This window comes from Ananas comosus, linkage group 13 (genome assembly GCF_001540865.1).
Source record: "Ananas comosus cultivar F153 linkage group 13, ASM154086v1, whole genome shotgun sequence".
Taxonomy (NCBI): Eukaryota; Viridiplantae; Streptophyta; class Magnoliopsida; order Poales; family Bromeliaceae; genus Ananas; species Ananas comosus.
Window position 1 is genome coordinate 2,638,330 of NC_033633.1, and position 70,862 is coordinate 2,709,191.

Below are 70,862 nucleotides of genomic sequence, written 5' to 3' on the forward strand. Positions count from 1 at the left end.
AATTCTGAGCTTCTAGTGGTGGTCCTGCCTCTGCTTTTGGGGTTAGTTGGAGCATCACTTATCCAAAACACTCAAGAAGCTTCAAATTATTCAGTCTTATTCACATCATGAACACAAGTTTCAACTTCTTGATGCAATCTCGACCAGAGATGGGAGGACTACTGATGCCATCTGCGCAGCTCAGCACCTTGGATGCAGAAAATTCTTGCACGCTCTTTATCAGACCGCTCATATGAAGAGTGATATACATTCATTAGTCGAAAAAACGAGATCTACAGATGGAAATTGACCTCGCTTTTCAATGAATAGCCCGATTAAGCAGTGCGCACAAATTTTCTGTGCAGCGGTCCACCCCTGTTTTCCTGTTTGGCTTCATTAAAGAGAACTTTTATTCTGAAAAGTGGAAGTTTGGTGCTTTTTGGCAACCTGTTTAGTGCGTCTACAGAAGCACTTTAATTCACCAAGGAATAATTAGGAGACTTCACTGAGTAATTGCTAGAGAATCTGGAACCAGTTCTATTCAAATTACACTGTTCTAAAGAAAAGGAAAAGAAAAGAAAATCTAACAAGGCAAGGAAGGACACAGAGGAGGAATTCTAAAGTTTCTGAGAAAGAGACAAAGTAGCAATTGCTTTATACAGTGGTTATCTAATGGGGATCTGTGGACCATGTATTGATCATAGAAATTGTCTCAGCTTCTAAAGCAATGTTCCAATTAATGTGATGATGATACTAATTGTACTAGTATTAAGGACCTGTTTGTTTGTTTCAGAAGCTGTATAATTGGTATCTGGATACAGCCAAGCCAAAAAGCACTTTTCTTCTTGAGACGGCCAATCAAAAAGCACTAATAATTGTTCACTTAAGATTCCTCCAATAGCCTTTAGTACCTGCAGAAAGAAGAGACTTCAATTGTAAGTTCTATTTTTACAGCTCAAAAGATTAAATTTTATTTACAAATAATCAAAACTAATGAGGAAAACTAAGAATGACCGATTGTGTTTACGGTTATATTTTCACTTACATTTATTAAATGGAAGTGACAGTGAACATCAATTTTCCAAAACTCTGAACAAGAGTTACTTGGCTGACATTGCTTTTAACACAGCAGTCCAACGATCTAATTATTGTTCGTTGAATTGAACCAAGTTCAGCTTCTATGAAAACTTCCGTTCGCAATGTAAATTCACTGTAAACAATATCTTGTAACCGACTGTCGACTGCAAAAAGGAATTACAGATGAATGTGGCTTCTTCTGTCACATCATGCAGAAGATGCCGCGGAATGACAATGAAACCGTGAAAAGGGAATTACTAATGAATTTGGCTTCTTCTATCACATCGTACAGAAGATGCCGTGGAATGACAATGAAAGATAGTCTCTTCTTCAAAGCAAAAGATTGAGAAGAAGCAAAGCATGAGACAAAGTTCGAAAGCATGTCTGCATCACTTGGTTTCTGGTTCGCCGGGCTTCAGACAGAGACTATCCATTTGTAATGATCATCACTTAGGGTGGTCCCTTTCACCTAGAGCCGGAGCTTATCCATTTGTGGTGATCATCACTTAGGGTGATCTCTTTTGCCTAGAGGGGGAGCTTCTGGAAAAGTACTGTCTGAGTTATCCAAAATTTCAAATGGCCCAATGAATTAAGAACTCAACTTTTCTCGAATGTCAAATCTTTTAATTTTTTTTTTATCGGTGATACTTTCAAAGAGATATGATCAACCACTTGGAACTCCAATTCCTGCCGATATTTATCCGCATAGCTCTTTTGTCGACTTTCACAAAATTTTCTCAAATAATTTTGTTTTGCAGGTAGAATCAAATGCTTCAAGCTGGTATTTTTTGATTAGATAAATTACACCACTTTTGGTCACCAAGCTTACAGTTTCACTTGGGTCAGGATACTTAAATTTTTTTCCACCTAATGCATTTAATTATAAGATTGCTATTATAATAAGTAAAGCTTTTGCTGAAATATATATATATATATATATATATATATATATATATATATATATATATATATATATATATATACCGTTGAGCTAGAATACTATCAGTAGCAAATGGGTTCCGTTGCTACCGATTTGTTTTCGATAATAGAGCCTTCAAATCGACAATCGACACTAAGCCATAATTTTAACTGCTTAGCACTAGTACTGTAACTTCACCTATACCAAATAAAACATTGTCCCACAGTCAAACCCTTTATCAAGATGCAATATTAAATAATAATAATAATAATTAAATAAGTTTACTTGCTAATTGTCAAAGTAGGTCTTTCTTTTATTTCCTCAAATTTATTGTCCTTCTTTACTATTCGATTCCCATAACAATCAGCATTTGATCAAATGAAACAACAGCAAAAAGATGGAGAAAAATTGGCAATCACAATAATAGCAGCAGCAGAACATTTTTACAAGAAAATTGTAGTATGTTCAGGGAAGTGTACAAAAATTTTCACCAAAATTCCTTACCTTGGGAGCTATTTGGAGTAGCAGCATTTGCCGATATACTTGTTACATGCCATCTAATGCCAAAACCCTAGTATGACCGCAATGCCGAAAAGCACCGAGAGAATCAAATTTGCACATGGCAGGAGATCTCCTGTCAAACGAGCTGATCTGCAGATGTAATCAATAATGAATTAGTTTCATGATGTATAAGCAAAATACAGATGCAGTTTACAGAACACTGAAGATGGGAAAGGGAAAGAATTTTGGTTCAAATATTACAAATCCAGTCGAATAGGTGCTTCCATCTTGGTAGATAAAGAGTACAAAATCTTCATGAAATAATATATGCTTTTCAAGGATAGTTTTAAAATTTCCATGAGAATATTTGTATGTTTATCACCAATCTATATAAAAATTACTAGTATGCAGTACATGAATCTCGAGTAGAAGAACAGAATCACAGTTCATAATTTATTGAATTCAACAACAGATAAGAATCTACTGCATTTCATACTCTTTGACAAGGACTAAGTAACAGCATTTGTTTCTTTAAAAGGCCAATTGAGTTGCACAGTAATTATAATACAAATCTGAAATCATTTCCCTATCAGCATGATTTCTACTTTGCAATTCATAGCTGTTTCACACTTTCTTGTCGAATCCACTGAAGGTAACTAATTCTGACATTCAGGACGAGTTTAAGATGATGTTGCTTCTACCGAAAAGTGTCTTCTAACTAGCATGTTTCCTCGATTGTTGTCCTCGTATAGCCCTGCATCTCACTTTTAACTTAGTGACACTTCATACTAGCATGATAAGTGCGTACGAAACATGAACCAAAATGGAACTAATGCATCGTAATGGTTTATTTGTTTGTTTGTTTATGAGAAATGGCGTCTATTTTCGTGAATTTCATTACACTATTTGCAATGTAACCTCTCGGTATATTTTAAGCAATCTTTACCCAAATCCATCCAGCTTACATACTATTGAGTCTCCTAGAATGAAAACTAACTCATCTCTGAATTTTCTAAATGTATTGAACAATTTTCATCCAATTCTGAAGTTTCAATCAAACTAAAACCTAAATTGTAAGACAAAGTTTCAATCAAGCTGAAAACTAAATTGTAAGACAAACGAATAGATTCTGAACTTTCATCGATTCTTCAATGTTTTTCATTGAGTATTATAGTCACCAATTATATAACGAAGTTTACTATTTTTTTCTGAAATGTTTTTGCAAGAATTACAGGAATAGGTTTAACCACATAGTATGAGAAAAATTATGTGGAGAGAAGAATCAACAACGCAAAAACTTTGTTATAAATTCCCCTTTTCCTTATCGGTATCAGGACGTCTCGAAATAATACCGAGGGCAGGGGATTCAATTAACCGAGATTCAGAAGCTGAAATTATCTTGTGAATGACATTGCATATTCCAAATTAAAGTCATGTAACGAATATCGTATTTGTTAATCGTACCTATATCTCTTCCTTGAACGATGAATCCAAGCCATTGCAGGCGGGAGGACTCCAAAGAGAAAGCAATTTGCATATACTCCTGAAAAATCTAAAGCCTTAGAAAAGGCCGTTGAGAAGAAAGACGCGGTGAAGATCGGAACAAGAAGCACGAGCCACATAATCATTAACCTACTCACACTAGAATTATCTTGCAAATTAACCAACCCATTTGCGCCATTATATCTAATATCTTCATTAGCACCTTCACTAAGAACTCACATTCCACCATTGCCTGATCTTTCCCTTGTATTATCATCAGAACCTATTCGAAGTACTTTTCGTTTCTTTTCAAACATTTCTATTATCAACTTCACTGTATCTTCTAACTGTTTTGGGAAGCTCACAGCATAACCTATCAGACTAGTCACCAATGCAGCAAATGCAAACCCTTGGACAGCGGGCAAAGCCGAAGGATTCACCGAGAGTAGAAGCTTGATAGGATCATCAAATCCCATATTGCAGATCCCCGCTAGTCCTAAAATAACTGCGTTCCACGAAAGAACCATCACCAACAGAACAGAGCCTCCGATTAATATAGCTTTACTAGCATTGTAGACTGAATCCCCTGCAATTTTACATATAAAGGGGGTAACAACATGGAATCCTAAAGTGAGGACCGTCGCGAGAATCGCTGTTAAGATTGTTTCAGGTCTCCAACAAGCATAAGAAAGAGAACCCAACAAATCACTTCTCCCGACACACACTCCAATTGACACAAGAGAAGGAATAGAGAAGAGCATCAAACAACATAGAAATCGATTAGTAACATCAATGGCCTTGAAAGGGAAGAATCCGAGTACGACTCCGACGAAAGAGGGGGAAATCACATGAGCTAAGATTGGAGTAATGTGAGGAAACTGCTGCGTTATAAGAAAACCAATGCCCGAGACGCAAGCAACTAAAAGAGAAAAGCTGAGGCTGATGTAGATGACGACGACGAAGGCCCCGACTTCCGGGCCTAATGCATTGATTGCTAGCCAGGTGAAGCTCACCTCTTCTCTGCCATTCTCTTCCACGGCAGCGAAGCTGTGCTCAGCGACGAGGACAATGGAGGAGATGAGGACGAGATGACATAGACCCAACAGAGGATGATGGCGATGGTAGATGGAACAGTCCCCGATCTTATGGTGGAGGCAGGGAGGCTGAGCATTCCGGGGCCACAGCAGTGCCTATGATCAAACTACTGCACCCCAAAAGGTCTTTTCTTCAGTTTTAGCTTCTTCAACTTCATCTTTTTTGAATCCTTCAACAATCAATACTTCTTTGATGGAGTTTTCTTCAGTCACAGTGGCTTTGGTTATTGAGATAATATTACTGTGGCAGGTGGAGATCCATTACATCTTTTCAGCAGCTACAGCCAGAGGGAGTTCAGAGAATATGCATTTGACACAATATTCCCTGGACATGATGTATAGACAACAAGCCCTTTTTGTCTTTTCACTAATCTGGCTTCTTTTGAAACGGCTTCTTTATTATAAAACATAATAATTATAAAATTATAAAATAAAAATTTGAAGATTTTGCTGTTACAGTGAGTTAGTATCCTTTGGTTCAAGATGCAGGTAGAATAACTATAATTTATTATTTGACCGCATATTTTATCAAAAAAAAAAAAAAACAATGAGTAGGACTATGTAGAGTAACTCTACACTGCAGAAAATAAAAAATAACTCTTGCCTGCACTAAACTGATCTGGGCAACAAAAGTATAAAAAATGAGCAATGCGAAGACATGCCACCATAAAGGTACCAGAAAAGAAGGAGGGGGAAAAAAGCCACCATGATATCTTAAAATATATATATCAACATACAGACAAGGGATCAGCTTTACACATATAACAGATTTAGCTTACCAAATTTCAGACACCAAAGATCATCACAAGCTCTATACTCTCATCAATGTTTTAAAGTGATCACGTTATTATAACCACCTTCAGAGAGCCAAGATCAACATGACAATAGTGATAATATATCATAGGGAAATCTGAGTAAAAAGATCAAGAAATAAATTTATTTTCAATAATTAAAAGTTGTTCTAACAAAATAATTAACAAATATTGAGGAGAGCTTAAAGGCCACTTCAATTAGCATCTTATTAGATGGTGATAATGTAAAAGTAAATCCACAAAGAGACAGATTAGAATGCCGAAAAAGAAAACACCAAACACTCAAAATATTGCATACACGATATCAAAAGTTATACCTTTTTCTTTTCCTTATCTTTGAGAGTTACAATGCACTCGAGCTATGACAGCATGGCGAAATGCAGAGTGACTGATGCAAGGACAGAGTGCTGAGAATCATAGGTTCACGAATCAAAAGGTATGGAACGAAGATCAATAGAGAGTATGATCTTAAAAAATAAACATATCTAAACAAGAAGAATACAATCACTAGCTTGCATTTTCCATAATCAAAAGACTGAACTTGTCACTCTAATATGTCAAATATGTCCTTGTCTCGCCCACTTGTTTTTGAAAATGCTCCGAATGGAATAATATCTACTAATTGCTTCGGCCCCAGCAAAGAGTTCTATATGTTATACTGAGTGTTATTCAAAGTACACAACAAATATTTTAACATGTTGCATCAGTAAGTCATATTAAATTAGAATTCCCTAAAGCAGAAACATAATACATTCACATCGATTGATCATCTAGAATTTTGCCAAGAAATAAAAATTCACTATTTTAACAAAATCTGACCATACCCAGCAAATTACAACAATAATTTGATTGCCAACCATGATGGTATGTCAAAATTGCATATAGTAGCGGTCACAACAAGTATTGCACAGATAAATAGCAGCTCGCCAGAACAAAAAAATTGCCAAGTTCCTGACATGAGAAATAGCAAAAGCAATTCATTTTCCAGCAATCATAAGCAAAGGTGAGATCATTCCCTGTATCTCCCGCAAAGAATGCTGTATCCGTATCTCCTCCGCAACCATGCGCTTAAGGTTCCTAACATGCCCTCTCATCTCATCCGACGACTGGATATCCTCCACACGCATCTCAAGAACCCTCTTAGCCAGCCCCATCAAGAACCTTGCGTGCCTCGGCATTGTAGCGAATTTATGCAGGAACCCTAATAGTAGCCCAAGCTCATCCCTATCCAGATTCCCAACACACAAAAGAAGCTTCTTCCTCGCCACCAACTCCTCCATCACGGCCACTATACTATTCGGATTCTTCTTATTTAGAGCGGCAACAAGAGCATCCTTGTGCCTGAATTTCCTCAACAATTTGTCATGCTCCGCCAACTTCACCTTCGCAGGTCTCTTTATGACGAAATCACTCTCCCCCGGCTTCTCATTCTGGCCTCTACGAAAGTACCTAAAATTCGTCGGCCTTAGAACCGGTTTCTCCGGCTTGGGATTCGACCAGTCAAACTCGCTAGCAGCTGTAGCCCCTTCATCCTCCTCTTCTTCTCTCTGCTTCTTCTTCTTCCCCATGTAAATGATCCCATTAGACGTTCCAACAACCCTCAGCAATCCGGAGGGCGAGAACCCCACCGACAGCAGCTGGGCAGGGTACCGCATCGAGTGAGTGATCTTAAACGCTGCAAAATCAAAAATTTTGAGATACCCATCGATCGAAACGCTTAGAAGTCTCGATTCCCCGCCATCCTTGCCGCCGTCGAGTCCGCCGGTCCTCCCAAGCGACAGCGCTGTGACGGTCTTGTTGTGGCTCTCCACGGAGTGGACGAGCCTCCCGCCGCCAATCACGTCCCAGATCTTGACGGAATTGCCGCCGGCGGAGGCGAGGAGGCCGCCGGACGGGAGGAACAGCACGCTCTCGACAGGGTCGCCGTGGTCAAGGGCCAGCACGGAGTTCGAATTGGCGGCGGCGCGGACGTCCCACATCTTGACGACGCGGTCGTAGGAGGCGGTGGCGAAGAGGTCGGGGGAGGCGGGGGAGGCGGCGGCGGCGCGGACGTAGTCGCGGTGGGCGGCGGGGAGGGAGAGGAGGGGGGTCTCGGAGGTGACGTCCCAGTAGGAGACGAGGGCGTCGTCGCCGGCGGAGAGGAGGTGGAGCTTGTCGGCGAGGCGGGGGTAGCGGACGGCGCGGACGGGGCGGGAGTGGGCGCGGAGGCGGCGGAGGGGAGGGGCGGCGCGATCGGAGCGGAAGACCTGGACGACGCCGGAGGCGCCGCCGGCGGCGAGGAGGGCGCCGTCGCAGCGGAAGGAGGGGGAGAAGGCGACGTCGGAGAAGGAGGAGAGGGGGGAGAAGGGTTTCGGGGCAGGGGAGGGGGAGGATCCGCCATGGAAGAGGTGGATGGAGGCGGAGCAGGCGGCGGCGAGGTCGAAGGGAGGGGAGGGGGAGAACTCGAGGGAGGTGACGGGGAGGTGGAGGTCGGAGACGAGAGGGGAGGTGGTGAAGGAGCGCCAGAAGCGGGACTCGGGGGTTAGGGTTTTGGGGGTGCGGAGAGGAGCGGCGTGGCGGTGGTCGTCGACGGGGAAGAAGGGTTTCTTCGAGGTGGTGTCGGCCATGGCGGAGGAGTTCGGCGAAGGTTAGGGTTTCGTGGAGGGGAAAAGGATCTAATAAGGGTTTTATTAGGGTTTGGGTTTTGGCGGAAGAGGGAAAACAATTGCCTGCGCCTGGTGTATCCGTACGCCTCCTGCACCTCTACTAATATTTTATACTTTTTTATTAAAGATCTAATTTGATGCACAATATATAAGGCCAGAATAATAATTAATTTTATGCTATTATGTACTTTGGAAGAGTATATATATATATAGCACTATAAACTAGGTACAGAGCCAATCCAACAAAAATGGCATAATTAGGCAGTCACAAAATTGAGAACAAAAATGAAAAAACAAAACAACCAAAAAGGAAAAGAAAAAGAAAAAGAAAAAGAAAAAAAAAGATTTCATGTTCAATCATCTTCAATATCCACAACCAAGATATCAGATGCTTGACATTTTTCCTCAGTAAGAAATCGCGCATCGAGAGACGCGATTGCGTTCAGGAACTTTATATGCCCAATAACCTGAGCACCGGTGATTTTCGCGAGGTCGGCGGCCTCCTTGACCCTTTCCTCCTTAACCTTGATAAGATTGCCTGTACTGCATTCATTCGGAGGGTCTTCATTGTAAACAAAGTATAATTCTGGAGAAGATCCATTCGCAGTTGAGCCCGACGCTAACAAATTGATTACTCCAAGGATTTTTCCACCGGCCGCCACTCCGAGGTCCTCGAGGCAGACCTTATACAAAGGAACTATGTAGTCGCTGAGACAAAAACTTAGTCCTGCGAATAACTTCGGTGCCTGTAAACAAGCACGGATTAAAAGTGAGAGTATTTGCCACGCGCAAATTCGTACATGTGAATACAGGTTGCAGTTTTATAAGCAGAATTCTGCATCTCATAGAATGCAAGAATTGTTGTTAATGATTGAAAAAGAGAATTGCAGCATTTGTTAAAGAAAGCGAAAAATGAATTTCAAAGTGTGTGCAAGAGCAACAGAGAGAGAAAGAGACCTTTTCCATAGCCCTGATTCTTCCCTTTTTGGGCCCATCGAAGGATCCATGGAGATCAAAGGCGACTTCAAACGGCTCTTCGGAAACTGGGTGTCCAGATTCCATGCAGGCCTCGACCCCTGAAAAGCCACATCTAGTTTAGTGACATAAAATGTATAAGTAATAAAAGAAATAAATGATGACCACATAGCAATGAACACTAAAAACATATACTGAATATTAGAAAAAGATTCTGAGTACGTATGAGTTTCAAAATGCCTGGTTTGTCACACACAGCACCAAACTTTCAGTGTAAGTTCTAATTCAGAGTTGATCACTATAGTTTGACGTGCAAGTTTTGTCACAGATTTTTTGAAAATAAAACAAATTAAAAGTGCTTTCGCTACAGAACAACTATCAAGTAAAAAAAAACTCAAGTAGAAATGAAGAGTTGAGATTGAAGGTTAAAGTAGCGCTTACATGTCATTCTAACCACCCATTTTCCATGCAATATAGCCATGAGGACCTTGTGTGATCTTCTGCATGCGACTCTGCCGTCCGTGGATGTGATAACATGAGTAACATTTTGTCTCCAATTTTTCACCATGGTTGCACCAGTCAAAATTGCAAATTTACTAAGAAGATCCTGAAAAGACAATTTAAGTAATGATTGAAGCTACGTACAAAAACCCAGACGCCAAAGACAAAAAAGTTTTGGAATTTGACTTTTCTTAAAACTTAGTGACGATATAATGTAGTGAAGATATAATATAACGAAAGCTAAGTATTGAGAAATATATCTTCTGAGTTTACCTTCTCTGATTGAGTGAGAGCAGATCCCAGTAATATCCATTCATTAGGACGATTAAGTTTGAGTTCAGAGACTTGACCGCTTCGCTGTCCTTCCTCATTAGAAGGGTTCCTGGCAAAGATAATATAGAACACCGAACTTGCTCCGTTTACTGTCAATCTAGTAAATAAAATGCTCGAGCCAAGCTTACAGTACGTAGGAAATGAAAGAAGGCTTAGAGAATGGAAGCATACATCTGAGTGGACGAGGAACAATTATTTTCAACCATCTTCATAGAGTCTTCATCACAAGGTAATTTCTTAGATGAATGAGAAGGACAGAGAACATGGAAATTTTTCTGTGACAAAAAAAAAAAAAAAAAAAAAAATCAAGAAAATCGAGAACCAGGGCCTTTAACAATGATATATAGTGAAGAGCTACTCACACAATCCCAACGACAATCCGGAATGTCAATAGCACACGGAACATGAAAGCTCTTCCTACAGCTCTTGTAATAACAGCCGAGAGCTGCTCCATTCAGCCCACATTTGCTGCATTTTATCTGTGACGCACGTGCCAGTTCAACCTCGAAGTTTATAACAGTATCACCGGAAAAATATATTTGGGGGGACCTGCATTACAAAACCGATCATTTTGTAAGAGAATGGAGATTTCAACCATTCTAACATCAACCAAGATACTACGATTACAAATTAAATGAAGTCACTAGTACATCAGATTGACTAAAACGAAATGAAACATCACAAAGATGATAAACTTGTCTCAAAAAATTAAATGCAGTATTTTTAATTATTGAACCAAAATGCAATAGCCTGTACTTTCCCCCAAAAACCCCGCACACTCCCCACCTCCCCCTCCCTTTTTCTTGGGCCAAAGTAAAAATCTAGCAGGTTGTAATAGTTTTATTCTTCAACAAAAGTCAATGAAAATAATGAAACCATTTGTAGAGAGCAATACCAGTCAAAACATTTCTGATGAACATGCATGACATTGGAGTGATTGGCTTCTTCAGCTGCTACCAGCTCTCCATTTACATAACACAGCATCGGACCAGAAGCCTGATTGAACCAAAAAGTTAGAAAGACAAATATCAAATAGAACACTAGTTCAGGAGATCAAGAGAAACTTTCGACGAAAGTTCTCTACTTAGGAAGTCAGCTACATAGTAAAGTACACAGATAGTGTCCAGTTCTACCAGTGAAGTAAAATAAAGCATTTGTAGAATGGTGATTACCTCAGTGGTCCTAAATGTATGGCAAAATACACATTCGTCAACGTACAATTTAGTAGGCGTACACAGTGGTTGCTTATTAACCTGCCCGCATTGGAAATTCTTCACCTTTTCTTGCTTAGTTCTCTTTGGGCCTTTAACAACCTCTTTGGTTTGACACCTCTTTTTCAGCATACTATTTTGTCTATCAGATAGTTGGGACTCAGAAGTCGAAAGATCCTTGCAAGAAGGCAATGTGGTTTCTCTTGTCGTATGTGTTTCAATTTTCTCAAACTCAACCTTCGCTGATGATAAATTGTTTCCCTGGAATGGCATCAATTCAATAACTAGTTGAAAACAGAAAATCGTGTATAAACACTGAACACAAACCAGTATCGTGGATAGCTTAAAAAGGAAGATGTCGTTCATACATTACAAGAGAAACTAAGGCCTACCATTACATCATCCTGCTTTATGATCTCATATCCTGCACAATTCAATATACCTGCGTATAGTGGATTTTTGCAATCTATGCATCTATGTGGTTTGATTGGAAACAAAAAACACTTTTTTTTTTGGTTTCCTGAAAAATAAAAGATTAGTTGGAGCGTAATGGTAACAATAGGGAAGCCCAAGTACCGGCATCCAGCATATTCAATCAGCAAAAAAAAAAAAAAAAAAAAAAAAAAAAAAAAAAAAAAAAAAAAAAAAAAAAAAAAAAAAAGTGTTCAGAACAAACAATGTAAGCTTTGCCATAAAGAAGGCCTGAGATGTCTGTTACCAATCATAAATCATGCCATTGGCACCTCAGCTTCGAAGTATCTCAGATGATCGCATACAGAAAAGAAAAAAGTTAACGTTCAATGACAGCACAATGATAGAGAATGTGATTTCAAATGATCTTCTACAACTAGTAATGTCCAAGTAGAAGAACTGAAACAGTAGCTTAGAAACTAAATTTATCTCTTCAACAAATCAATCATCTCTCCATGCGTACATATTTAAAGTGATTCGTGAAATTAATTACTAGTGTACTACTACTTTCTATAGACCATGTACTGAAAGGAAGTACCTTCAGTTATGAATAATTTTTCAGGAAAATACCTCCATTAAACCAGGTATGGTTGCTGAAGAGTCGCGTTGTCTAGTGGGTTCACTATTGTGAGATCGTCTTTCTTGACAGATATCAGCAATAGAAGAGTCCATATCTCTGAAAATATTTACCATAGCTCCCATGTGAACAGAATGTCTAACATCTGCGAATATTAAACTGAAGAAAAATGAGGATTAAAAGGGCATTTGACCATAACTTAGAATCATGTTAGAAGAAACACCTTTGTCGAGAAAAGTACAGTTGCAAGCTGGACATTTTGCACTTTGTTCCATCTGCCGATGAATACAATCACTATGCATGTTCGATCACATCAATCAGTGTAACCACTTTATAAGTAAATTTTCTCCCATTGAACTTAAAAGATAGAGTTAGAGCACAAAATACCCACAAAACAAGTGATTGCAAGGTAGCAATGTTGGTATTTTTAGCAAGTTTAAGCTGCAAAAAAATGTAGAACAATATTAGCATGCCCGGAAACAAATAAAATTCCTATAAAGAAATGGTGTGCTAGATCATAATTTATCAAATACACCTCATGACTTCTTTTTCTTTTTTTTTAAAAAAAAAGGAACAAATGCTGTTGTAAACATAACATAGGCAATTTAAACTATTACATGCAAAAGAGTACTTTGAAATGTTTCCATTTTTATGTAGTTCTTATAGTTGGCATTTAAATTGAAAAAAAAAAAGGCATGCTTTGAGTTTTAGTTGTACATCAACATCAAAAAAATTTATTGGATACAATATTAATATATTATTGGCCCAAAATGATTATGGAATATAGATACATAAATGCACATATAATGATACTTTATAGTAGGCAGTTGTTCATCCACACCAAGCTCTGGATATTACATAAGAAATAATGCAGCATATTTCACCGAAATAAACTCTTATTAGCTTTATCAAATAAAAAAGACATTATTTAAAGCAAAAATAAAAGAAAAAGGAATGTCCATCTACTAGGAAAAACACCTAGACTCATGCACTATGAAAACAATGAAGAGAAAAGAGATGTCTTATTCTTATATAAAAACGTAATCTATTTGCAAACAGTATTTCTAATATTTGAAAGGTAAAATATATAGACTTACCTGAACTACGGACCATTTTGGTTTAGCAATCCAAGCTTTCAAAATTTTGATTTTACTACATAACTTTTCAATTTGTTTGATTTGATCAGTGAACAGCATTTTGACTTCAAAATTGAATGCTTCGTTTATTTTTATTGGTTTAGTTAGTATATTTCATTTAATTTTTGAAATTATAAATTCTTCAAAGTAGGTAATTAGCTTAAACTTTGAAACCAATGTGCCATTAATCAAATAAAAAAAGTGAACAGTTGGGTAGTAAAATCAAAATTTTGAAAGATTGGGTTAGCCAATTCAAAATGATTTATTGTTCAGGAATAGTTTCGTATGTTTTTACCTATTTTAAAGTTAACAATGTCCCTCGTTACAACAGCTGACACCATGATAGTGACCATACGTAGGCATCAGTTTTTTAAATATAAAAATATAAAAATACCATTCTCCATTAGCTTAAGCTTTTGGAGAATAACGGTTGTTTCATTTAATTTAATGTGGTATTAGAACAGGAGGTTCTAAGTTCGAGTCACGCCAGACTACTAGCATAATTGATTTCCTCCTATTTAATTCAAGTTCACATCATAGGTCTATCAAAAACTCTCGAACCCAGATGTGAGGGAGAGTGTTCGATATAAAAATATTATTTTCTATTAGCTTAAGTTTTTAGCAAATAACGGTTGCTTCATTTAATTTAATACAACTAAAAAGAGGAAACAAAAGACAAATAAAAAGAGATATGGAACTTAAAACGATTCAAACTCACGGCCTCCTACTTTGTTAGCATGTGAAACAGTTGTTTGTCTCTGAAAGATTAAGCTAATGTAGAGTGGTGGTTTAATATCTTAAACTCACCGACCGTCCCTAGAGCAAGTGGCAAAGGGCTTGGTGGTTGGTACCCAAGACCCAAGTTCGAATCCTAGTTGATTCACATTTCCAGCTAAGTTTACTTCTAAATGAAATAAACGAAGCGGGTAGCGTGCTATCTATCTCTCTCAAAAATATATATATATATATATATATATATATATATATATATATAGGCCATGGTTACTATACTATTATGAGTATTGGACCCCTACTTCATAAGTTGTTCTCAATGATAGACCTTCCGAATCGACGATCCACTCGTTAACATGAATCTAGAGTATTTGAAACTTCTAACAAAATAAATTTCGTGAATTTTCGAAATCATAATAAAGTCCATCAAGTGGGCATAAAATGAACGGTCAAATCAATACCGTTTAAACGCTATTTACAAGCCTATATTTCGTTAAATTTTTCATCCAATGTTATAACCCTATATATATATATATATATATATATATATATATATATATATATATATATATCTTATATATCTTAAACTCCAAAATTTCTAATTCCGGTTTACCAACTTCTACTAAAAGTATTAGGAAATTATTTTTAGTACTTTTCAATAAAATTCCTAATTAAGTTGGCAAAAACATTCAATATAAAAAATTAGAACTTAACAAATATCAATGCAAAAAGAAATTTAAAGTCGAAAGGGCCACTTCAAAATAGTTTACAGTTCAGAAGGGTCTCCTCACAATTAACCTAAACAGGGATGGCATATGTTTCCCTCGTTTTAACGATCAAATATATCCTTCTTAAGCTAACATTCTTTTTTCCTACAAAAAAACCAATCTACCGTGGAAATTTTAATTTTTTAAATTTTATTCAACATTTATTCCAACTATTGTATCATTCTACGTGAACCCTAAATTATAAATCCTGGATATAATAGCAAAAATTAATCGTGAACGACGAAATAATCAACCTATAGGTATAAATGTACATAATTTTGAGCGGTAAAGAATACATTTGATAATTAAGATTTTGCAGGAACAAATCCACAACTTCAAAATCTTGCAGGAATACACATGAAATTTATCAAAAAATAAAAGAAAAGAAAAAAAAATACCAAATGGAGCATTTGAGCTCGGTCTCCATCCTCCGTAGATGGTGGAAAAACGGGCTCAAAATTCGAACCAATTCCTCGCATTTCGCCATTTCCAAACCCCTCTCCCCACAACCCAAAAACACAAAAAAATAAATAAATAAATAAAATCGCGAGAGCACTCGAAAGGTCGAAATGTAGAGAGAGAGAGAGAGAGAGAGAGAGAGAGGAGGAGGGTTTATGTTAAAAGTTTCATTTTGAAGCGGGTTTATCCGAGTACTATTTTATATTTTAATAAAGTAGGTTTGTACCTTTGATTGGATCATGACACGTGGACGGATATGATTCGCCAGAAGCCAAACCGTTTTTGGGAAATTTTTTTTAAAAAAAAAGATGGGATATTTTTTTGCCACCAAGTTTTATTTTTTTGTACTAAAAAATTTTTTAAAAAAATTTAAATATCATTCTTGTAATTACGTATTTTTTTATTTTAATATTATATTTATAATGAATCATTTTCATATAGGTTCCGTTTTTTTTTTTCTTTATGATATCTCTTTATTAATTTTTTTTATTAAATCGGTGACAAGATTAATACCATAAAATACTAAAGTAAAATTGGATAAATCGTATGATCTAAAATAAATATTCGATAAATTATATGTAAAATATCTAAAATTTTTTATATATAATTTAACGAAGAGATAACGTAGGCGCTGACGAAAAGAATAAAATAAAGCCGCAGGGTGCTAAAGTGATACAGTTTAAATCACAAAATATTAAAGTGAAAAAGCACGAAACATATCGGTGGTATTTAATATTTATCCAAACTTTTATGTACCACATTATCTTAATTAATTTATTATTTATTGGATATAAGTTTACTTTGTACATTGGCTAGTGAGGCTATTCTTATTATTATTTTATAGTGTAAGAGAAAAGTCCAAAACTTTTTGAAAAAACTTCAAAAACCCTACATGGTTTCGCACTTTTTCATTTTAGTACCATATGATTTAAAATATATCAAGTTAGTACTATGTGGTTGCTCACTTTATCATTTTAGTACCCTGTGGTTTAAAGTATATCAAGTTAGTACTCTGTGATTTTTTTTTGTATAGTATCCTGTGATTTTATTTTTATATCAAGTTAGTACCCTGTGATTTTTAAACCACGGGATACTAAAGTGATAAAGTGCGAAACCACAGGATACTAAAGTGATAAAATGCGAAACCACATGGTACTAAGTTGATACATTTTAAACTACATGGTACTAAAGTGAAAAAGTACAAAACTATAAGGTACTAACTTGATACACTTTAAACCACATGGTACTAAAGTGAGAAAAAGTTAAACCACAAGGAGGGTATTTGAAGTTTTCCCAAACTTTTTTAAGCAATCTAAAACAGCAAAATGGGATACTTATTTTGCTCCCAACATTTTCAAACAAGGCCCTTTAAATGATTTAGTTTTTCTTAGAATAAAAAAGAACTTAAAATTTGTGTGAAAAATTAGAAACTTAAGAAATAACAAGTGTGGGCTGGTTACTAATTTTTTTTAGAGAGATAGGTAGCATGCTATCTGTTTCATTTATTTTATTTTAAAAATAAACTTACCTGAAAATGTGAATCAATTAGGATTCGAATTTGGAATCTCAGATACAAATCATCAAATTTTTTGCCACTTGCGCTGAGAAACAGTTAGTAACTAGGCAAATGGTTAAAATGGGAAATGGTGGTTGTAGGTTTCATGGATGTTTGATGAGTTAGGTCATGGTAAAAAAAGTGAAGTGATGGTTTCTTTAATTTGGTTTAATTATTAGGTGCTTGTATGTGACGGAAAAAACCACTAAACCAGAATTTTGCCTATAAAGAATTTAAATAATTTTTTAAATTTTATTCAATAAAATTATAGCATTAGGTCAAAAAAAATTTAGCTCATACGAATCGTAGGCTTCATGGTTTCGTTTGAAATTACGGAGAAATTAAATTAAGTACAGAGATAAAATAATATTACGTTTCGCATATCGTAATGAATCAGTTATAATAAATTTTTTAATAGAAAAAAAAATAAAGAAGCCTATTATGTTTTTGGTTTAATTATTAAGTGATTGCATGTGACCAAGGAAACCACTAAACCAGAATTTTACCTTTAAAATTTTAAATAATTTTTTAATTTTATATTAATAAAAATTATAGTATTAGTTAAAAAAAAATTTTAACTCGGATAGATCTTAGACTTCGTGATTTCGTTTGAAATTGTGGAGAAATTATATTACGTATAGAAAAAAAAAATATTGCGTACCATGTACATAACCAGACGGTTACAATAAAATTTTTTACTGTTCCATAAAAAAAAGAGAAAACTTCAAAAACCCCCCTGTGGTTTCATAGTTTCTCACTTTGCCCCCCTGTGGTTTAAAATGTATCAATTTGCTCCCTTGTGGTTTTTTTTTCTCTTTTTCTTATCAATTTTATTATTTTTTTTTTCTTAAATCAGTGATAAAGTTAAAATTAAAAGGTACTAAAGTGAATATTTGATAAATCTAGATGGATATCTGAAGTTTTTTTGTATATAATTTAATAAAATATTAACGAAAAAACTATCGAAAAGATAAAAACGAAACCACATGGGGCAATTTGATATATTTGAAACCACAGAGGACGAAGTGAGAAACTACAAAACCACAGGCAAGGTGTTGAAGTTTTCCCAAAAAAAAAAAAACCCTCATATGCTCTATTTTTCAACTTTACTTTATCAGTTAGTGTTGGGCTTTTTTTCAATTTAGGCCCCGGCAAATTTTTATTTTAAAAATAGCCCTGTCAAAATTTAATTTGCAAAAATAGTTCTGGCCTTGCAACGCAGGTGCCACGTCAGCACCACGCGGCTAGGACTGGGGTCAGTGTGTTAAGTTGAACACGGTGAACCATTCACCGTGTTCAAACACGGTGAATGATTCATCATATTTCATATTTATATTTTTTTTCTTCTCTTTTAGGGATGTCAACGGGTCGGGTTTGAATCGGATTTTTAAAAACCCGAAATCGAATCTGAAAATCAAATTAAAACCCGAACACGAATCCGAGTCCTGCGGGTTTTAAAAATCCATACCCATATCCATATATTAAAGTTATATGGGTATGGATTTTTAAAACCCGCCGGGTTCGAAAATCCAAACCCGACCCATTGATATCCCTAGGAATATTATAAATATGAAACACGATGGGAATATAAATATAAAACACGGCAGTGTTTGAACACGGTGAATAACTCACGGTGTTCAACTTAACACGCTGGCCCCTGCCCTGCCCGCGTGGCGCTGACGTGACGCTTGTATGGCAGGACAGGACCATTTTTGCAAATTAAATTTTGATAGAACTATTTTTAAAATAAAATTTTTTCAGGGGGCCATTTGCAAAAAATGCCCTCAGTTAGTGTTAGGTAACATCAATGCCAAACGGGACCTTATATATAAATATAGTATTTGTAAAACACGAAATGTTTACTTCCCCATTGTTATCAACAATATAACATCCGAATTAATGACTAGTTTCATTAAATATTATTTTCGCTATTTAAACTTTTTAAAATTAAATTTTATAATTTTACAATATCTATATGCTTAGTGATCAAATAGTGTCAAATTCATCTTATATATATTTAGCCAATAAAACTTATCAAAGTTTAAGCCACTTAGAAACTAGACAAATAATTCAAAAATTATAAAAAGTTAAAACTTAAAAGATTTAAAATTTCAAAATATATTTAACGGTATCGATCATCAATTCAGATGCCTCGTTCATAAAAATAAACGCCAAGGTAAACGACCTCATATTAGGCAAGTTATGTACGAGAAATTCTACACTGTTACACTTGCACCACATCATCAATAACAAACCAATCACATTCATTTTTTCAAACAAAAGTACAATAAAAATACTTTTTTACAATCATGATGGGACATATATTCTTAAAAGGATTAATTTGATTGGTTTGTTACGCCACGTCACTAATATACCCGTTGCATTCTAGAATTTTTCGTTATGTACACATATAATTGTCATTATTGACTACCATTGGCATCAATGTTACTATGAACTTGTTTATTTAATACAGCATTAATCTAAAAATTATATGTTCATATGTACCTTATGACAGTATGAAAGAAGGAAAAGATTAAAAAAAAAAACAGAGAAAAGAAGAAAAAAAAAAAACTTTCAAAAATTATCACTTGAGTAAAAATATATATATATATATTATATTTTTTTAAGGAAAAACAATAATGTGGAGATGCAATCACTTATTTTCTGCACTCAGAGAGATATATAGATCTTTACAAATTAATGCACCCACCCATCATACCACTAAAAGCCCTACATACAATATCAAGTCAATTACTCAGTTGGCTCAAAGCTTGCTACAATCTTTAACATCTAGAGAGAGAGAGAGAGAGAGAGAGAGAGAGAGAGAGTATTATTAACCCAGCAACAGACAGAAATGAGGTTATTACCCGCCAGCCGCCGTCATGAATTAATCAGCAGAAGAGGGACCACTTGCAGACATGCAGAACAAGAGTAGGGCGAAGAGAAAGCCGAGCAAAAGAAACCGACGATATCTGAAACAGAGAGGATCGATCATCTCTGCGGAGGCTCCAACGTCCGCACATTTGGGCCCGTCATTCCCTCGAGCCTGTCTTTGGTTATCTCGACAAAGTGACCGATCATTTCGTAGAACTGCTTCAGACCGGATAAGGGAAGGATTATAGACGAGCGATCTGCTCCGGCCACCTACAAGCATTTAAGTAAGAGCTGAAGAAAAGAAAAGAAACAGTAGACAAGGAGAGACAAACAGATCCCCCAACACAATCAAAATTTGAATTTCTGATTGCCACTTCCTCAATTTGTTAACAGAAATTTCAATTACCAGGTCAGTGATGTACCTCGGAAATCCTCAGGAAATGGCCCCGGTTGTTGCTTCCCAAATCAAAGTAGAACCGCTTTTGATCAGCGCGAATAACTTTAGATAAACCCGAGTTCCCGACTTCATCCTGCGGGGGCAGTTCGACTATTCTTTCCACGTTCAAGTCCGAACCTGGAACTGCAGGAGAACTGCTGTGGCCGGGTATGAAACCGGCACCCACATCATCTGAGAGCCCCGCAAGGTGCTCTGGAGGTTCCATATGTTGCTGCTGCTTTTCAAAGAGGAAACGTGGTCATTACATCAGGATGCAACTGCGCAACATTAAGGACGAGAATAGGAGAAATTTAATGTGAAATTACCTGATTGGGTACGATGTAAAGCCGCGAGGCTTCCTCATTTATTTCCAGTAAAATGTTTCGAAATGCAGCCCATCCTTCTTCGCCGGAGCTTCCTGCAGGAACAATGATTGTACTGCGATTTCTGTTAGCGGATGCTTCGGACACCTAACAAGAAAAACAATTTATTAGCTGTTCCGAACGCACTCAGTTGACCATATGAGCCAAAACAAAATAAGATAATTCTCAGCAATTCCAAATAGGAAACCATTATCACATAAATGTACATTAACATATTGATATAAGAATACAAGATATTTGCTTCCTCAGCAAGTTTCGGCTGCAAAAAGGGATCATTATATTGCCTAGACAGAGAAATACTCGACCAAAGACTACCCATTAGAAAATGAAACCTGTCCAATATCAACAAAAATATTCTAAATCCTCCCTCAGCGTTGACATCACTATTTGAATGTGATTTTCTACTCTAATGTTCCGTTCTTAAAAGTCTCCAAAAAATAAAGGGTCGCTACACCTCAAAATCCATGAGTCTTCCGTAATCTTCCATGAAAGCCATTTGAAAGAAGAAATGCCTGGAAATTTAGGAGTTTCCAAGGGGCCTAGAGCTTCTTGATATCTTTTACACTTTCACTATAATTTTTCCAAAAAAAAAAAATCCCAAATAAAACTTCTAAATAAATAAACAGATCAGCCATCGATCTGCATACAGGCATAACTATTGTTGCTACTTGTTTAAATAAACCAGATCTTACAATTCCTTTTTTTTTTCTACATTACCAATGAAAGCACCACCAGCAAAGATATCGACGGCCAAAAATATGATGTGGATGCACCACGTGGTAAAAGACACAAGGTCTAAAGCATCTATAATGCAGTTGTGAAAGGATTGTGGCACCAATTAAACCAGTCCTACGGAGACCTGCATGCTAAGCTCTCTCCCTTAACACCCCACAACCAAACCAAAGAAAAAAAAAGGAAAATAAGAAAACAAAATTCCTACACCGACTAACCTCATCCCAAGCCTAAGTAGGCACAATTCTCTACCTCTGCAAAACATTAAGCTGATAACATGATGCATGAATAAGCATATACAGCATAGGTGTGGGGGGGCTGGACTAATGTTTCCGTATGATTAATGGACTACAATCAGCTTTTTGCAAAGGCTTGCTTTTATAAATAAACCGGTCAAAAAGTTCAATCAGCGCCCTTTATGTAATCCTCCTAAACTAAATAGGCCTGCAGTTAAACAGTACCGTTCATAACCAGCAATCCAAAACATTTTAGAGTTTTGAGCAGCTAAGATTTTTACATACGTTGTGAAACAGGCTCCTTTTACATATTGAACAAGTAAATGTAGCCACTGAGATAACAAAACCATTAAAGTTATTGTTTCAAAAACAGCAATCAAATTCTCGAGATTGCGCATCCCCTAGATTTTCTATGTGATATGGATCATATAGGAATCCAACTTTCTTAAGATTAGCATCCAATATCGCATAGGATCACTTAGGATCGCGTAGGACTGCAATCATCCCAAAATTCTACTCTTACATATTTTTCATACATATCATGGGTACTTATACTGGCCCACAACACTTCAGAAATATTAATATATAACATTGAGCGATTCAAATTTATATATTTTGAATCAAGCAATTGTCACTCGTGCTCACCTTTGAATAAAATTTGTTAAGAAAATATCTCTTTCTTGCATTATAAGAAGACATATAAGCAGCTAAATACGACCTCGGAAGCCTAATACATTTAATAATTGGAAGTCACAAAGGAGTAAATTATTATTCTTTTATCACAACATATAATCCAAGTAAATAATTTGAACCATTGATCCGTTACTCACAAATCCATCATTTAGGGGGTGTTTGGTTTCCCCAAAAACATCCCAACAATAAATTTTTGGCCGGAGAAATATTTTTTTCTAAGATTTTACGGAAAAGTAGTGTTTTTGTTATCCGAATTTTTTATCCAGATAAAGAAAACTGTGGAAAAGAGTAGTTTCCATGGAAAGCTTTTATTCTCATAGCATCCCATACGAAAGCGACAAAGGAAAAAAAACAACATAAATTAACATTCCGCAGAAAACAACCAGAGTTATATACCTTCAAAAAGCGGCCTCTTTTGTTCTCGCCGATGTCAAAGTAAAACACCTGCAATCAACTACAACAGATTAAAATCACAACACTGCGAGTGAAAAAAGAGCTCGGAATTGGATATTTCGCATCTCCCAACCTTGGTATCGAGCTTGAGCTCCTTGCTAAACGCATCGCGCTCGTCGGTGTTGATGTAGTAATTGAAGAGATCGAGGAACCAAACGATGCCATTCACGGGGACGATAATGGTGGATCTGGTCGCCGAGGTCTTCTCGGAGATCTTGAGGTACCTGCCGCGAGGGTTCTCCTTGAGATCGAAGTAGAAGAGCTTGTGCTCGAACTGGAGCGTCTTGCACACGAGCTCCACGTCGTTCCCCCCCGATCCTCCCACCTCCATCGCTGCAACCCCACGAAGAGCCCTAGAAACCCTAGATCCCCTGGGCAAGACGACGGCTCCTCGAGGGCGATCGAAGGAGAGGGGTCGCGGGGGCTAATTAGGGTTAGGGTTAGGGTTTGGGGCCATGAGGTTTGACCCGGGGCCATCGCTCGCGCCCGTCGCGGTCGCCTTTTTAAATCGATCTCCTCCGAAAGAGTCGGAGATTTTTTTTTTTTTTCCTTTTTTACCTTTTTTCACCCCCTTTATTTTCCCCCATTTTTTACGAGGCTGCGGCGCGAGGGGTTTTTTACATATTAGTTTTTTTTTTTTTTTTTCAACCAATCACCAACTTGCGCGCGCGGGCGCGGGGAACGACTCGGAGCGCCGGGTGAGCTAACGTGCGCACGTGGTGGTTGGGCTCGGGCCCAACAAATGGGTTCAGACCACGTAATTGGGTCAAATTATAATCTAGGACTCAAAGTAACGTTGGACTGGGCCGTACTAGTAATTTCGATTTGGCTATTTTTCTTTTTTTAAAAAAAAAACAATGCTCTGCTGCCCCGTGAACTTTAAACTGATCGTAGTTTGGCACTTTGGAGTTTGCAAAGTTTAAATTAGGAAAAATTTCAAATACCATCCATGTGGTTTAGCGCTTTTTTATTTTAATATCTTGTGGTTTAAACTGTATCAGTTTAGTTGTTTTTGTTTTTCTCTTTTTATTATTTTTTTTGCTAATCTTTTAGTTAAATTAATGAGAAAGTTAACACTATAGGGTACTAAAGTAAAAAATTTCGTAAATCACCGAATACTAAAATGAATATCCAATTAAGACTTTTTTTTCTATATATTTTAATGGAGAATACTAAAGTGAGAAAACATTAAACTACGGGAGGATATTTAAAATTTTCTCTTTAAATTATTTACAAGACTAGCCATTACAAACAATCTAAACTATTCTAGTCGCAAAATTTCATAATTTTTCGATATTATTTTATTATAATAGCTAAATTGATGTTTTTCAATGACAAATATTAAGTGAATTTAAAATCATTTGATAACAAGATTAATGATGCACATGAAATTATAAAATGTGATTTCTATAATATTTATCAATGCGTGTCATTAATTCAGAACCTCAGACCATTTTTTTTTTCTTTGTTAGAAAAGAGAAAAAGAAATATAATATAAAGCACCAAGCAAAAATATAATATAAAGGAAAAAAGAACAAATAAAATCCCAAAACCAACAGAGAGATGCATGTAACGAACGAAGACCAAACCTAAATAAATAAAAAATTAAGCAAAAAAAAATATAAAAATAAAGCAACAACTGGTTTCCAAATAATAAAGCCACATTAAAATAGAAATATCCAGACAAAATTCTACACTCCAGGTGCTCCATAAACTCAATTCTAACACTAAAAAGAGAGTATCTCAGCCATGTTTTCTCGCGGTGTCGGCGATAAAACCAAGCAATTAAGGCAATTTTAGTCTTAAAAAGAGCAACTGGCTAATGAAATACTAGGGGACGCGGTAAAGCGCGGATCGAGCGTTTCAGCGTTTCCCGCCGCCGCCGCCGAGCTTCGGGCCTTTGGGAGCCTTGGGCGCGCTACCCTTTGTCTGCGTCTTCTGAGATTTCGCCATCTGTTCGGCCTTCTTCGATTTCTTCTCCTCCTTCGTCTTCTTTATGCGCTCCTTGATCTCACTGTCGAATAGGAACACACTGTAAGGTACTCGAAGAGAAAGGAATAGAATAATGATTCGCATATATAAGAACGATGAGAATGGATTGATGTAGCAAAGAGAAATGAAAGATGCTGGAACAAAATCTTAATTTATACACAACAATGGAGCGGTTGAGCTTAATGATTTTCAAGTCAAATGTTTTTAGAGTTTTCTCGTGGAATTTTTATTACCAAGGAAACAATAAGAGCAACGAGTAAGGGAAGAGAACTGTACCGAAGAGCAGCTTCTCTAGCTGCATCACGAACTTCAGCCTTCTCGGTTCTCTTCTTTTGAATAACTTCAAGGGTGGCGCCGACAATCGACCTCGAATATGGCTTCTTGGTGGTACGGCGCCTCTTTTTGACAGTTTCAGCGTGAATATCCTACAGACATAAGTTCAAATCATCACAATCCATCTGGATTACATTAATGCAGCTATAATACATCAGAACTGCATGGCATTGCCGAAACAAGTAGAAGAAGTGCTACAGTTCAATTATAGATATAAGAAACAAAGGAGCTATTTAAGGTTACAGAAGCTTCTCCTCCATGTACAGAGATAAAGTAGAAACTGAAAATTCATAAAACACATACAAAGAGAAGTTTTGAAGGCTCATTAAAGTGCAGAAATTAGGAACAAAGCAATGCATGAAACCAACCTGTTGGAACAAAGCAATGCAGATAGTAGTATTTCCACTTGGTTTAACATGGTGCAAATCAACTTCTCAAAATTTGACTTAAAGAACATTTAGCATTAACCATAAAAAAGATTCGTAGACTACATGTTTCAGAAACATGAAACAATGAAAACCAGTTAGGCATACAACTATTCACACTAAATAATGTCAACTTTCATCGTAGAATACAAATAGAAATATCGAACTCACGAAGTAGCATATCTCAAGTACAACTTTACAACTTTGCCGAGTCAGTAAAAAGTGCATTTTTAGGTGAGGTAATACACACAACAACTAATTAATGCTCCAAATAAATCGCAACTGCCAACGTAGGCAGGCACATTTGTGTACCAGAGTCAGTTAACAAAAAAATCTTCTTCATAATCAGATCCATCAACTTACGCAGCAACTTGAAAATAAAAGCAAAAGTTTCCACACCCAAAAAAAAAGCACACACACACATAACCAAAGCGCCACCTTATATTTTGCAGGATTGACCACAAGGAAAAACATAAAGCTACTAATGCAGATTCCCCATAAGAAAGAGGAATAGTAGATGTAGATAAAGATATACAAAAACATTACTTTTTTGTGTTGCTTCCGATACATTGCTGTCCAAGTAAGCTTGGCAGGCTTCAGACGATTGTGGAAGTACCGTTTGCATTTCGAATTAGCAAAAAGAAAAACCTACATGAAGCATAAGCATTTTAGTCAAAATGGGATCACAGAAACTCATGTTCTCCTGCATGGATTAATAACCTTTCAGAATAAATTTACCTGGGAATCGGCTCGGACAAATCTTATACCCTTTCCGGGATATATCTTGGCGCCACTGAACCGGCAGAGTTCAGTCCTGCAGCCCCAAATAGTAAGCTAATGAATTATCCGCTTATCCAAATATCATAACTAGCCTCGAGTTCGACAGGACAACATACTAATGTGCATTGCAACATCAAAAAACAAAAGAAATTGCACAAAGTTCAATAAAGCAAAAGGAGATCTTAAAAATATAGGGTTATATTTCATATACAATCCTGTAAAATATAGCTTCTTATGCCCCTTGAAAGTACTTTCGCTATTTTTTTTTTCTGAAATACCCTTATCTTAAGTTGCAGAGTCATCCTATCCTGAGAGGAACTTGGTTTTATAGGTACAAGGTTATACATGTGAGAAATTAAATATTTGAAAGGCCGGATACGAAAGATCATATATTTGATACATATAGTATATCAAACAAACATCAGAATGAAAAAGAAAACATGACGTAGCAACAACCGAACAAAATATTATGGTTGAAACATTGCTAATAAAGATTAAGGCCACATTGAACATAATAAAGAGGGATAAAATGATATACGAACAGTCATGCAAGTATTAACAATACAGAAAAAGAAATATTTTTTAGAACAGATGAACGCAAACGTACTTCAGAACCATCTTCTCGGCCTTTGAAAACCCTCACAACCTTCTGTAAACAAAAGTGGAGAAATAAATCAGAATGTAACAAATCAAATCGACAATAGTCAACAATATAACGTAGCATTCAAAATTACGAATGCGCTAACCCAAAAAAAAAAACGAAAAAACAAGAACTTTATAAGAATCTACTATTGAATAGTCCAACATAAGCTTACAATAATTGCATCACGTAATTTTTGGGTTTTTGTTCCGCATATCAACCTTCTACATATATCTTAATGCGAACTATGGATACGATATTATAACAATTAAACACTACTGAAAAATTCGATCTATGTTTCAAAGAATCCTAACAAATATAGATCTGAACGAATCAGGTCGATCAAACCCTGAAAAGTTCGATGATTAGAGTAAAACGTAAAAAGTGAAAGGTAAATCGCTGATCTCGCATCCAATGCGTCGCTGCGAGATTAATCGAGAAGTAGAGGAGAAGAGAAATCGCTGAGCCGTGGAGAATGGCACCTTTTACGAACCCTAGCCGCGGAATGGGACGGCGAGGGTTTTTGAGGAAACCCGAGAACGACGATGCCGCAAAATGGCTCCGTTGCCGCTTCCTAGGGTTTTTGAGGGCTCAGGGGCTCTTAGATGGACGGTTCGCGATCAATCAGGGTCTGATTGGACGGATAGCATTGCATGTAACAGATGTTGCGATGGTGGGCCGGTTCGGTCGAGCCGGTCCGGCCCGGAACCGCTTTCGGATCGGTCCAGTTTAAGTGGGCCGCTTCTGGGCTGGGCCTTGCCTGGTGGTGGTCAGTGGCCATAAATTTTTTTATCATTTGTTTAAAAAAATTTCTCAGTTATTGTTATTTAATTCTGTAAATAAAATTTTCTATTACTATTATAAAAACTGATTTAGGAAAAAATAAATATCTTTCTACGCTGTAGTAGATAGTAAAAAGAGTAATTGGGGATTGAGAAAACAATTAAAATGAAAAGAAAAAAATCAGAGAGTAAACACCGAGTTATATCTTTTCTCATTCTTCGCAACATACAACTAAGTCTTACATATTCCACTCCAACCAAAGAAAAAAAAAGAACTGCAAACTAAGCCAACAACATAGATATTGTCTGCGAAAATCATGAATACAGAACCAACATAATTAATCATCTCCTTGGTTATTATCAGCATTATCATGTGAACTATCTTCAGCTATTGTCAAGGATAGTCCCAAGAGGTAATTAGACGATGGCAGGTTCGATTAGGGCAAACCCCAGCAATCAAGTTTCACCAGATGTGGTTATATTTCACAAATTATCTAACATTCCCCAGTTTGCGCAACAACCAATTGCCAATTCCTTTCGCAATCAGCCTCTTTAGTGTACCATCAAACTGTGAATCAGCTTTTGCTGATGATTGCAGATAAGATGATATATGCTTGATGCCCAATTTGATCTCGCCGGCCCATGTAACTCTGCAATTTAATCATTAAACGAAATGACGTGTTAAACGAAAAGAAGGAAAAAACCAAATTGAAGTTTCCATGGTCGTAATGGACAAGTATGACGGACCTTCGCAAAAAAAAGAAAAAAACAGATGGTCTCAATTAAGCACAAGCATCAGTCTCTACATCCGAAGGTCCAGAATCCGCTGACGTTTCATCAGATGCTTCTTTCCTCTTCTGTTTGCTGTTATCTGGAAAAACACAGACAATAAAATCAGTAAGTTGTATAGCCAAGAGTGACAGAATAATTCCTTCTATTTATTGTTTCAGTTCATTTAATTATATTTCCAAGTTCCAACTAAAGATCCTAATGTTTTGATTTTGATATGTGGTAACAGGTTTCAAGGATCTAGTTTGGGGTAATGTATTTCATCTCTCAGTGGCTTTATTACGGAGACCAAGAAAAGGAGAATAGGATATCTTGTGTGATGATGTGCCAGGTATTTTGGTCTTCACTAAAAAAAAATTTAGCCAAATAGTCAAGCCCGTAAGTGTACGACAATTTACGCAAAATAACTCCTTGTTCCAATGGCATATATTCAATTTAACAGAAATCAGGTATATACTTTAAATAAAGTAAATTAAATTTGTCTACATCGATTAAAGAAACAGACCTTTTCTATTGTATTCTTTAGAACCACTTATTGATCTTGTGATGCACAAATGAGAAGACTTCAGTGCACAAATTTTTCCCTTGAAGGGATTTTATATGTTCCATGTCAACATGACCACATTATGAGAATAACCGGCTTGCTTTCCTTGAGAACTAATGAGTAAAACTTTGTGGTCAAAGTTTTGAAAAAGATAAATGTTTGTTTGCTGCCAAGGTACGGCATAATGTCTATGCAATTGGCAGGAGCACATGGGAACACACATAGTTCATGAATGGCATATTAAAATATTTTAATTAGAGCGGAAACTTAGGAATATATAGTTGATAAAGGAATGCACATAGAAAAAATTAAGAAGAAAACAGAAAAATTCTATTATCATATCCAATTTACGTTTTTTTTATAAACAGTGAATATATACTAACGCTCACAACAGAGTTTCAAGTAAAAGACAAGAATATTATAGAGCCACCAAATGATGAATTTTCAAAATAAACCAACATTATTCAAAACATAAAATTTAATAAATGATTAAGTAGCCAATCATCCACAGACAAATATTTATTATCATCGGATTGGATGCATGCTACTCAACTTTGGAAGTTCAGATCATGTTCATGAATTTAATTAACACGACATGTTTCCACAAGTCCCAATAGCAAGGTTTAGCTCAATAGTTATTTTTATTTTTTCGGCAACATGAACAATTTAGGTCCTCTGGCAGCTAAACTATTTTTTTTTAATTTAATTGCTCGACATATAGATGAAAAAAATAAATGGCATAGTCTACCTGCTTTGTCATCAACCTTCTGTGCAACCTTTCGGGCTTTTCGAGATTTCTTTTGACGTTCGTCCGATGACTTAGAGAACAAGTGGCCATACTTTTCGAGCACTCTGTTCTTTTCTTCTATTAAGCCGAGCATCTCATATGCATCTGCTGCTTTCCGCACAACTGACTTACTTGGAGGTTTACGATCATATGCTTCTAGCCCTTTGAAGAGCTACAACACAAAAGCAACAGCCTTTATAAAACTGAAAAATTCCCAACTTGACAAAAGCTCTAAGTTGTTTCCACTTCCTTTATACAACTTATAAGAACAAAGAAGAGTTTTTATATAGAAGTAATTAAAAAGAAGCACCTTCTTCTATAAATCTGCTGGAGGAGTCTGTACCTTTACAAGCCTTTCTAGCATGTTGTTTCGGTAATAAATTGATAGCATAAGATCACAGAAGCGCCATGGCACTGAATGTAAGTCGTGACTCATCTTCTTCTCCCAAATTTTGTGAGCTTCCTCCGCCCTGTTATCTTTCTCCAATGCACGAATTAACTGCTCATATGTTCCCATTGTAGTTCCTTGCCCCTTGCTTAACATCCATTTTACAACCTGAATAAAACAATCACTCAAGAATATACCAGAAGTAGAAGCCAATTTTAGGACCTGCAATTCAATTAACACCTGAACAACTTTATGCCATTGTTCCTCCTTTTCAAGAACAAGAAGTGCTTTCTTCAGTGAGCTCAGAGGAAATGTTTGCTCCCAGGCGACCCAAGCATCAAGAGTACCATAAACAGCTTCTTTGGAATCTTTTAGGTCAAGGAGCTGCAAATTGAAAAACCTTAGTAGCTGGTTAATTTTGTGCTACAAGTGTTATCAAAAAATAAATATTTTTGGTACATTGTAAGTTAGTTGGAAAGATCTGTTAGCCAACATAATGCATTTGTTACCTTGGCTGTTACATATATAGCATCTAATTGCTACTGTTTCACAGCAAAAAAGGACCTTTTTACACAGATTGCAGATGAATTTGCCTAGTAGGTTTACAGGACCAGGTACACCTATCTTATCTTGCGGTAAATAGAAAGTTTAACATGATAATAGAAACAAACAGTTTCTCATAATGATTATTGCAATCAACAAGGTGTCATCCCATACTCATTCTATTGAGGAAATCATTTCATTGCAGGATAGAATTAGCAATACTATATAAAAGCACATTCGTCTCTGTAATGAACGTGTGCCCGCGGCATGCGCACGAGAGAGAGAGAGAGAGAGAGAGAGAGAGAGTTTTGCCAAATACATACCGTGTTAACAAGAAATCTCCTTTTATCTGTTGATGTGATATTTTTGCCAACTTGTTTGATGACTGGCTCATTCTCACTTCTTTGTATCTGATTAATCATCTCAGCATTTCTCTGTGGACAAGAATTCACACATTTAACCAATTTCATCAAATAAAGTTTATAAATAACCTTTATAGGGAACTGATTATATTTCCCATATAAATAATAGAGAAGTAGGAAAAAAACAAACAAACAAACAAACACGATCTTAACACACAGCAAGGATTAAAAGCTCGTTTGTATAATTTATTGTACAGAAATTTTGAGCTAATTGGGACAAAAACTAGTTTTATTTGAGATTATCCAAACATTTGCGATTATCATAAGATTTTTCACTTGGCAGAACCTCTGCTGGCAAAGTTGCTTTTGATCCACGTTGTCCATAGACTTGGTCTTCCACAACTTCCCTATAAGCAGAGGACCTAGATTGAAGAACCAAAGTGCTGGTGACATAGCTACGGCAACAAAACCTCCCAGCTCCAAGCTGCAAAGAAATAATTGATCAACTGATTAGGAGAAGAAATTAAAGGGAACCAACTTGTGAAATTTAAAAAGGCAAAAAGTATAATTTGCATTTAATTGACATCTTTATACAGGACACAAAATTTGCAGAATAATTTATAGGTCAGAAAGATTTTAGTAATTCAATCACCCATCAATAAAGCTTTTCGGATGAATAAGATATATTTTCAATTTCATACTTACAAATCAGTTATGACGACTACAATATCATACAATTGACTGCAGGAATCCTACCATCAATAGATCACTATCTTTTAGACATAAATTCTCCCAAAAATTGACAATTTTTCGAAGGAGACGTAAGTCAATATTAGTTCAGTTGAAGAGATATGTGTGGCATTCAATCCAGCGATAATATTATACTTCTCTAAACTATCTTATCCTGTAATTACTTAATATATTCTTATACTCTAAACTACAAATTTATACTATAGTTATTATATCATCATTGGGAACTATTCAAGTTCAGTGTAAGTTCACTAGTTCAAAAAACTTACATTGTTTTCTCCACCACCACCACTCAAAAATGAGCTCATTCGCCTAGTTGATTCAACGCCATTTTGATACAACAACTGAGATCCGTTCCCCGCAATAACCCTATCATTAGATCACCCACATACTAAAATTAGAGTCAAACCTAAAAAAAAACCCTTAAGCTGATGCACTACCTCAACACCCTCAAACAAATTACTAAGTTTCAACCGGAAAAAGACCACGACATGATCCGACCACAGAAGCTTAATATCGTCGAAACAAGACAGAAAATTCCTTAAACGATAGGTGTAATTGGAGTAAAATGATGCCACGGAACCACCTGAATCGATCGGGCTTGGAGGCAGAGAGGAGAGCGAGGAGCTTCGAGGCACCGCCCATGGAGGCGGCGCGACGAGGATGGAGATGGGCCGCGCCGGCGCCGGCGCCGGCGAGGCTTCCGGCGGTGGGGAGAGCGAATACGGCGAGGAAATGGAGGGGATCGACTAGGGTTTTAGGGGGGATGCGAGAGAGAGAGAGTGAGAAAGAAAGGTTTGGGTAATTTCTATGCGAAGTACCTGTACTATCCACATTTTATAACTTAGTCCAATACAGTACATTGTTTGGAGAACCCTCAACTACAAAATATTTTTAACGAGATCCCTCAACTTCATTTTTTTTTTCCAATTGACACCTCTCTATTTTCTGATTTTTTTTTTTATTTGAGTTATTCTAGAAATTTAACAAAAGTTTTGGTAAATTTAACAGCCCAATTATCTAAGAGTTTAACTAATATAGTTTTATTTGTTTCATACAAAATAAAAATCATAAATTTCCATAAAATTGTCAAATTATTCAGGTGAAATCGTTTAATTTAGAAAATTTAAAAATTAAGAGGATTTAGTCTTTAAAAAATAATGTTTACTGTTTCAAAAAGTTGCTGGGTCTCCATGAAAATAAACAAGTTATTTTATTTAAAATAATTAATTTATAGAAAAATTAGATATTATTTTCTTTGTTGTTGTTGTAAACTATTAGTATGTATTAAAATTTGTAACTAAGTTAAAATTGCAGCGCTGGATTCGTAATATCAGGATAGTACAAGGACTACACATATATTTTTGGGAAAAGATTATCATGGGCTTATGGACCGGCCTTATTGGGCCAGAAATGGGCCATAAGGATCGACAGAACCTTCGGCCCAACTAATAACAAGAGCCTAAAATTATTTGAACTCAAAGCCATATTTAGCACTAGGGCTAGCAATCCATCGCGTTGTTTGTGTGTCAACTCGTATTCAGCTCAAAATAAGTTCGACATTGATCGCTCGTTTAATAAATGAACCAAACACAAGCTGAATTTTTTAAATCAAAATTTTAACGAGTCAAACATGAGCTGAGATTTTGCTCGCTCATGTTCGGCTCAACCTTTTTTCAACTCGAAATCTTAATGAGCCGAACATTAATTGGGTCAATTCGCCCTTATTCGACTCAAAATAAGCTCGAGATCGATCGATCATTTAATAAATGAGCCATATACAAGCTGAATTTTTTAGATTGAAATTTTGCTCGCTCATGTTTGGCTTGACTTTGTTTGAGCTCGAAATCCTAACGAGACAAAAATGAACTAGGGTCAACTCGCTCGTATTCGGTTCAACACAGCTCAAATATGTGTGCATATATATTTAAATGTTGTAAATTTCTACTGTTCAGATTTTAGGCCAACTTAAATATAAATAAATGTATATTTTGTACATTTTAATTACTAGATTAAGATTCTAACTTTTTAACTTTCTTTCAACTTTTCATCCAATGGTAACGTTGACTATTAAACTTGCTGTTTGTGAGCCAACTCGTGTTTGGTTCGTTAATAAACAAGCCGAGCACGAGCTGGATTTGGCACTAAGGATTGGGCTAGATAGGTTAACACAAAAGGATTCCATAGGATTGGAACTCAAATTGGATTGGACAAATAATAATACAATCTAGTGTTTGATACTCTCCAAATAACTTATAGGATTGGATTATTCAATAAAATTTCAAATTTATACCTACAATCGTATTCATAATTTTAATTTTAAATTTGAATGGGGATATTTAAGTTTGAATACAAAGTTCAACTTTAAATTAAAGGTCAAAAAAACATCTAAAATTAAAATTTGAATTAAAACTCAAAATTTTGAATATTTTTATTTTTATTGTTCAACACTGTTGAACTTACAAACGTATCACATTCGCCATTCAAATAGTTATTTTTAAAACTCTTTAATCACTTAGCAAGTGATGTCGACAATTTATAAAATTTGATTTCTAAATAGACCTAACAGTGTAATCAAGTTTAACGAAATCGGTCGCTGAATTAGATGTTTCATCATAAAAAATAATTTAAAAGTACGAAAACCTCCATACTCCTAAAAATATGTATTCAAAGCTAAAAAAAAAATTGAACCACAAAATAACAATTCCAATATTGCTAGTTTTCTTCAGTAAAAATCAAACTTGTCAATAATATATATTCTAGTGGAAAAAGCTGTTACATAGTTATAATTATTATTTTTTTAATCAACTCTATAGCAAAGTACTTACCCTAGGACATAAAGTTTGAGCTGGACCAAACTAATTAATTAGTCCCCCAATTATAAATTATAATAATAATTAGTAAGATATTACTTCTAAACCCTGACCTTAACCAAAATTTCCTGCTTTTTTTCTTTGCTTCCACTTATTTAATTATTTCGCCACTTTTGTAATCCCTTATTTTGATAGCCTACCAGGCGTCGCGCGTATACCTTAAACAAGTCTCTAATCATCTCAAGAACGAGACTTAATTTCCGACAAAAAATTGCACGGTGACCACCGACCGTGATTAAGTTAATCTTAAATAAACGCGACAAAATCATCGAAGTGATTAAAGTGTTAGGAATAATTCTATAATTTTTCTAAGAGAATGATGGTTCATCAACTTCTACAATCTTATATGTACACTAAGTAGAGAACTCGATCCAATTGTAGTCACATGTACTTCGATTTAATTACCTTAAAAGCACACTTTAACTAGTTTAGTGAAATTAGAAGATGCCCATCTAATAACTAATTAGCTTTTGTTCTATTATATTGATGTAGATCACTTAATTTGCATTAGTTACCAAAAGAAATCCTATTATTGCATGTTTTTTGCCTTTATGGTGGAATAAATTAATAGTGCTCACTAGAGTACTTAAAAAATAAAAAATAAAAGAATGTATAACATGGCATGTTTTCTACAAATGCATGTATGTACTTGAATGAATAATATAATGTAGTTGATAAAAACAAATCTAGTTTACAACACTAAAGTTGCTTTATTCTTGTTTTGGATTTTATATGTATAATAGGGGCTTAATTAGGGCTAGGTTAAGCTTGTGATCAAGTCCTTTTTTCTTGTTTTCTTTTTTTTAAAAATTCTTACCACTTTTTGGAGTCAAAAATGGCTGCAATTAATTGTATAGATAGATGACTTAAATAATGCTTAATTTGTAGAACCCTTTTTTAAGTACTTTGGCTTTATCCCTTATGGTTGTTTAGCACCATTCTTTTGTGACACATGATAATATATATTAGAGAGGGAACAAAACAATTTAGTGTTATAACAATAAAGTAATTAATATGATAATGTTACACATGCAAAATCAAAAGAAACCAGGTTAATTAATTTAATAAATAGCTCTTAATTAATTAGCTAGGGAATATTGTCTAGCCCAACTAAAATTTCCTTTTTCTGTACATCAAAATTGTTTGTATCGCTTTCGTAGAATATTCAGAAGTTTCAAATTAGAGATTTTAATTTTACTTTTTTATTATTTTTATTTGTTATATTATACTAATTTTTTTTCAAATGCACCATTAATATTTTACCAATTTCTACACTGTATTTTAGATTCATTTTTATTTTTCTATCTGGTACTAACTTTTTTTCTCATAGATATCAGTAAACTATTTTCTTACCGATCTCTATATTATTGTTAATAAACTCATTATATTAGACAAAATCTAACGACTTTATTAAGAGGTACTAGTTTAATAGTATAAAACATACAAAATAAATCTTCGTGATAGACTCATTGAAAACCTCTATTAAATTATTTTCAATTCTTTTTTGTTATTTTTATATGTTTTCTATTTTTTATATTAAAATGAGTTAAATGTATGCACTACCGCTTTTAACCAGTAATTTTTAACAGCTTTCCTGCATATAAAATTATTAGTTTATTATTAAAAAATAATAAAATGATTAAGCAATCAATAAAGTATTTTCCTATCCGCCGGTTATTTTTATAAATTTAATTAGTATAACTCATGCAATCCTCGCAACAATAAACTAAATAAAGTAAGCAATTAACTTAAATTTTAAAGTCAAACTATAGTTTACTAATTCAATTAATCAAACAAATTGGAAGGTAAAACGATAAAATTAAAATTTTGAAATTTAAGTTACGCACATTTTTTATTTTATTTTTTAGGCTAAATTATATAATTTTTTTTTAAAATACCCAATTTTTAACTTCCCCTCCTTAACTTTTAAAATCTTATATTTTACTCATTCAACATTTCAAATTATTGTATTTAGCCCCTCTAGCTCTGATAAGGTCCCACCTCTATTCCGTCCTTTTTTTTAAATTTATATCAAAAATACCTTTCAAAATAACAATAATATATTAATAAATATTTTTTTTTATACAATAGGTAAACACAATTTGGTTATTTCGCCCACTTCATTAACGCCGCGCTCTTCCGAAAATATTTTTAAAATTTTAAAAAATAAAAATATAAATTTTTGAAAGTCAAAACAAAAAAAATAGAAAAACGGATATTAAGAAGAAATTTTCTATAATTTAGATTAATTTTTGAAAAAAATACTTTTTTTTTTTGGTGGGCCCCAGCACCCGCACGTGCCTCAATCCCCCGCCCACGTGACTGCAGGAGCCGTTATCTCTTTCCTCCACTGCAAAAAAATATTTGGTGTCAGAAAAAGTTTTGGACTCTGGTGAGAGGAAAAAGATGAAAATTTAGAATAAAACGCAAGCGTGTGAAACAAGATAACCACTCCGATCGATTCCCCCACTCAAATATATATAATATAATAAAGTAAAATATAATAAAAAAATTGTTTCAAACTTTGTTGGACTTGGTGAAATAACATAGTAAAAACATCATCATCTCAATACTTTGTTGGTATTATAATTTGTTGGAAAAACTTTAAAAATCCCCCCGTTGTTTCGTAGTTTCTTATTTTGGCCCCCTGTGGTTTAAAATGTATCAATTTGTCCCCCTGTGGTTTTGTTTTTCTCTTTTTCTTATCAATTTCATTATTTTTTTTCCTTAAACCAATAATAAAGTTAAAATTAAAGGGTACTAAAGTGAATATTTGATAAATCTAGATGGGTATCTGAAGTTTTTTGTATATAATTTAACGAAATATTAACGAAAAAGCTACTAAAAAGATAAAAACGAAACCACAGGGGGGCAAATTGATACACTTTAAACCACAGGGGGGGCAAAGTGAGAAACTACGAAACCACACGGGGGTTTTTGAAGTTTTCCCTAATTTTTTTCTTTTTTTCTTTTTTTTCTTTTTTTTTGAAGGTTGAAGTTTTTTTTTTTGGCTCAATTATAGAAAAGTTTTATATAAATATCTTTTTTTCTTGATATTCAAAAATTTATATTTTATCTGCTTAAAAATTTAAAAATATTTTTAATAATGTACGACAAAATGACTAGATTTTAAATATTCAAATTTATTTTTAATGGAAAGGGCAAAATGACTAGATTACCCTTACTTCTTTTATAAAAAAAAAAATAATTTTTAAATATATTTCTGTCATTTTTAAAAATATTTTTCGTATGAATTATGAGAAATAGATGAATTAGTGATGGAACCCTAACGAGGGGGGAGGCTAAATGCACCGACTTAAAATTTTGAGAGGTAAATACAGGTTTTTTAAAGTTAAGGAGGAAAAATAAAAAAAATCGAATATTTATAAAGAAATTTCTGTAATTAGCCTTCTTTTTAGGTAAATTATATTTGCATCCTCAAACTATGAAATGCGTGGTATTTTTGTCCTCAAATTTTAATTTATTTATAATTTTTGGTTCGAAGATTTTGAAATATTATAATCAAGTGCTGCAATCCAATTCAGTTAGTATAAATATATATGTAACCACTGAATTGGATTATGTGACTTGTAATAATTTAGAAAGATAAAACAAAAAATTTTAATAAATTAAAATTTGAGAACCACAGTACGACGGGACTAATAGTTTGAGGGCCAAAAGTGTAATTAATTTACCCTTTTTTATTTTTCACCCTTTGATGTAAATTTTGTGTTTCTTTTGGGGAAAATTTCAAAAAACCCCCTGTGGTTTCGTAGTTTCTCACTTTGCATCCCTGTGATTTAAAATGTATCAATTTGTCCCCCCGTGGTTTCTTTTTTCTCTTTTTCTTATCAATTTCATTATTTTTTTTCTTAAATCAGTGATAAAGTTAAAATTAAAGGGTACTAAAGTGAATATTTGATAAATCTAGATGGGTATCTGAAGTTTTTTGTATATAATTTAATAAAATATTAACGAAAAAGCTACCTAAAAGATAAAAACGAAACCACAGATGAGCAATTTGATACATTTTAAACCACAGGGGGGCAAAGTAAGAAACTATGAAACCACAGGGGGGGTTTTTGATGTTTTCCCTTTCTTTTATTATGTGAAGAACTGCATGATCAAGATCTTCTCTGTAACTTCTCTCAAAAAAAGATCTTCTCTGTAACATATTTTTCAAGTCAGATTAATCACATCTAATTAAATATCTTTATCTTGAATAATAGGATATAAAAATAAATTTATATAATTTAATCTAATCGATAAATTTATATAATTTACAAAGTATTATAAATAATAAATTAGGATTAATTTCATACAGATCCCTACAAACATAATGAATAGCAAATATATCCTTACAAAGTTTAACTTTCATATATTGTCTCTACAAAAATCTTGATGTTTTCAAGTATATCCCTGCCGTTAGAATCAATTAGAAAAATTAAGTTAATCATCAGCTAAATACTTAACCTTGTTAGTTTTTAACATTTTTATCTCTCTTATATTATATTGTTATGATTTTTGAAGGGGCATATTTGTAATGACAAAATTGAAAATATAAACAGTTTTCTAACAATAACAAACCAGAGAGACGTATTTGAAAATATTACGACTTTTGTAGAAATAACATATAAAAGTTGAATTTTATAAGAATATATTTATCATTCACTATATTTAAAGAAATATGTATGAAATTAACCCTATAAATATATGTTTGTAAGAAGTATTTCCAGTATGAATGCATTTAAAAAGTTACATGGGCTTCAGATTTTTGAAACCCAGACCAAATCTCTTGGCCACAGCTGTGGATAATAAATTTCTTAGTTGTAACAGGTGATTTAAAATTTTAAACACTACTCTCTCTCTCTCTCTCTCTCTCTCTCTCCTATGTATCTAAATGATGGCATTTATGTGTGTTTGTTTCCTGGGCTCTTGCATTTGCTGTCTCTGCTGCAGCTGCAGATCCACATTTGGCTTCTTGGTCCTGGCACTTTCCAACAAGCTGCTTCATAGTGAGTCAAACAAGTTACCATATCATCATCATCATCATTTATGAGAGAGAGAGAGAGAGAGAGAGAGAGAGGACTTAATAAAAACTCAGCAGGATACTATAATGGAGTTGTATCTTGTGGGGATGGTTTTTGGCAGAGAGCATCTTTTTCACCACCCAAACACAACTCATGACTCATGGCAGTGATGACACACATGACATAAATACATAAAAAAAAAGGTTTCTTACCTGAACTATACATAGTTACATTTTAGAATGCACCTCTCAGTATTATACAGAAAAAACTTCAAAAAACCCTTTGCACTTTTTCATTTTAGTATTCCGTAGTTTAAAATGTATTAAGTTAGTATCATGTGGTTTCGTACTTTCTCACTTTAGTACCCTGTGGTTTAAAGTGTATCAAGTTAGTATCATGTGGTTTTATTTTTGTATCAAGTTAGTATCATGTGGTTTTATTTTTGTATCAAGTTAGTACTCCGTGGTTTTATTTTTCTCTTAATGAAATATTAAATCACAGGGTACTAAAGTCAGAAAGTATGAAACCATAGGATACTAACTTGATACACTTTGAACTATAGAGTACTAAAGTGAGAAAGTGCAAAACCACAGAGTACTAATTTAATATACTTTAAACCATATGATACTAAAGTGAGAAAAAATGAAACCATCAGGGGGTATTTGAAGTTTTCGCTATATATATATATATACTAATAGAAAATCAGTAGTTTAATTTGGTTAAATGAATTGGGGGCAATTGATCAAATTTAATAGTTTTAATCAGTAGCAAGAAATGGAACTAAAGTGAGTGCTGGGCCTACTGGATAGTGACTGACAGAGTCCTAAAAGATTTAATAAAATCTTTAACTTAACTAACTAAAATAACACATAAAAAAAAGGCCTATATTTTTACCTTCACTATTTACCATCTCTGTATCCCAATCTCTCTCTCTTTCTCTCTCTCTCTCTCTCTTAAATCATCACTATGATTAGGGTTAGCTGTTGGGAATCATAAGTGATAAAAAAAAAAAAAAAGGAAAGAGAAATAAAGGGGCTTTTCATATTTTGCAGTGTCCTCTCTTTTGATTTTGCCATATGTGGGCAGTGAAATATTTACAGCATGTCTCTTATATATAATCCCACTGTACCAAGATGCAGTTATTACTTCACCCATTGTTGCATGTGCCCTAGTACTCCCTCTCTCTCTTTTTTTTTAAATTTTTTGTGTGTGTGATGTGGAAGTATCAATATGAAGCTTTATCACAAGAGTACATGGGAATCAAGCTCTAGTACTTTTAAAAGTATCAGTTAATTGGTATTTGTAGATTTTCAGTTTTTGAATTAAGAGATGAGTCCTATTGTATTTTCGGCCTTTGAATTAATAAATATGATATACCGTAGAGAATATATATATAATTGGACTAAAATATTATTAAAATAGTATTTGGCCTTTTTTATTATTAAGTTTTTAACATTTAGATAAAAAATTATAGAGTTGAGATGATAGTGGTCCCGTAAGTTTTACTGGTAGTCCTCCTAGGATTGAGTAGGTGATTGGTTGAATAGTATAATCTAAAGGATGGAATTGATTAAAATGTATATCCAACGGCTAAAAAATCGATAGCAAAAAAGACCCAAATACTATTAATTGTATTTAAGCTCAACTCTCTCTCTCTCTCTCTCTCTCTCTATATATATATATATGTCAATTTCATACAGATTCCTATAAATATAGTGAATAGCAATTATATTCCTACAAACTTCAACTTTCATATATTGTCCTTCAAAAGTCCTAACGTTTTCAAATATATCTCTCTGATTTTTCACCATTAGAGAACCATTAGAGAAACTGTTTATATTTTCAAATTTTTCATCACAAATATATAAGTTTTGAGCTTCTTTGCTTTTAAAAGTATTAATTCATTGGTGCTTGTAGGTTTTCGACCATTGGATTAAAGAAGTGCGGTTAGAATGATAGTGTTTTCCTAGGGTTAAGTGGGTGGTAGGTGGAATAGCATAATCGAAGGGGTGGAATTGGTCAAAAGAATAAATCTAATGGTGAGAAATTTATAAACACTAAGTGTTTTGTGTTTTTAAAATCACCATAGCTAGACTCTATATATATTCCTGTTATGCTATGTTTAGTAACAAAATATTAAAGAGAATAAGGCCTTTTATATTAATTGTCTCTTGTGCCAAACACAAAAGGTTTGACATAAATAGTTTATTTTGATTAAAACAGATTATTTTAAGTTATTTAATTAGAATTCTTTTTCCTCCTCACCCTTGAAACAAGGGTTTTCTTTCAGTTTATCATTCGCCTAGTTGATTCACATTTTCAGGTAAGTTTATTTTTATATGAAATAAACGAAGCGGATAGCGTACTATCTATCTCTCTCTCTCTCAAAAAAAAGAAACTATACATTATTGTGGAAACTAGCAGAAGTATCTGATTGAAGCTTTTTGCAAAAGTAGTTCGTGCTAATTTTTTTTCGAATGTGAACCGGATCGTATAAGTTGATTTTCGTGTTCTCGAGTCGTCGATGAAGGTCTTCTAATTCTCCAAATTAACCTGCGGTGGACCGAACTATAAGTGAGCTAAGCCTATATTCTACAATTGCAATAGATTAACGAAGGATTCTCTCTCCCTCAAGATGGTATACGAATTTTTTACGAATTTTTCTTGATTTTTTGGTTAATTTCTATCCCTCTTTTACACGTCTCTCATGAGAGAACACCCTAATATTTATAAGGTTCTCAATGCCCTAAAATTTCAGGCCAAATCGGTTTATAATTATCATTCTAATATAACGAGAAAATATGTCTAATTAGCTTTTCAAATTAAAAATGAGATACAATCTAGTCTAAGTAGATAATATAATAATCATTGAATCGAGCCTGATCATAGGCGCATCAAATTTGACAAAATGCCGCATTCACAATTCTTAAGAAATAATTAAACATTATTTTGGTTATATTTGGAAATAACCATATGTCGGACCAAAGACAAAATTTCTCTTCTTCTTCTCTATTCTAGAATATTGAGTTATTTCAAAAATAAAAATTATTTATTCCTTCATATATTATAGTGTTACCAAAAACTATCTCTTTGTCATTGTATAAAATACACTACAACCAAAACGGTTTATAGCGACACTTCTAAATGTAGGTACATGTCAAAAAAGTGTTGCTAGCTAAAATTACCGATACTTTTAAAAAGTGTTGCTATATGTGGGGTCGCTAGGTATATAGTAACAGTTAAAGAGTGTCGCTATAACCTAAAAGAGTGCTATTAATTTACCAACACTTATTTAAGCATTTAGCAACCGTCGAAACTCTATCTCGTTGGCTGCGGTGGCGGAGGGGGACGACAGGAAAGGCTCTTCGTCTAGAATTTCAGTGGATTGAGTAAAGAGAGAAGAAAAGATGGTAATTGATTTTTCTTTTTTTTTCATTTCTATTTATAATCGGGCCAACTAGACTGGGTGTGGTGGGTTGAGTAGAGTAATGTTTTATTTTTGGTTGGATTGGGCTTTATATTTAGGCATTAGTAGATATTTTTTTAAGTTTTAGCATAAATATGACACTTACTCAAAAGTGTTCTAAACATGTGTTTCTATAATCTAATTCTGTTGTAGTGAGAGTTAAGGTAAACCTACAAAAGTATGCCATACCCAAATTATTACAATCTACGTAACATAATATTTTTTTTATTTCTTTCCGCTATACTTTTTTACTATATGTAAGGCATCCTTCCTACCGTCCAAATTCAAATGTTGGATTAAGTGTCGTGTCATTTGAAAGATAACTACTACTAAAAGTTGAAGTGAAAGCAGACCAAGCAGGCAATAAGCTATATATTTATCAAATTCCAAGAATGTTAGGTATATTTATATTTAAAGAAGCCCAAAATAAACCATTCACACAGAAGCACTCTAGCTATGCAAATGCTTCAAGATCTATATTGCATACCACACAACATATAACATTACTTAAAATATACAGATGCCACTTCCTCTCATCCAACAACCTTTCTCACTCCATTTTAATTGGTATCTTAGGTCAATTAAATGACCACTATTTGAGAGGTGTAATTTGGGACCCATATGTAATAAAGGATGCCCAAATAACATCAAAATATTGAAACATGTCACACTTTGACCAAACAACAAACAACATTCAAAACTAGTCCTTGGAGGATTAATATTCATCACAACTTAAGTGGTCAACATTGCATGATCAAACATAGATTACTAACAGTTACTAAGAAAATAAAGTTACACTCCAAAAACAGTTTACACACATTATGAACTAGAATGAAAGGTACATTTATTAGAGCCTATTTGAGTACAAGAACATTTTATTGAGTTAATCTTTCTAATTTACTCGAAAACAAAAAAAATAATTAATGGATAAAAAAAATGATTAGATATAAACAGTGGCATAATATACACAAACCTTTAAATTATTCTTATAAAATAAAATAAATTAACTAGCTGATTATTAGGACTTGTGAAGGGCAAAACAAGATCTCTAAGTTGCAATTATAGTAACAAAGAAAAAAAAAAATTATAATAACACATAAGTTATCACCGAATGATTTGTTCCGACATTCAAACAGACCTTTTAGCCCCTGGATTGCAAAGATGAAACTCAGTTTGGAAATTCAAACAAGAGAACTAAGACCACAGCATTAATTTGCCAGAGAATTGAAAATTTGAAGGGTCATCATAAAGTAAAAGGATAGAGGTTTGGTTTCTACAACAAAAGTTCTACCAATTTAAATTTAAACACCAAAAACTTCCTTTTCCTTTTTTTTTTTTTTGAACTCTCTCTCTCTCTCTCTCTCTCTCTCCTTGTTCTTGAATCTTGATCTTTCCTCTCCTTTATAAAAGGTTTCTGTACAGAGTCTCCAAGCCTCATTTGCCATTAACTGCTGTTGGTAAATTAAACTAAGCTAGTACTTCTAATTGGCTCCAACACCCAGGAAATCAAAGAAGGGCAAGCTAACTTTTTCTCCATTTCCAACAGCTGCTTCATCCTGCAAGGAAGAGTTGTTGCTGTAGAGAGAGGCTGATTCAGTTGCTGAAGCCTCAGAAGCTGCTGCTGCAGCATCAAGGTGACCAGAATATTCAAAAGCCACCATGGCAGAAGCACTTCCCTGAAAGCAGTTTCTAGGGAACTCAGAACTCCCCTTTCTCACTGCAACCAGCTTTTCATCTGGGCCTGCAACAGTCATGGGAACTGGCTAGTAACATCTAATTAGAAACAATATTATAGTAATATTATAGATAGTAACTATATAGTCAGAAAATAAGAAGAAGAAAAAAAGAAAAAGTCATACCAGCAAAGAAACCAAAGAGTTGTGGATGATGGGAGAGGTTGAAACCATTGAAAAAGAAGCCATGAACAGCCCCAGAAACTGCAGCAAATGAGTCAAGGGGGAACCCAGTGCATGTGGAACCAGAACCAGATTCCTCTCTTGCAGCAGTGGTTGTGGACTCCCCCTTGCATGCACATGCACTGCTCATCCCACTGCTCCTTTGCTCCACACCACCACCTTTGTGAGCATTATTATTATTATTATTATTAATATTAGTAATATTGTTGTTGTTGTTGTTGTTGTTGTTGTTGTTGTTGTTGTTGTTGTTGATGATGATCATCTTCCTCCTCTTGCCACCAGTGGAGAGCTCCCTGTGCCTCCTGGCCATGATGACATGCCAGTGGTTCTTCACAGCATTGTCTGTTCTCCCAGGAAACAGCTTTGCAATGAGAGCCCACTTGTTCCCATACAGCTTGTGTGCAGTTAAAAGCCTCTCCTCCTCTGCCTCACTAAATGCCCTCTTGTTGATCCTTGGGTCCAGTTGATTGAACCATCTTAGCCTACAACTCTTCCCTATTACATATAATCAAAAACAAACAATATATATATATATATACACACTTGACTACTCAAAACACATATTTTCACAAGAAAGAAAAGAAAAAAACAAAAAACAAAAAAAAAAGAAAAGAAAAGGAAGGAACCTGATCTTCCTTGTAGATTCTCAGCAATAAGGTTCCAATTCTGGGGGCCAAACTGGGAAACAAGTTCTCTGAGCTTTGCATCCTCCACAGGTCTCCAATGGCCCCTGCAACATAATTTCACATGGGTGTTCTCAGCAAAGCTCTTATTCCCCACCTCCCCCTCNTCTCCTCCTTCTACTTCTATTACTACTACTACTACTCCTCCTCCTTTCCACCATTAATGAACCCATGAGAGATTGGTGGCTGTGCTGGTGCTTGCGGAGTAGGAGGAGAGAAGAGGAGGAGCATTTCCTCTGTTGTGGGGTTCTGTGGCTCAAACCCCATCCTGTTCATCGAAGATCTGGGGCTCTAATTAATCACCAAATTAATGATGAGTTCAAATCCTTTTTTTGCTCTGTGGGTGTTCCTCAAAACTCCAATCTAAATCATTTTTTGGCTACAAAAGGAGGGATTTTGAAGCAAGGAAAAGGAGCAAAAGAGGAGAGAGAGAGAGAGATATAGAGAGAGAGAGAGAGAGAGAGAGAGAGAGAGAGTGGGGTTGGTGTGAGAAAACTATACAGTGCTCTCTCTCTCTCTCTAAGTTTCTCTCTCTCTCTCTCTCTCTCTCTATATATATATATATATAGATATGTGTATGTGGTGGCTTTATACTGAGACCAAATGGTGTGTTGGGGAAGTGTGGGCATTGGGGTTTGCATGGAGAAGTGTGGGTTCAAAAAAAAGGGAACCGCTCGTGTGGGTGGAGAGTAAAAACTCTCCCCCCCCTCTCTCTCTCTCTCTAACTTCTCTCTCTCTAACTTCTCTCTATATTCTCTCTCTTACTTGTTGTGTTTCACTCTCTACACCAGTTTTAGGCAGTGTTTGTTTCAGTAACAAGACGTGAATAAGACTCTATTCTTTTTTCTTTTTTTTTGTTTCAAAATATAAATTTTCGTATCAAAAACAGTAATTTTCATGTCTCTCTAATAAATTGGTATCAGTCTGAAACGGTTGTTTCATCATTGTTCTTGGGGCCTTTTTTGTAATTAGCCTTCTGAAAAAAATTTATTTTAAAAATAATTCTAGCAAGATAGTTAAGTTAAACACGGTGAACCATTTACCGTGTCTAAACACGGTGAATGATTCACCGTGTCTGAAAAAAGAGAAGGAAAAGAAAAAATATATGTATTATAAAAAAGATAAATATGAAACACACCGTGTTTGAATAGGGTGAATGGTTTATCATGTTCAACTTAACACCCCAACCCATCCACCTGACGCTGATGTGGCATCTGCGTGGTAAGATCATGGCCATTTTTGCAAATTTAAATTTGCTAGGGCTATTTTTAAAATAATTTTTTTCAGGGGGCTAATTGCAAAAAAAACCCTTTTTCTTGAAACAAGATTGTTCCTAAATAGGAACAAGGTTTAATTAAAATTAAAATTTAATTTTAATTATGGTATTAAATTATTAGTTAATCTAATTAAAATATTTATATTATTATTATTCATTGCTTAAAAAATAAAATAATTAATTAATTTATTATTTATAATTAATTAGCTAATTAATTATTGATAATTTAATATGTTTATTTACAGACTAATATTTATATTGATTAATCATTAATATTTTTATTAATCTAACTAATTTTTTTACTAGCTATCCAACTAAAATAATTTACTAACTAATTAAAAAGTTAAATTATTTACTTAATATTTAATTAATTAATTAATTAATATATTTTTATTATCTTTAATGTTTATTCAGCTATATAATTTATTAATTTATTAAATTATTTTTAATTAATATTTTGATGTTAATTAATTAGATAAATTTTTTAATTTAACATTTATACTCTAATTTCTCTTGTTTTCCTAATTCTAAGTATTCTGTTCGTTTCATACGTAATATCTCCTTTTTAATAATTTAAAAAATATTTACTATATATGTATTTCTTGAAGTAAAATGACTGATATTTATCTGAATTATGGATCATTTTATGATTGACCATCTAACTTTTCAATTTGTATGCTTTGAATCAGTCAATGATAGTTTGACTTCAAAATTTAAACTAATTACTTACTTTAATAATAAATTTATAGTTGCGCAATTGTATAAAGTATGCTAACTAAATTTATACAGATAAAATAAAATCAAAATTTTGAAAGATGGGATAACCAACTCAGAAAGGATATAGTTCAATTAAGTTATGTACGTTTTACTTTAATCCTCAAATATTTAAAGTTCGATATTTTAGATTCTGAATGTTTTATTTCGATTCTTAAATTTTTAATTTTGTTTGAGTCTCTAACCTTTAAAGGAGTTTCATTTTAGTCCTTATTTATTACTAGGAAGTAAATCAGTGCTATTTTTTTATTTTTACAAGTTAAATCATTGTATTGAAATTATCAGATTAGTACGTGAAGAAACAATGAATTTTTAGTTTATATACGTAAAGATGAATTAGATATTAAACTACAACTTTTAATCTAAAATTATAGCAAACAAAAAAGAAGTTGTATTAAAAAGTTAGAGATTGAAATAAAATTTCGATGTCAAATTCAAAATTTGGCTTTCTACAATTTTGAAAACCGAAATGAAACATGAGTTGAAATTATGGAATAATAGGAATGATTTGGAATTATATTAGACTTTTAATTTCCTCAAGTACTTATTAGTTCTTAGGATCGGTTAAAATTAATTTTTTTATACAAAATAACCATTGTATCCTTAGATATAATTTTAATTATATGTAAAATTATTTATTAATTCTTCGATGTCATTTTACATGAATGATAACTACAAATCTTAAGAAATTTAAAAAATGTTTTTTTTTTTTTTAAATGGGCATGACGATTCAAAAAATAAAAATTTAACACTCACTTAGTACAGCCAATGTGTAGAGAAATATCTACATATTTTAAAGCTTTATTATAAAAAATAGAAAATATCTAATAACTAAAACATGTAGAAACAATGTGTAATTGTAAAACTTTATGGGGATACGTATGAAAATTGTTACTAGCTCCATACGGTGCAATACCTACGGTACATTCCCCGTTCTCGAAGCCACGTGGCACCATCAGGAGAGTTCGCGGACACGTCCACGTGTTTTTACGTGGCTATCGTACGGACGGGCGCATAAACTTAGGCTTACGTAAGCAAGTAACGGAAAAAATAAATAAATAAAGTGGGGGCCACCTGTCGGAGTTATATGTGTCGGTTTACGTACACACGTTCCACGACTCCTAACGTAACTGCACAAAACGTGGAATTTGTGATGCGAGGGGACTAAAAAATAAATAAATAAATAAAAGAGGACAGTGTTGTAAATTTCCCTAGAATTTGACATATATTATTAGTGTCTAAATTTAATTCGCAAAAAAATAAAAAAAACTATGAATACGGATATAAATTTTCTTTTTAAAAAAATCTAATTGTATTTGATAATTTTCACTAAATTTAAGAGATAATTAGAGGGATGTAAATAGGGAAAACTTCAAAAAACCTCCCTGTGGTTTCGCACTTTCTCACTTTAGTACCTTGTGATTTAAAAGGTATCAATTTGCCTCCCTGTGGCTTTGTTTTTATCTTTTTCACAGTTTTTTCCTTAATATTTTATTAAATTATATACAAAAAAACTTTAGATACACACCTAGATTTATCGAATATTTACTTTAGTATTCTTTAATTTTAACTTTGTCACTGATTTAAAAAAAATAATAATAAAATTGATACTAAAAAGAGAAAAACGAAACCACAGAAGGACAAATTAATATATTTTAAACCACACAGTACTAAAGTGAGAAAGTGCGAAACGACAGGGGATTTTTTGAAGTTTTTCCATGTAAATATATATCACGGAAGGTAAATTAGTTTTCTATCGTGTCTTTTGTTTATTTTTTTATTATAAATTTTATGTTAAATTTGTGTTTGTATTTATTAAAATATTAAATTCTATTTAGTAAGCTGTGGGAATGTAGAGCTTGAATATGAATGTAAACGTTTATTTGCATTGTATATCTAAATTACACTAATTAATTTTAGTTTATATTTGTATATGTATATTAGTATACATTATTATCATGACTACAAATTTGATTCATATCTGAATTTGAGTTTATTTCAGATAGATCTGATAATAAAAATTTAGTATTTGATAAGTATCCGTATCCGAATTCACATCTGAAGAAAAAAAAAAAAATGAAAGCGAAAATAATTTTGTAAAAAGTTCAACCCCTAAAATTGTGTAGAGACTCCCTCAACAATAAACATTTTTGAAATGTGCCACTTATTTGCACTTCGACTCTTCAATTTTTTAGATTTGATAATTTTATCAAATACAATAATTTTGATCATTTTTAACAAATACAGTTAGAATAATTAATTAATAATAGCAAATAAGGCTATTAAATTTGAGAAAGTTTTTAACTAAAGTAACTAAAATAGCTTAATTAGAAAAAAAAAAAGAAGAAAAGCTAAAGAGGTGTAAATCAAAAAAGTTCTAAGTTTAACAGTGATTGGGACCATTGTAATTATCAATTATGTATTTTATTAAATTTATAGATAATATTGTCAAATTTAATTAATTTTTTTAATTTTTTTTAGTACATAGAGTTAGAGTAATTATTGGTTATAAATAGCTAATAGAACTATTAAACATATCAAAAAAATTTTAACTAAAATAACTTTAAAAACTAAATTTAAAAAATAAAACTTAATGGGTCTCAATAATGAAAGTGACCTTAATACCATTCACAAAACCTAACATTAAAAATTAAAATTTGTAAAGATTTATTTCGTTAGTAATTGAATATTGTCCTTTTCTACACTGTTAATTTTGGATGACTCACTAACATATTTCTAAAATTTAAAATTTTTATCTATAATCTAATTAGATATTGCATTTAACAAGAACCAAATTAAAACTTTAATTTTAAAGTATTAATAAGTAAATATTAAATAGGTAAAACTATTTTGATTCAACCGTACGTCCAACATTAAAAAATTTAGATTTTGATACCCAAATTTTAATTTATTTTATTTAAATTATTTGATGATTCTTTTGGTATAAAATTTAGGCTTATTGTTTAATTTAATGAATTTACATCTGAATGAATTATAGCATACTAATCAGGCTTATAAACGTAAACGATACACTCAAATTTTAAAATGTATGCGCCAATAAATGGTTCAAATTAAATGGGTTAAAAAGCTAGTAAGTAAAATAAAAAAAAATTAAGATTAGATAATTGATTCAAATAAATTTTATATATTTATATTAAATGTAACATATCATATACATAGATACACCAAATAGGGGAGATAATAATTAATTTCTCAATTAACAAAAGCAGCCTTTTTTGACATGGGACTAGGAGCAACTTCATCTTTTATTAACCTAAGTTGTATTATTCAGAGTCCGGCTATTATACTTTTATGAGTATAGAGCCTCTTGTACTCATAAGTTTTTGCCCGCTAGATTTACCCTTTAATCATTTTCACCCGTTATATTATACTATTCAACCAACCACCCACTCAACCCTAGGGGGCCCACTATCAACCTAATCGTAACCATTTTTATCATAACCGCATATTTTTTCATCTGAACGGCTGAAAATTTATGAGTACAAAGGGCTGTATACTCATATAAGTATAGTAGCCCCAGCCGTATTATTCATGCTTCATTATTCCACATATAAACAATCACTAACTTTATTTGGATATGCTTAGAAGGTGAAATTATTGAGTGGATTTGTTTTACCATGTTCTATGGACCTAGAAGAGTTAAAAATATAATACCTATGGTTAAAAAGCAGATCTTAATTTTATTTTTATTCTTCGGGCAGTTTGTAGAAATATTTTCATAACTAGCTTTGCTAGCTCCGCTGTCTTACTTACGTGGGTTGTTTGTAAGTTATGAAGTCGTGCTTCAAACTCGTGACCTCTTGCAACGAAAACCATGCCGGTATGGATTGCACAGATCACGTTTCTCGTTGGTCTCGCTAGCTGGATCTAAGGCGCGAGATGTTTCATGCGATAACTTGCGTGTAGATTGAACTCACGACGTCATTCTCCCCAGAGTAATGTCGTGTGAATTTTGGATTACTTGGTGGCATAAGTTCATTATTGCGAAACAGATCCTTAGCTAGACTCAAACCGAGGTGGTTCTAAAAGAGGAAGGATTTTATATTCTAACTTAAACATTAAATGCATATGTTACAGTTTGATTGGTTGGTTTAGTACACTAGATTTGCGCAAAATTAATTAAACTCTCCTTTAAAGAAGCATCAATTTAAAGAACAAGACCACTAGTCTAAAAAACACATTCAACTATGGATTGTGGTGTACAACACATGTAGCATTGCTCTCTCTCTCTCTCTCTCTCTCTCTCTCTCTCTCTCTCAAACAAACAATGAAACAAATTTAGGACCCACACAAATCTTTTTAGATGTCCTATTGATCTCAGTTTACAAAAGAAAAAGATTCTCTGTTTGTTGCTTGTACTATTTTCTATTTTTCCATATTACTGTATATGTACTTTGTACACCAAACTTACATGTCAATGCTACTCTTCGGATCAGCTTTAAAAAAAAAAAAAACAAAAAACAAAAAACAAAAAAGCAGGGAATATGATTAAGTGGTGGCCACATCACATGATGGGTTATGTTGGGTTAATTAAAATAATTGATAACCACTATACATATACACCAATGTATTTCTCCATGTGTTTGTCATGTTGAACTTTAACTTGAAAGGTATGCATGATGATGAGGTACACGACTTATTTGATGAATTGAATGATTTGATTAAAGGGCAAAGTTCAAGTAACCCTTAAATAGCTTTTCATTTTAGTTATTGCGCTTAAATACGCTACGGTTACGATTCTTGTTCTCCGTTAAAAGATCAATCCTTTGTTACGTACTGAGCACAAAAAATACAACTCTCATTTCGCGAAGCAAAAAAGAGATCTAAGAATACATAATAAGTTCAATGAAATTATGCCCACTCTGAGAACCAGTTTAGCTAAGAATGCGGATAATGGGAATTAGATTGTACATAATTCGGCGCAAATCACGGAACATGGTCGTTCAGTTTCATACACAATCCGCATAACCAATCGCTTTTTATACAATACTACTCTTATATACTCAAGGGTATCATTAATCAATTAATATTATCGAAACTATTTTTGATATTATCAAATAAAAAAGTTTAAATCATGGATAGATTTTAAACAATTGGGAACCGTGTTTATCGGCAAAAACGATCTCGAACCCATACATTAATCCATTTTTCAAGATTATTGGCATAAATCTCGTGACAGGTTCATAAATCGCACAAATAATATTATTTCTTTAACCGCGCATGATTATACGTGGAAAAATTCTTTTAAGAAAAAAATCCAAAAATGAGCTAAATTGGCTCACAAAAATATTGGCATATACCTCGAGATAATAAAAGGGAGCCCGCATGTGCATGCGAAACCCCCTTGATCTAGGGCTGTCAGTGAACCAAATACGAGCGAGCTACGATCGGCTCGTGTTCGCTCATTTATTAACGAGCCGAATACGAACTGACTCGTTAAAATATCGAGCTGAAAAATCAAGCTCTTGTTTAGTTTGTTTATTAGCAGTTTGAACGCAAGCTGATTCGCGAACAGTAAATTAGATTGTCAGCTTTACTATTGGATGAAAAGTTGAAAGAAAATTAAAAAATTAGAATCTTAATATAATAATTAAAATTCACAAAACATTTCTCTTTTGTCTTTGGGCTAATCTAAAATCGTACTATATATTCAAGCTATATCGAGTCGAACACAAGCAACACCTGACTCCGTTTTATGTTCAGCCTATTTATTAAATGAGCAATCTATTTCGAACACATTTTAGATCGAACACGATATGATTCGCGAACGGTACTAATCCTTCATTTAAAAACTAACTTTGGCAATATGATTGCCATGTTGGAAACGAACCATTGCTCATTTTCAATTACGTGGAGCATTTAAGCAACACTCATTTTAAAGCATTGTGGATGATAACATAACATCCCATCCAAATCGTTAGAGGACGCGGAGATGGACTTTTGAAGCACGAACATAATGTTGTCGCATCATACATTATATATTGTTTTCATTATAATTAATAATATTAATTTACCTTTTTTTTTTTTTATTTCCCTTGTATACAAATATATAAGGAATAATATCTAATACATCATTCAAAATTTTTAAATTATTTTATATTTTATATATTTTTTTTGTTTCAAATATATATATCGTATATCTTTCGGTTATTCAAAAGTAATCTCATTGTTAGTATCTATTAAATTATCTTAGGTTAAATTTAAATTAAATTTTTAGCAGAGTTAAAAGAAGACAAATAAGAAAAGAGAAGGATATATTTGAAAAGATAAAAAGTCAAAAATATTTTTTTATTCCTAATTTAAGAGCAAAAAAGAAAAGTTGATAACGCGTACATTTGAAAAGGCAAAATAATAATTTTACAAATAATGATTGTTTCTATCACTAACAAAATTTAACTCTAAAAATATATTTGAAATAACTTGGAAAGTTAAAAAAATAATTTTAATATTAGCCTTCTAAAGAGATAAATAAAAAAGTCGAAAATTTTTTAAGAATATATACGCAATTGCCCCTACAAATAAGTATCTCCAACACATACAAAAAAAAAGAAAAAAAGAAAAAAGAAAAATCATACCTGTGAGTTAACTATATAATTAATACGATATCATCAAAAAATAGGCAAAATTTATCTACATATACTTTTTACTTTAATTTTTTAAAATAGCTCTTAATTAATATATCTCAAACAGTTTTTTTTTTTTTTTAGCGGCTTATTATTGGAGTGTTATATATCTATACTATATGAATACTAGATGGAATAAAAAAATATTTTATATATTTTCTAAAAATAATTAAAAATTAAGACAAAATAAATTAAATTTAAAAAAATAAACTTATGCCACTAATAATTATTAAAATTTAAAATATAAATTTTAATACTATTTTATTGAAAATATAAATATTTAAATTTAAATTAAGTAATAAATATGACTTGCATTATATGTGCACTACATCTAGCATATAAAAAAGGGTAAACTTCAAATACCACCCATTTAGTTTCACACTTTCTCATTTTTAGTACCCCGTGGTTTAAAGTGTATCAAGTTAGTGTCCTGTGGTTTTATTTTTATCTTTTCGTCAGCTTCTTCGTTAATATTTTGTTAAATTATATACAAAAACTTCAGATACTCTACCTAGATTTATTGAATATACACTTTAGTACTCTTTAGTGTTAACTTTATCACTGATTTAATGAAAAATTAAAATTAGTGGAATCGATAATAAAAAGATAAAAATGAAATTATATGGCACTAAATTGATATAATTTAAACCACATGGTACTAAAGTGAGAAAGTGTGAAACCACCGGTGGTATTTGAAGTTTTTCCTATAAAAAAAAAAAATTGAGAGATCAAATCGTAACGGTACAACAGTGTTACTGTACAAATTAATAATGTTATAAAAAGTTGGCACGTGTGCATTGTGTACAATGAATCTACATGTCTTTAGAATGTTTTTAAGAGACAAAGGGAATCAAACAATGTGACAACACTTCTCACATTGACCCATTAATTTTCCTTTGGGTTGGTTTCGCACTATATCTACTCTTTTTTTTTAATTTTTTTTTTTTTACTATAAATACTGAAATAAAAAATAAAAATTTAATCGGTGCTTAAAGTAAATTGATTCGATTACTTTAATAAAAAAAACAATAATTCTATCACTTGTATCAAATGAAGCACATATTGTTTGTTTTGATCAAACTTTCTTTTGAAATTTTTGTTGACTATATAATTAGTAATTTTGGATTAAGAAAGAAGCTTAAGGATCTGTTTGGTTCCTCAAAAGAATAAAGAAAAAAATTTTCGCGAATTTTTTTTATGGAAAACTTTTCATTTGATTCTACGAAAAATTAGTCTTTTTAATCTCTCTTTTGAATTTTATGAAACACTAGAGTTTTCGTTTTCTGAGTTTATTTTTTTGAAAAATAAACATACTAATTTTCTATAAGAGTTGGCAAAAAGTTTTCCGAAAAAATTAGCTTTTTAAAAAAAAAAAAAAAACCAAACTAGCAGAAAACTAAACAAAAACTTTTCCATGAGAAACTCTTTTTTTTGGAAATATTTTTTTCACATATTTTTGTGGAACCAAACAACCAGCCATTTATTTAACAAAATTTAGAAGGTCTAACTAATCAAATTAAGAGTCTAACCTAAAATTATCAGGCGCTTTCGGTTAACAAATTAGTTCTGACACCAAATATAGTGATTCAGCATTCTAACATTAATAACGCGTCGTAACCAAACCCTCGAGATCCTTAATTATATACTAAATCATAATTTCCTTCCCATGCAGGTGTAGTACAAGTTCAAGGAATCATTAATTACATGCATACATATATTTTAGTTATTTTAGTTCTTTGGTTTTTTAATAAATTTCTATGGAACTTAGTGTAAATAAATAAATTTGTCACATAATACTAAGCACAAGCTCCAATCTCCGACAATTACATTTCCAAGAATCCTAACATCCGTACCCTCCACTAATTGCTATATATATATATTGACAAATTAAGCATCAAACACCAAACTTTTTAAATTCTAGGTACAAATTTTAAGATTAAAATATCAAATGGAAAAAAGAAATCGTACGTTCAAATTCGGTACAAGAGAACTAAGAAATTGAAAAACAAACAAAACGGACCTAATTTCCACATTACGAGGTCAACAGATATATGCAAAAATAGTATCATAGGATAATATTCCAAGGATTAAGACATATATGTATATTTTTTATTATATTCTCCACAGTTTGAGTCAATTTGATTTTGGGACCAGTTGTGGAATTTCTAATGTGTTTAGAAGAGCATCGAAATTATGACTAAATATATAATGTGGAAGGATATTTCTATCTACTTATATAACTTTTTAGATTAGTTCGCGCCATTTAACAACTCTGTCTCTAATAAAAATATCGATCTATGTCAATAAAGGCACTCTTTTAAATGTTGAGGAATATATTTAACATGTTATATTTTGATATCCACGCTCTAAGTACTCTTTGGAAACAGAAAAAGCTTTGATTAGCGCTCTTGTGGTATAGTTTGGAAAATGTTGTTGTTGTTGTTTTATAATTTTATTTTTATTTTACTTAGGAATTTGCCATATGATTAGGCTGGGTAGCAAAATGATTTTTGCTTTCCAAAATTTTGATTTATATATAAAAAATTATATCATACTGCTGTCCTATTTAAAACTAAAAATATAGAGTAGTAAACTAATATCTTTTAAACTACTGAGTAGTAAAGAAAAAGTATGTATTTATAGGAGCTAATTAATTGAAGTTTACTTTTTTTTTGTTTTTTGATAAAATGTGTACAAATTAATTTGAAGATGCACTCTTTCTAATAGGGTTAATTACTACTTTAACACCATCTAGGACAATGTAAATATATAGAGAATTAATTAATGGTGTTAGGCATTTACTAGTCTTGTACATCTTGTACAGGTGCCTCCCTAGCAAAGCAATAAATGGGCTCCTAGATGATGCAAACAATATTTGAATGGTACTCCAAATTAACCATTTGGTAATTAAGCTTTTTATTTATTTTAATTAAGTAGATAAACTATATATGGCCTTGTGTTTATGTAATTGCATATGAGTATAAGACCTATCAACAAGTAGGAGATCTATAGAAAAACAGTTGTTTCGCATTATTTATAACGCGTATTCTGTTGCTTTCTAGGGTTTTAAACCAGAGTTAATCCTAGTTTAGTGTGGTCAAAATTCACCTCGTTAATACCATATTAGATTAAGCTTATAACCATGCTATTAGAATTGGGTAACAGTAACGATGCGTTGATTTGAGCATCGCTCGACAAAAATATTTAAGAAAGGAGAGAGATCTACATAGGTTAACGCTAACGAGACATTGATTTTTAAGAAGAGAGAGAGAGATTATTGAATAAAAAGTTTCTTAATCGATCTCATCTACATTTTAGAGATGCAGTACGAATGTACTACAAAAGAGTGAAAAATATTTTGTCTTCTTATAAAAATGTGGGACTTTAAATATTTACTGTAGCTGATGCAGCATTTTTAGTTGATGCATGAACTAGATCTCTCACTTTGTTTAATTTATTGCTTCTATTTTTTAGGCCTTTTTTTTTTTGCGCTCTCCTTCTCCCATGCATGTTCTCTAGTACAAACCTGTGATTTAATTTTTAAGGCTCTCAAAAAAAATAATTGGTACTTTATTTTATTACTGTTAGTGATGAATTTGTGTTTAGTTGATTAACAAGCAATTAAACTAGCTAGGTCATTATCTACTTTAGGGTAAATTACGCTTTTCGTCCTCGAACTATGAGTCTCGTCACACTTTGGTTTTCTGACAATTTATGGCTTAAATTTTTAGGATTATTACAATTCAATATATGCAAACAGGGCGAACTCGGGACGGACTAATTTTTATTCTATTTTGGAACAGATCGGGCGCAGGGAGCAAGTTTTTGGTGGATTTGGGCGGATCAAAGACAAAAAAGGGTTTTCCGCCTTTCGCTCTGATTTCTCGGCATATGGGGGCCGATTTATGGCAGATTATATTTTTTTTTATATTTTTGGTTTCCATTTAATGTTCCATCCGGGACTGATCGGGACAGGAGCCCAACCAACGCGAATCCATTTGCATCCTTGAGTCTACGGGTGCGCAATCCAGCTCGCTGTTCGCGAGCCAGCTCGTGTTCAACTCGAAATGAGCTCGAGATCAGCTCGCTCGTTTAGTAAACGAGCTGAATACGAGCTGGATTTTTCACTCGTTTAATAAACGGAGCCAACACTTGAGCTGAAGGTGTCAGCTCGCTCGTGTTCGGCTCGATAACAGCTCGATTATATTTATTTTATATTAATATAATTTTATATATTATATATTATATATATAATTATATTTGTATTATAAATATATATATAATACAGATTATTAATTTTAAATTTTTAGTCTAATTTTTTTTAAAAATTTAGCTTATTTATAAAAAAGGCCCATAGCTCCATTTATATATAGAATTTTTTATTTCCATTCATGACCCATAGATCCATAAATAAGTACCAATATTTTTTTTTTAAGTCCCAACCCTAATTAGTATTTTTTCCATCTTTTTCACACTGCCCCACACAGCCGCACACACAGGTGACACAACCACACACACATGACACACCCAACTCTCTCTCTTTCTCTCTCTCAGGCTCGCACAAGCACCGCACACGGCCGCCTCCCTTTTTCTCTATCTCAAGCTCGAAGATCACGGCGAGGCACGCGCGGTCGGGGAAGATCTCCATCTCGATCTCGCGGATCAGCTTCAGGACCTCGGAGCGGTGCGCGTCCTCGGCGGGGTCGGGGGCTGAGGTCGAGCGCCAGCAGTGGCGTCGCGCGAGGTCGACGAGGTCGCGTACGTCCTCGGGCCACGGCGAGCTCGGCGGCTGGGAGGATGTCGAGGAGCGAAGAATCGCTGTCGAGGGTGTGCCCACGAGCTCGAGCTAACGAGCCGAACACGAGCCGGCTCGATTTTTAATCTAACACTCTGAGTTCATCCCGACATTTGCTCGGCTCGAGCTCGCTCGACCTCGGTCGAGCTCGAGCCGAGCAGTAGAAGTTCCAGCCGAGAACAAGCCGAGCTCAAGCACTGCTCGAGCTTTTGAAACCGAGCACTAGCTGTGCTTTGAANCGAGCTGGCTCCAGCTCGCTCGAGCTCGGCTCGTTTACAGCCCTACTTGAGTCTCACAATCTAATTTATTTGACTAAATCTTGATAAATTATTAATATAAAAGTGATGCTGAAATATTATAATTGATAATACCATAATAATTAAGATGCTAATCACTCTTACATAAATAATTTATAAATATTTAGCAAACTAAATTAAATTATAAGACTTGAATGTAAAAATTTAAAAAATTTAAACTAAAATATATTATAAATTAAACTTTGAAAATCAAAATACCACATGTTTCAACCAAAGTTGTAATTTACCCTTAACTCGGTTAAAGAATCCGTACGTGGGACACGACAATTGCATTTCCAAGAACTTCTCCGTACACTATTTTGCTAAAAAAAAAAAAAAAAATCTGTACCATACAAATGCACAAACTAAAAAGTAGAATACGATCGACGAAGCATATGATATTTGGTAACTGATAATTAATCATATATGTAGTACATTTTGTAAAACTAATTAAAGAGGGAAAAAGTAACTTCGATTTACATTTTGTAATTAAGCGCGTATTTACTTGGTTACTCTCTGATTTAAAAAATTATACTATGTAATCTACTACAGGATAACGGCGACTATTCCTTTTGATCCATATCGAATTAGATTAAGATCCAAATGCAAGCTTTAGTATTCACTGTGTATTCTAAATCATCATGGAGAGTTCTTTGATTAGTCCAGATCCACGTTAGCTTAATAATGTGACATATTTTTTGAGCGGTCCCTAACTAACACCTTCAGGTTCATCATTGATAAATTACAAAGTAGATTAGCTGGATGCGAGGCGTCTCACTCTTATACAATCGGTGCTCCTAGCGGTACCTAGATACTCCATTTGTTTTATTCTACTTCCTGCAAAATTTCTTCACCAGATGGATAAAATTATTCGAGATTTCTGGTGGGGCTTCAAGCCAGGAGGTCGCCACTATTACCCAAAGGCGTGGACAAAACTAACTACAAATAGAGAAATAGGGGGGATTGGTATACCATCTGTAACGACCCAGCCCACTAGCAACAATAACTCGTTGGGCCCAAACCAACAGCCCAAAATGCTTAAGCCCAGTTATTATTACTAGTGTCTAAGTCTCTTAGTCACATACTCCCCCCGTTAAGGTCCTGACGTCCTCGTCAGTCCAAACACACACACAGCCCAAGATCACCAGGCGATGTGAGACTCGTCTCGCTAGCCCGTCATCCAGACCCTGGCTCAGCTGAGACTCGCCACACATGTCCAGCTGGTGAGCCGGCTCTGATACCAAATGTAACGACCCAGCCCACTAGCAACATTAACTCGTTGGGCCCAAACCAACAGTCCAAAATGCTTAAGCCCAGTTATTATTACTAGTGTCTAAGTCTCTTATAAACCCAATGACAACTCCATTTCCATCCGATGTGGGATTATTGGGGTGTCACACCATCGCTGTCAACACTTAATCGAGCCCTAGTATGCAAATTGGTGTGGTCGCTCCTCACTAGGCCAACATCCTTATGGGCACAAGTTTTGGCGAACAAGTACAACCGGGCTAACAATCTCAATTTCTGGTCAGCTCAGAGCAGATCTGTAGTTTCACCTATTTGCGCTCTATGTTACAAATCTGTAATTTCATGGCAAATGCTGTGATCCAAAATTCTGAACGGCTACAATGGAAATTCTCCGAATCTGGCCGCTTCAGCCTGCGATCCGCTATCAATTATTTAAACGATAGTATGGATCAGAGCCAATTGCATCAGCCACATGAAAACCAGCATACAATTAGGGAAAAGTTTGAGGCATAAAGAATGTGATGCCCAGAGCTAAAGTATTTTTCTGGAGACTAGTAACAGACACGTTACCAGTTGGAGCCGCACTAGCCTCGAGACTACCTAACTTTAATGGATTTTGCCTGCTTTGTCTACAAGAGCCTGAGACGTTGGTACATTTATTCTTTAATTGTGAGCAAATACGATGTGCCTGGTTCGCATCCAGTATAGGCCTTATAGTTGATAATGCGGATAGACCTCTGTCCTTTTGGATTTTCTTTATCCTAACTAATAAAGCCATGACGACCCATAGGGCTTTCTGTGTTCATCTGTTATGGAGCTTATGGAAATGAAGGAATGAGATGATTTTTGAAGGAAAAATTTTCATTATTTCTACCATCATTTCACGGGCTCGTAGCTGGACGACCTTATATTCTAAAGAGAACATGATAAGGATTAGCATTCGGGACCCAACTCTGATTCAAGAACCTGCGACATTTTCCTTACATGTATGGGTAGATGGGAGTTGGAAAGGTGGCACTACAGGTGGAGTAGGATGCCTGATCGCCAATCAGCATGGAATCATTATGTGCATATCCGATGTACTAAAGGATGTCCATGACGCTTGCTCTGCAGAAATTGGAGCAATTTTTCGAGCGACAAATCTTTTGTTGCAAAAGTATCCGGGAGAAACTTTTCATATCTACTCAGATTCAGTGCCCATCATTAAAGCCTTGCACCTTAGAAGCTATCATTCAGATTCGCTAACAGTTGAAGCTCGAACAAGAATCACGGATATTCGGACTTTTCTTGAAAGTTCCAATCGATTTAGCTATGGATGGTCTTCACGATTCTCTAAAAATGTTGTAGTTGCAGATCGATTGGCCAACTGAGGGGTCACTAGCAACAAACTATCTTTTTGGTCCTCGGTAGATGAATTCTCTCAAGTTGTACCTCCCGTTTGATAAATAAATTCGCCTTCGGGCGTGTTTTCCCTCAAAAAAAAAGTAATAATGCAACATATCTAATAAAATTTATTTAATCTAAAAATTTAATTAAAGTATATTTGGTTGGATCCACTAATATATATCAACTTTTACTTTGGACCTGCTAATGTTAGGATTTCTTTTTAAAAAAATATATAGATAATTAGGTCCCAAGTAATAATATATAATTCCAACTTAATTTTCTATTTTGTCTCTTGTTTCATGCTAGGTACTTGAAAAAAAAGAAAAGAAAAAAAAGATGGAAATATCAGGTATCTTATTCATCCGTACTAAAATAAGTTGGTGTATCGTGCATGTAAATATGAATAGCTTTGTGTAGTTACACACACAAGCGAGAACATCAAATTTGAATAAATAAATTGTGTGGTTGTTTTAATCATCTCACAATGGGCTTTTGTTTTTTAAATAAAAATAAAAAATATATAAAATTTATCTGAACTATGGACTATTTTGAGTTGATTGCTCAATCTTTTAAAATTTTGATTTTACCTCCCGACCTTTTAATTTGTTTGATTTGAATTGGCCAACAACACTTCAAAATTTAAATGCATCATTTATTCTTGAAGTTTTAATTTGTACACTTTATACAATTCTTATAACTATAAATTTATTAAATAATTAAATTAATTTTCTTGAAGTAAAATATTATTGACCGACTCAAATTAAATAAAACTAAAAGATTAAATAATAAAATAAAAAATTTTAAAAAATTGAATAGCAGTTTTAAAATAAACTATTAGCGCCGTACATCTTTACATTTTTTATGAACGGTAGAGTTAGGGTTGTAATGTGGGCCGTGCTGGACCGGCACGGCCCACATTTTTCCTGTTTATTCAGGCCGTGCCGTGCCATGCCGGGCCGGAGCTACCAACTCTCTGGCCCAGCACGGCCCTTCAGCCCAGAAGGTCCGGGCGCTACTCCGGGCCGGCCTTTAAAGAATTTTATTTTTTTAATTTTTTAAAAATATATAAAATTTAAAAATAAACAAATAATTTTTTTATTTAAAAATTTAAAATTTATAAAAATAATTATAATATAACAAATATTTAAATTTTTTAAAAAAATATATATAATTTTTTTTTAAAAAAAATTGGAGAGTGTTTTTGGTCCATTGGGCCAAAAAGGAGATCTCCTGGGAAGAATGGCCAAGGGCCTTCTCCCCAGGAGATCCAACCCCAAGGCCCAAGGGCCTTGGGGTTTCGGGCCAACACAGCCCAAGCAGGTCGTGCCGTGGCAGGCCACGGGCCTACCTTCGGCCCGGCAGGGCCCAGGCCCATATCGACCGTGCCGGTCCGAGCTGTCGGGCCCAAAAAGATTGGCTTAGCATGGCCCATAGAGTCGATGCTACAGTAGCCATGCCGGGCCATGGCCCGGGCCACAGTCGTGCCAAGCCGGGCGGCCCTTGGGCCGAAAAATTCAAAAAAAAATATGTCGAAAAATAAAAGAAAAGAAAATATATTGTGGTCTTACACTGACCTAAAATTGATTGAATAGAGAATCGGAGCTCGGTAATTAACTCTCAAAATCAATTATAATGAGCGAGAGTTAAATATTCACATATCAGTAGTCACATATCGGATAATTAAAAATTATAAATCATTGATATAAATTAAAAGCCTCGTACCTTTTATGCTTAACATTTTATGGATGAATTCAAACAATTGGTATCAGCGCGCCGGTGGTTTAATTATTTTGAGTCACTCATTCGAGTGATACGTTTTGGTGCATTTAAACGAATTCGGTCTAGATCTAATACATGATATAATAGTCGATGGATGAATTTTATTAGATATATATTGCTTTTATTGAGCACATGTGGGTTTTGTACTAGAAGGGCGATTTCGATCTATAGAATTTATATTACCTTCGAGGAACGAGCTAAAGTTGGTTTAAGGTGCACGTCTTTGTTGGGAAGCGCCTCAACAAGTTTTTGTTGAAATAGTTTGGTAAGTGGTTTGACGCACTTCATGTATGTTTAGATTTTAAAGTGTTATTGTGATACAAAAGTTTTTGGTTTGAATCTTAAGATCGTGTTGAATGGTGGATTTAGATGCGGGGCGAATGAGCGATCACTTACTCTGGATTTTCCTCTTATCCATAAGATCGCACTAGTAATATTAATTGGGCAAATAAGAAAGCTATAATTGGGAACAAAGCTTTACTTATTGGGCTGTAGATCTAAATTGAGCCCACAAAATGTTATTTTTTTATAATTCAACTTTTTAAATATTTTTAAATTTAATGAATAAAGTTTAAATATTTATTAAAACATAACATATATAGCTGGTTGAAATATATTAATTTAGATGCCAAATAGCCTAAAAATTTAATGATACAGGACAAAACTATTCTAAGTTGTCTATAAAATAGATGACAAAAATACTTGAATTATAATATATGTAACGTTTAGATACCGTGCCTCGCATCTAATAATTTTTAGTCTATGAAAAAATAAATGTATAAATTTAACTTGTACATCTTAGGAATACAACACGATCAAAATAATTTTCTATTTTCTTCTATATATTCAATCACACATGATATATTATACTATTCAATATTTCACCAACACACACACACATATAAGCTCCGCATACCCATTTTTTATAGGTCAAATATTTTTTACTATGCCAAAAAGAATAAATTTTATTTAGGTGCATGGTATAAATGATAATTTTTTCTCCATTAAGGCCGATATTGGAATAGTGTGATAGTACTATGATAGCGCATTATAGTCCCGTTATTGAGTTGACAGTTTGGGAATGATTAAAATATTATATTATTATCGTGTTATCAGCTATTATTGCAGTAAATATAAAAGTTGGGAGTTCNAACTCCCAAAAAAAAAAAAAAAAAAAGGAAAAAAAAAAATTCAGGGGTTAGGTACAAATAAAGCAAAACTACATGGACTCTTCACACATTTTCCTCTACAATATCCTCTCCAATTCACCACCAAAAAGGAGAATTAAAAAAAAAAGAAAATAAGGTCCATACATAAATACATTAATTTTCTTTCAATATCCTATGTACTCCAATGGAGGTAGTAGCACTATCAACAGCAACATGGTCTCTACCTCCTCCCCCTCCTCCTCCTCAACCTCTCACCTCTCCATCTCCTCCTCTCTCCTCTCTCCTCTTCAAGAGCTCTCCATTGAAGAAGCAACAACCTTATCTCCACATCTCCTTTAAGAAGGAGAGGAGGTACGTTCTCACCCCTTTGAGGTGCTCACTTGGTGAGAGCCCATCAACTGCTTCTTCTTCTTCTTCTTCTTCTTCTTCTGCTTCGGAAAGATGGCTTCTTGAGCCTGCAGGTTCTTTTCTATTTCTAGTTGTATTTGTGATGCTGTTCTCCCAATTGGTTTTTTTTTTTTTTTTTTTTTAATCTCTAGGTTAGAGTTTCTGTGAATTTTTGTAGTGTGATGCGTTTGATGTTGAATATAAAATATTAAAATATTATTTTTTGACAGTTTAAAATATTATTATCTCACATCATAATTTTATGGAATTAGACTGGAATGCGTCTAATAGCATCAAGTCATTGGCGCTATTTGATTTTCGATCTTTGAATGAAAGGATGTGTGGTTAAGATGATGGTAATACCCTAGTCACTGTTTGGTTTGAGAATAAAAGAGGGTTAAGGGGTTATCCCCTCTTTTATCTCCAAATGGCATCAAATGAGGGGAGGGTTTGTAACCGCGACCCCTAACGGATTATCCCAAATGGTATCAAATGGGGGTGGGGATTGTTAACCCCATCCCTGTCCGTTAGGGTGGGGTTAACAATCCCACCCTCTTTAGAATTGGGGTGGGATTAGTTAATTCCATTCCAATTTATTTTTTAAATATAATTAAAATTTTAATTTTTAAATTTTAAAAATTTATAATTTGTAATCTTAAAATTATATTAATATTTTTAATTTAAATTTAAAATTTAAAATTTTATTTTTAATTATTTAAATTTAAATTTGACATTTATATTTTGAAAATTTTAAAATGTATAATTTGCAATCTTAAAATTAATATTTATTTTTTCTAAATTTTAAATTTCAAAATTAAATTTTAAATTATTATTTTTTATTATTTAAATTTTAAATTTAATATTTTATATTTGAAATTTTAAAAATTTATAATTTGTAATCTTAAAATATATATTTATATTTTTAAATTTTACATTTTAAATTTTAAATTTTAAATTTTAATCTTACAATATAGATTTTAATTTTGAATTTTTTAATTTTAAAAGTTATCTATTTAAATTTGAAATTTTAAATAGAAAATAAAAAATTTAAATTCAAATATAATAATTGAGGCAATATCATCGTTTTCTATTTATAACTACCTACTATCTTTTTTATTCCACTTATAACTCCAACCAAATACTATTTTGCTTATATCTGGACTAAACCCAATTCTCAACCAAACACAAAATTACTCTAATCCCACCTTAACCTTAAACTTAACCCTATCCCTGGAATAACTATTTCTTACTTAACCACGAAGCCGTAGTTTGAGTAGGTGGTTGGTTGAGTAGTATGGTTTAACGGATGAAAATAGTTAAATGGGTAAATCTAACGATGAAAAATTTGGTAGCACCAAGTGTTTGGTGTTATTAGAAACAAACCAGCTGGACTATATAGGGCTATTGTATTATTAAGAGCATTACAGTCTTTATGGTCCTAACTTTCTAATTATCTATCAATTTTGATGAATGGTTAGGATGAGAGAGAACAAAAATTGAAAAGAAATTCAAAGCGAAGAAAATTGAGACACTCAATTTCTCTTCTTATCCTAACCATTTATTAAAATTGATGGTTAGGAAGTTAGGAGCACAAAGACCGCTATACTTCTAATAACCCAGTAACCCTATATATAGGCCATGGCTACTATACTATTATGAGTATTGGAGCCCTCGTACTCATAAGTTGTTTTCAATGATGGAGCTTCACGATCCACTCCGTTAAATATGATCTAGAGTATTTGAAACTTCTAGAAAATAAATTTCGTAAATTTTCGAAATCATAATAAAGTCCATCAAGTGGGCATAAAATGAACGGTCAAAATCGAACGACGTCCTAAAAAAGGATGATCGGATCCTTCAATTCAAGATCAGAGTTATTGATCTTTATCTATGTAGTGAATAGAATTTTCTATCAAAAATTCAACAAATTCTGATTCTTTTACACCGTTAAACTAGCAAGTATTCCATACCGGCCGGTCGTTAAAAATTGTCAAATTTGTGACCTCTTGATCGTAAGGTAAATGATGTCGAAAATTTATAAAATTTGATTTCTAGAAGTTTTAAATGCTATAAATAACGTCTAACGGTGTGGATCGTCGTTTCGGAAGCTCTATCATTGAAAACAACTTATGAGTACAAGGGTGATCGTACTCATAATAGTATAGTGGCCGGACCCTATATATATATATATATATATATATATATATATATATATATATATATATATATATATATATATATATATATGCTTATGGTAGCCGGACCCTATATATATTATCAGAGCAGGAATTGCGGAGTTCAAATTCTTGACTTTTTTCCGTTTATGGATACTAAATCTCTTCAATTTAGCCTTGCGATGAATCTTCTTGGTGTAATACGCTAATAATTTTAAGTGTAACTAAACTTGAATTACAGCTGAATTAAAACACTCCTTTAAAGATGAATTTACATGCACTTGGTGGTTTATGCTTATTGCCTGATATGTTTTATGCTTTTAAATCATATATCTCCCAAACAACTAGATTTCCAGAAGTAAGGCATGAGGATTTGGGTCGATTTGAGCTTAGATCGACTTGATTCGGAGTTTCTCAAAATATGTTCACAAAATCAATGTCCAAAGGCTATTATTAACCAAGGAAATGATATAGAAGATAAACTTTGTTCATAACATAATTATAGTTTTCAGCCTGAAGTTCAGAGTACGATTGGCATTTGTTTCTGTTAAGACATATTCTGACATGTTTTCTATCAGATCGATCTTATAATTTCCGTAGCATCTTAAGCTCCCACCGTCGATTTGATCCCACTTTCAACATTAAGGGAGCGTTAAGACAAATTCTAGGCCATTTCTTTCTCCTTGTAAGTCACTATTTTTCGTAGCCGAGATACGAATAGTTAAGTAACAGGTTTAGTTACAATAAAAATGATGTATGAACTATTCTGCGTGTCAGCATCATGCTCTCTGAATTCGATCGCAAATCGATAGAACAATCGTTAAATTTCCAGGGCTCGAACCTTTACATTGCGCATGAATTGCAGGTGATGGGGATTCACGGCACATCGGATACCGCGTTCCACTTCCTGATGCATTTGAAGTAGCTTCAGTATGTTCTCTCCTGATTATCAGACTGTCATTAGAAAAGCAATGCAAGATCCAAAATTAATTCTTTCTGTCCATCTCTCCAGGATACAGTGACTGTCGGTCGCCTTCCAGAGAACGCAGATGTAGCCATCCCTGTTGCCACTGGTATGTATCTGCCTTAATTGTATCTCAGATGCTCAATTCATACTTTTTTTTCTTTTCTTTTTCTGGAAAATTCTTTCAATCAAATATCTAAATCAGCTTAATCGGAAAAAAAAAAAGGTACAATCAAATATCTAAATCAACCTATAAGTGAGTGAGTACAAAATCATATTTATTTCCAGGGACGGAGCCATTATGAGATTCACATATAAGTCTTATGCAGTAAAAAATTAAAATATCACAAATTTTAGTTTTTACGCAGACCAAATTATTATTATTATTATTATTTTTAACAAAACATGTGTTTCCAATCTTTCCCTAAACTCCTCGGCCCTTTTCCTCCACCGCCTCTAGTCCTACTCCTTGATCATCTCGTCAGCGCCGACATCGCAGGCAATAGATAATCGGTGAATCTAACGAACTCTTTTCCCAACTTCCCGGCTTCGTGCTGTTTACATCAACATGTGTTTGTATATATATTTCAGATAAGATTTGTACGTATATTTTAGAAGGAAAAAAAAAAGAAGAAAAAAACAAAAGAGTTATCTAATGCGCTTGCACCTTGTACACAGTCTCTCGTATTCATGCCCGGCTTGAGAAAAAGAAGGGGAATTTATTCGTCACAGATTTGGACAGCACAAATGGAACATATATTGGTTACGAGAAGCTTAAACCTGGTGCCGCCACGAATGTACCCCCTGGGAGCTACATAACTTTTGGTAATTAAACATTTGAAGAGATTCATTTAACTAGAGTTTGGCTTGTGTGCTTTCGAAAGTGAGGAGACCTCCATGCTATCGAGTCATTTCTGATATTAAGACTTCTGAATCAACGATCTGTTTCATTAGACTTGATATGAAGTATTTGAAGTATTTAGAAGATAAATTTTATAATTTTTTGACGTCATTTACTTAGTGATTGAAAGGGCTCATAATCAACTGTTTGAAATAAAAATCTCACAAAAAGTATGCTATTGTTTTATATGGTATAAATAATTTTCTATCAAAATTTCACATAATTTGAATATTTCTATACTGTTAAACTTGCAAACTGCTGACCACAACTATTATAATTATTGATTTTGGGCCGCTTCGATCACTGAGTAAATGATATAAAAAAATCATAAAATTTATTTTCTAAATTCTTTAAATACTCTAAATCAAGTTTATCAGAGGCAGCCGTTGATTCGAAATTCTCAACATCGAAAACGACTTGATAGCACGGAGGCAACCGCGTTCCGAAAAGCACACAAGCCTAACACTTTTAACTATCCTATTATGTCGCTTTTGGAATTAATTGTTCATTAATTTTAGATGCAATAAGCGTTAATTATTTGAACTTTTCGATAAAATTTGTTGGCATGTAATTAAATTGCAGGTGATATCCACCTGGCTATGTTTCGCGTTTCGAAGATCGGAGTTGATGCTGCTGCTGCAGAAGCAGGAGAGGTACCTGCTGCAGTTGAAACTTTGGAACAAACCAGCTGAGAGTCGAAGCCTTGTTCTTGTTCGAGTCGATCTGTTTTCATCTTGTTTATTTTTGCATGTAATATTATCAAATAAGCCCTTCAGTTCTGTGAATTCTGAGAAGGGTTTTTTCGCCCGTGCTGTGTTATGTTGTCAGGATAATTTAGTCTCGAATAAAGTACGTCGGATGTAATTAATATGCGAAAGGGAAATGAAAAATTCTCATTGGTGTCTGCTTATATGATCGGAAGTTAACGCATCACTACATACTGAGTTTGTTTT

At 33.7% G+C, this 70,862-nt stretch overlaps 8 protein-coding genes across 18 annotated transcripts; 1 reads left to right on the forward strand and 7 right to left on the reverse strand.

Moving 5' to 3' along the window:
• On the reverse strand, window positions 471-5,385 carry LOC109719692 (tyrosine-specific transport protein 2). Its single transcript, XM_020246476.1, is given in 7 exon segments — window positions 471-890; window positions 2,480-2,626; window positions 3,941-4,108; window positions 4,199-5,037; window positions 5,040-5,140; window positions 5,143-5,162; window positions 5,318-5,385. Coding segments are annotated over 6 exon segments (1,290 nt in total). The 3' UTR covers window positions 471-890; window positions 2,480-2,532.
• On the reverse strand, window positions 6,561-8,514 carry LOC109719789 (protein SLOW WALKER 1). The gene has a single exon (XM_020246601.1). It carries the CDS (start codon window positions 8,468-8,470, stop codon window positions 6,842-6,844), a length of 1,629 nt encoding a protein of 542 aa, XP_020102190.1. The 5' UTR covers window positions 8,471-8,514; the 3' UTR covers window positions 6,561-6,841.
• Window positions 8,695-15,829, reverse strand: LOC109719046 (BRCA1-associated RING domain protein 1-like). 8 transcript variants are annotated; one of them, XM_020245543.1, is made up of 12 exons: window positions 15,611-15,829; window positions 12,969-13,018; window positions 12,801-12,871; window positions 12,571-12,722; window positions 11,491-11,790; window positions 11,214-11,314; window positions 10,681-10,867; window positions 10,490-10,593; window positions 10,259-10,367; window positions 9,926-10,091; window positions 9,467-9,585; window positions 8,695-9,255 (listed from the first exon to the last, which is right to left on the reverse strand). In XM_020245543.1, exons 1-12 carry the CDS (start codon window positions 15,689-15,691, stop codon window positions 8,863-8,865), a joined length of 1,833 nt encoding a protein of 610 aa, XP_020101132.1. In that variant the 5' UTR covers window positions 15,692-15,829; the 3' UTR covers window positions 8,695-8,862. The 8 variants fall into 8 exon arrangements, with proteins under 8 accessions (XP_020101132.1, XP_020101133.1, XP_020101134.1 ...); XM_020245544.1 differs by having other exon boundaries at window positions 12,801-12,852; window positions 12,965-13,018; XM_020245545.1 differs by having other exon boundaries at window positions 11,572-11,790; window positions 12,965-13,018.
• On the reverse strand, window positions 19,869-23,521 carry LOC109719777 (transcription factor Pur-alpha 1-like). 3 transcript variants are annotated; one of them, XM_020246592.1, is made up of 5 exons: window positions 23,107-23,520; window positions 22,977-23,024; window positions 20,863-21,006; window positions 20,523-20,768; window positions 19,869-20,370 (listed from the first exon to the last, which is right to left on the reverse strand). In XM_020246592.1, exons 1-5 carry the CDS (start codon window positions 23,362-23,364, stop codon window positions 20,218-20,220), a joined length of 849 nt encoding a protein of 282 aa, XP_020102181.1. In that variant the 5' UTR covers window positions 23,365-23,520; the 3' UTR covers window positions 19,869-20,217. The 3 variants fall into 3 exon arrangements, with proteins under 3 accessions (XP_020102181.1, XP_020102180.1, XP_020102182.1); XM_020246591.1 differs by having other exon boundaries at window positions 20,523-20,771; XM_020246593.1 differs by having other exon boundaries at window positions 20,209-20,357; window positions 20,523-20,771; window positions 23,107-23,521.
• Window positions 24,624-27,769, reverse strand: LOC109719815 (60S ribosomal protein L24-like). Its single transcript, XM_020246634.1, has 6 exons — window positions 27,686-27,769; window positions 27,171-27,212; window positions 26,522-26,597; window positions 26,330-26,431; window positions 25,302-25,450; window positions 24,624-25,047 (listed from the first exon to the last, which is right to left on the reverse strand). The coding sequence occupies exons 2-6, from the start codon at window positions 27,179-27,181 to the stop codon at window positions 24,897-24,899; spliced, it is 489 nt and encodes a 162-aa protein (XP_020102223.1). The 5' UTR covers window positions 27,182-27,212; window positions 27,686-27,769; the 3' UTR covers window positions 24,624-24,896.
• On the reverse strand, window positions 28,167-32,943 carry LOC109719802 (pentatricopeptide repeat-containing protein At4g21190). Its single transcript, XM_020246619.1, has 9 exons — window positions 32,735-32,943; window positions 32,418-32,517; window positions 31,745-31,882; window positions 31,360-31,470; window positions 30,734-30,877; window positions 30,449-30,661; window positions 30,067-30,277; window positions 28,733-28,856; window positions 28,167-28,635 (listed from the first exon to the last, which is right to left on the reverse strand). Exons 1-8 carry the CDS (start codon window positions 32,791-32,793, stop codon window positions 28,768-28,770), a joined length of 1,065 nt encoding a protein of 354 aa, XP_020102208.1. The 5' UTR covers window positions 32,794-32,943; the 3' UTR covers window positions 28,167-28,635; window positions 28,733-28,767.
• On the reverse strand, window positions 44,633-64,000 carry LOC109719693. The gene is made up of 5 exons (XM_020246477.1): window positions 63,884-64,000; window positions 59,386-59,599; window positions 46,060-46,266; window positions 45,377-45,928; window positions 44,633-45,276 (listed from the first exon to the last, which is right to left on the reverse strand). The coding sequence occupies exons 1-5, from the start codon at window positions 63,998-64,000 to the stop codon at window positions 44,999-45,001; spliced, it is 1,368 nt and encodes a 455-aa protein (XP_020102066.1). The 3' UTR covers window positions 44,633-44,998.
• Window positions 65,619-70,830, forward strand: LOC109719735 (protein FraH). Of its 2 annotated transcripts, none has more exons than XM_020246533.1 (5): window positions 65,619-65,866; window positions 68,910-68,974; window positions 69,057-69,117; window positions 69,687-69,833; window positions 70,492-70,830. In XM_020246533.1, the coding sequence occupies exons 1-5, from the start codon at window positions 65,668-65,670 to the stop codon at window positions 70,599-70,601; spliced, it is 582 nt and encodes a 193-aa protein (XP_020102122.1). In that variant the 5' UTR covers window positions 65,619-65,667; the 3' UTR covers window positions 70,602-70,830. The 2 variants fall into 2 exon arrangements, with proteins under 2 accessions (XP_020102122.1, XP_020102121.1); XM_020246532.1 differs by having other exon boundaries at window positions 65,621-65,944.

What these genes read in the sequence shown, in the direction of transcription:
- LOC109719789 (XM_020246601.1), bottom strand. Translation starts at nt 8,470, where the DNA reads ATGGCCGACACCACCTCGAAGAAACCCTTCTTCCCCGTCGACGACCAC.
- LOC109719046 (XM_020245542.1), bottom strand. Translation starts at nt 15,699, where the DNA reads ATGGCGAAATGCGAGGAATTGGTTCGAATTTTGAGCCCGTTTTTCCAC. An exon ending in TGCAATCACTTGTTTTGTGG is followed by an intron (nt 12,872 to 12,964) that starts GTATTTTGTGCT and finishes GAACATGCATAG; the next exon opens with TGATTGTATTCATCGGCAGA. An exon ending in TGTTCCTCGTCCACTCAGAT is followed by an intron (nt 10,368 to 10,489) that starts GTATGCTTCCAT and finishes TATCTTTGCCAG; the next exon opens with GAACCCTTCTAATGAGGAAG.
- LOC109719777 (XM_020246591.1), bottom strand. Translation starts at nt 23,364, where the DNA reads ATGGAGGTGGGAGGATCGGGGGGGAACGACGTGGAGCTCGTGTGCAAG. An exon ending in AGCTCAAGCTCGATACCAAG is followed by an intron (nt 23,025 to 23,106) that starts GTTGGGAGATGC and finishes AGTTGATTGCAG; the next exon opens with GTGTTTTACTTTGACATCGG. An exon ending in TTTACATCGTACCCAATCAG is followed by an intron (nt 20,772 to 20,862) that starts GTAATTTCACAT and finishes TTTGAAAAGCAG; the next exon opens with CAGCAACATATGGAACCTCC.
- LOC109719815 (XM_020246634.1), bottom strand. An exon ending in TTGTCCGAGCCGATTCCCAG is followed by an intron (nt 26,432 to 26,521) that starts GTAAATTTATTC and finishes TGCTTCATGTAG; the next exon opens with GTTTTTCTTTTTGCTAATTC. An exon ending in ATCGGAAGCAACACAAAAAA is followed by an intron (nt 25,451 to 26,329) that starts GTAATGTTTTTG and finishes TTATGTCTGTAG; the next exon opens with GATATTCACGCTGAAACTGT.
- LOC109719802 (XM_020246619.1), bottom strand. Translation starts at nt 32,793, where the DNA reads ATGGGCGGTGCCTCGAAGCTCCTCGCTCTCCTCTCTGCCTCCAAGCCC. An exon ending in AATGGCATAAAGTTGTTCAG is followed by an intron (nt 30,662 to 30,733) that starts GTGTTAATTGAA and finishes TGTTTTATTCAG; the next exon opens with GTTGTAAAATGGATGTTAAG. An exon ending in TGCTAGAAAGGCTTGTAAAG is followed by an intron (nt 30,278 to 30,448) that starts GTACAGACTCCT and finishes TTTGTGTTGTAG; the next exon opens with CTCTTCAAAGGGCTAGAAGC.
- LOC109719735 (XM_020246532.1), top strand. Translation starts at nt 65,668, where the DNA reads ATGGAGGTAGTAGCACTATCAACAGCAACATGGTCTCTACCTCCTCCC. An exon ending in ATGCATTTGAAGTAGCTTCA is followed by an intron (nt 68,975 to 69,056) that starts GTATGTTCTCTC and finishes CCATCTCTCCAG; the next exon opens with GATACAGTGACTGTCGGTCG. An exon ending in AGCCATCCCTGTTGCCACTG is followed by an intron (nt 69,118 to 69,686) that starts GTATGTATCTGC and finishes CCTTGTACACAG; the next exon opens with TCTCTCGTATTCATGCCCGG.